The sequence below is a fragment of the Dryobates pubescens genome, chromosome 24, assembly GCF_014839835.1.
Source record: "Dryobates pubescens isolate bDryPub1 chromosome 24, bDryPub1.pri, whole genome shotgun sequence".
Taxonomy (NCBI): Eukaryota; Metazoa; Chordata; class Aves; order Piciformes; family Picidae; genus Dryobates; species Dryobates pubescens.
The window spans coordinates 3,103,405-3,170,830 of NC_071635.1; the positions used below are offsets into that span (position 1 = coordinate 3,103,405).

The 67,426-nt window shown below is 51.4% G+C and overlaps 2 protein-coding genes across 2 annotated transcripts; one reads left to right on the plus strand and one right to left on the minus strand.

Annotated features, from left to right (window-relative positions):
* Window positions 1-1,949: 1,949 nt before the first annotated feature.
* Window positions 1,950-28,869, minus strand: CCNI (cyclin I). The gene is made up of 7 exons (XM_054172563.1): window positions 28,588-28,869; window positions 14,338-14,494; window positions 7,147-7,281; window positions 4,608-4,682; window positions 4,294-4,434; window positions 3,316-3,546; window positions 1,950-2,433 (listed from the first exon to the last, which is right to left on the minus strand). The coding sequence occupies exons 2-7, from the start codon at window positions 14,449-14,451 to the stop codon at window positions 1,975-1,977; spliced, it is 1,155 nt and encodes a 384-aa protein (XP_054028538.1). The 5' UTR covers window positions 14,452-14,494; window positions 28,588-28,869; the 3' UTR covers window positions 1,950-1,974.
* An 18,008-nt stretch (window positions 28,870-46,877) lies between these two features.
* On the plus strand, window positions 46,878-54,253 carry CCNG2 (cyclin G2). The gene is made up of 8 exons (XM_054172700.1): window positions 46,878-47,151; window positions 47,359-47,496; window positions 48,403-48,540; window positions 49,960-50,210; window positions 50,343-50,421; window positions 50,960-51,058; window positions 51,977-52,182; window positions 53,149-54,253. The coding sequence occupies exons 2-8, from the start codon at window positions 47,386-47,388 to the stop codon at window positions 53,279-53,281; spliced, it is 1,017 nt and encodes a 338-aa protein (XP_054028675.1). The 5' UTR covers window positions 46,878-47,151; window positions 47,359-47,385; the 3' UTR covers window positions 53,282-54,253.
* Window positions 54,254-67,426: the final 13,173 nt, after the last annotated feature.

The following is a 67,426-nucleotide window of genomic DNA, read 5'->3' on the forward strand; positions in this document are numbered from 1 at the left end:
TTCCTACAGCCAGGCTGGCTGGTCCTCAGAACAGGAGGGTTGCACTGCTGTGCCAAGGCTGGTTGGGTTTGCCCCAGGGCTCCCAGCAGAGCTGAGCACCTGCACCTGGGATGTGGGTGTGTTTGAGGTCAGTCCTTCTGTACTCTGCTGTCTCCCTGCACCTCCATCTTCAAGTCCAGGCAGGGCACAGGCAGTTGCAGTCTGACCTTTGCCTTTTGTATCTGGAAGAGCAGAAGGCAGCAGGATGCTGCTGGGCAATGTAAGCCAGCGCTGGCTCACAGGTATCCTGGGGCCTTGGAGAGGACATCCTGGCAGCAGGACTCCACAGAGGTAGGTCTGCCAAACCAGGCCAGGTTTCCTCTGCCTGGCCCTTGCTTTGGGTGAAGCTGCTGTTACCCAGGCAGAAGAGGGTTGGTGTGGGGTTGTTCACAGTGACATGGAATAAAAAGGCTCCAGCTGGGGCTGGGCAGTGCCTGTGTGGCTGGCTCTCAGGAGCATGAAAACTCCTCTGCCAGCCAGTGAGGTTCTGAGCACCAGGGGCTAAAGCTGGCACTGCTGTAGAGATGAGCTGACAGCACTCCAACTGCCCAGCACCCCAACAGCAGCTTCCTCACAGCCCCCAGGTGTGACAAGCAGAGAGCAGGACCCAGGCTCCAGGACAACTTTCTTTATTGCTACCAGAAGGCTTTCAGCAGTACAATGGCTCCAAACACGATACCTTCCTCAGGGCTGTGGAGAGAGCTTACGCTTGGGACAGGTCATTCTGAGAAACAGGGGTGGGACACTGAAGAGACATTTGCCTTGGTTAGGGGTGACATGAACACAAAACTGGGGTGAGGGTCTTTCAGTTGGGCTTCGCAGCTGACCAGGACACCTTTCAAACCTCGGGCGGCCGCCCCAGCGCCTCGCCTGGCGGCGCTGCTCACGCGGAGCCTGTGAAGGTGGCGACCCCCCAGGACTGAAGGTTTACACTTGATGGGTGGGTGAAAAATCCAGGTTGGTGCAACATTTCTTGGTGCAAACAAGAGGGGAAAAAAAAGACCCTTTTTGTTCAAGTGATACCAAATCCCTTCCCTGCTTTCTGCGTGGGAAGGGGGAGGGCTTGGTGTGAGGCACAGAGCGCAGTGGGCACCCACCCTGGTGTCCTGCCCGAGAGCCTCGGGGCTGGTTTGGGTTTGGGTTTTTTCCCTGACTGACCTTTGGGTTTTATTTGGTTCAATCCAGTTTTTAAATATTCTCACACTGAAAAACACCAAAGTGCTAACAAAATGAAACAAACACCCCCCCCCCCCCCCCCCCCAAAAAAAAAAGGGTCTTTTTTGTCCTTGGGGGAGAGGGCAAAGAAAGCCGTGGTGAGGTCAGGTGGCACAGGACATCATGCACGAGACTCGGCCAGAATCAAAAGAGGAGCAAGCGGAGAGGGAGAGAGGAGCAGAGAACCAGAGAATGGTGTAGGGGTTGGAGGGGACCTCCAGAGGTCATCCAGTCCAACCCCCCAGCCACAGCAGGCTCGCCCAGGGCTGGCCGTGCCAGAACGCATCAGGCCTAGTCTTGAGAGGCTCCAGAGGAGGCTCCTTAAGCTCCCTGGCTCAGGGAGGCGGAGGCGGCCGGCGCCGCTGGGCAGGGCTGCTGGCAGCGCTTGGCGGCAGAGGGTGGGTTACAAGACACAGGAGCAGCAGGACAGTGGAACGGACGACACTAGAAGGAAACAATTTCTTGCTACTTTTTTTTTTGCTTGGTTTTTGGGTCTTTTTAAGGTTTTTTATACTTTTTTGTGGTTTTTTTTTTAAGTGCTTAAATATCGGAACTAGAATTAGCCGCACGAGGAGAAACTTCCAAAAGGGGTGGGGTGGGGTTTTTTGTACTTGTTTGTGTCTGGTTTTGGCTCCCTTCAGTTCAGCCTGACAAGGTACGGCCCCCTCCTGCCCCCACTGAGGACCCCGGGTCCCTGGAGCAGGCGCCGCTTGCCCGCAGCTACATGACAGACACAGGCTGGAGGGGTGGGCACGGGGACACGCTGCCCTCCTGCCTCGAGACGTCGGCGCCGCAGACAGAGGCCACGCTGTCGAGAGCCACTGCCTCTGGAGCCGCCTCCTCGTTGTACAGACGCTTGATGCCATCATAGAAGTCGTCCACTTCCATCTCCTCCACCTTCCGCTTGGCAGAGGCTTGCTTGCAGCCGCCGGGAGCCGGCAGACGCGGGTAGAGCGCGGCTGTACCTGCGCCTGGCGCTTCTGGCCTGCCGTTGTCCTGGGAGAAACCCGGCCCTGGGACAGAGGAGGGCTGGCGTTTGAACGCTCCTCTGTTACAGGTCACCAGGGTGTGCTGGAGGGGACTGTAGACATATACAGGATTGGGCAGCAGAGAAGAGTGCAGAGTGGAAAGGTGATGTGCCACCAGCTCCCGGCAGTGGATCAGCTGCGAGCTATCCATCTGGAGTGGGACAAGAGGCAGAGACAGGGGTGAGGGATGGCTGCCACAGAGGGGAGAGGCTGGCAGCCAGGGCAGGGCTGCAGCTCTGAGCACACCAACCACCTGGGCACCTCCCTTCTCCTCAATGGTAGGCTGGCTGCAGGAGAAAATGGTGAAGGAGCAAAACCACCCCCAGCACCATGACTCCAAGATACACAGTTAGAGATTGCATGGGGTTGAAGGGCTCCTCAAAGGTCATCTTGTCCAACCCCCTGCAGTTAGCAGAGACATATCCAAGTGGATCAGGTTGCTCAAGGCCACACTGAGTCTGATCCTAAGTGTCTCTAGGGACAGGGCCTCAACCGCCCTGGGCAGCCTGTTCCAGTATTTCACCATTCCTAGCACCAATCCTTCTCAATCCAACCTCAATCTACCCTGCTCCAGTTCCAAATCATCCAGACCCCTGCTCTGCTCCCACCTCATGACAATAGTGTGGGGCATGTTAAAAGGTTTTGCTGCCTGTCTTTAGCAGCTTGAGCATTCTTCTTTTCAGCCCCTGTCAGGCCACCCCTATGCTTAGGCCGAGGGGCTGACTAGGCTCCCCTCCCTGGTGCAGAGAGCCTGAATGCATCAGGACACAGGGCTCCCTTTGTCACCTACTGGATGTGGTCAAGGTTGAGACTTTGCAGAACCAAAGTGTCCCTTCAAGTACAACCACAGAACCAGCTGGCTGGAGAAGACCTTGAGATCATCAAGTCCCACTATAACCCAACATCTGCCATCCTCTCAGCAGCATGAGCGCAGGCAGGGCTCAGCAGGTAGGGATCCATCAGCCCAGCAAGACGCAGCCTCCTGCAGCCCCGCCCTGCCCCTCCCCGCTGCGCGGTGCCCCCCAGCCCTCACCTGTGCCTTCTGGAGCAGCTCGATGATGAGAGCCAGCCAGTCGGGCAGCAGCTTCTCCAGCTCCAGGCTGACGATGGCCAGCGCCAGCATGGAGCCCTTGAACTGCAGCAGCTGGTAACAGGCCATGCAGTGCAGCAGCTGCTTGGTGAGCGCCGCCACGTGCTGGGAGGGGCTCAGCTTGGGCAGGATGGTCAGCAGCTGAGGCCTGTTGGACACTGCGACCGCGTGGAACTGGGGGGAAACAAGCGAGGGGAGGCAGCTGGGGTTACTGGCAGGCAATCCCCGGGGCCAAGCCGGCTCAGACCTCCACAGCTGTATGCCACAGGGCTTGGACACACAAGGATCCTGCAGCTCCACCCTCAAGGCAATTTCCACACCACAGAAACAACCACCACTGGCTTGGTGCAGCCTTCCTGGTGGGACCTGCCATCATCCACATCCTGTGCCTGGGGACCAGGCTTCTCGGGGCGCTGCAAAAGGCTGCCCCCTTCCATCCTTCTCTCAGCAAGAGGTTTGGCAGGTCAGATGCCCTGGACAAAACCTCCTCCAGCAAGCAGAGAGGATGAAACTCAGCAGAGACCCTCAGGACTCTTCCCTTGGTCTTGCATCATCCATGGTCCTGGTTTTCTGGCCACACCTTTCTGTAGCAAGTGCTTTGGCCTTGGTTTGATGCTGCCTGGCACTTAGTCCTGAGCCAAGCCACCACAATTAAGGCTTTCAGGAGCTGTGTCTTAGCTTGTGGCTTCACATGCCTCAAACCAGGTGAGAAGGTCAGATGGCAAGGCCATGGGTTGGAAATTGTGCCCCCATGTCACAGGTCTCTGGAGCTCTCCAGCAAGGCTTTTCCCTTCAGAAACGACCTGCACAGAGGAGCTACAAACACAGCCTGAGGTCCTTGCTCCCCTCAGGCAGGCTTTTGTCTAGGTACCTTCTTTACCCCACCAGACACCAGAAGAATGTGAGCAGCCTCTTACTTACAATATGAAGGAAATCCAATGGCGTTGCCATGTGAAGATCCCAGTTCAGTTTATCCAGGATAATCTTCTCCATTCTGCGGATTTCAGCTGGAGAACAACCACAAAAGCTGTCCCGAGCCAACACCTTCAGTACTGGAATCCTCTACAAAAGCCAGGGCAAGGGAGAACCCAGAGGAGCAGTCAGTACAGAAACCACCCACAATGCCCCAGCCCTGTCCTGGCAGGCACCAGCCACCACAGGCAAGCAAGGGCAGGGCTGGCAGAGTCTGAAGGCGCCTTCAGACCACACGAGGCTGGCAAGAACGAGGAACCTACCTCATCTTCCTCGATGGTCTTTGCAGCGAGGAAGAAGCAGCTGATTGCAATACAGTTCAAGTACTTTGGACGAGCCTACGGCAGAGAAGAGCAGAGAAGCCTCTGTGAGTGTGACGCACAAATCATCCACGAGCCCTCCTGGTGTGCTGGACATGCTGAGCCCCAGGCTCTGGGCTGCCCATGTGCCATGTTCCGGATCAGCAGGCCGGCCTCCGGCGCTGGCAGGCGGTGCCAGGCAACCAGCCCTGCTCCATGACGTAGGGAAGGACGGCGAGCTGCCAGCCCTGGCATCCTAGCTGGCACCCACTGGTGTGGAAAGAGCTGGGTGTAGGCAGTGCAGGAGAAATGGGAAGGGGAAAACCACCTGGCTACGGACCTCTGCCACTGCACCTGCCTCAGCAGAGCTCCGGTGTTAGGGTCCAGACCCAGAGCAGGGAGGCAAAGATGAGGATTTAAATGCTGTCCTTGCCTAGGGAAGTGTAAAGCACCATAGAAACCACCCCTCCTGTACTCCTGCCCTGCACTGCTCAGGACTGTGGCCCAGGCACTGGTAAGGGAGAGCTGGTTTGGGAAAGGCAAGTGAAATTTGGCAGCTGGTCCTCTGCTACCCACCTCAGGAGCTGCTGCATGCAAAGGTCAGTGTAAGTCCTGTACCAAATGTGAAGCTCTGCTTACAGCCTGAACTGCTGCCAGAGCTGCTGCTTGTTAGGTGAGCTTCAGCAGCTGGAGTCAAGCTAGGGGTGGCTAAGGCTGAGCTGCTGGGAAATCCAGAAAGCAGCAAGAGGACAACAGAGGCTCAAGTCCACGGTGACGATCCCTACCTCCAGCCAGCCTCAGGTGCTCCAAGAGCACCATGCTGTGCCTACAGCTTTGGCTTCCTAGTGCCCTTTAAACTGCAGTCCCTGCAGAGAGCCCACAGGTGGGGGTGGCAGGGGAGCGCCTGCTGGAGCCTTCAGTTGTCACTGAAAGCAAAGAGAATCAATCCCCTCAGGGCAAGGCTGGAACCTGTTCTTGACAGCTAGGAAGGACACCTTCTGTGAAGTTTATCTGGGGGAAAGCAGGTGTCTGGGGCAGGCTCCTGCCATCAGGGAAGCTGCTTCTCCCCCTTATTTTTAGCAATCATTTTCTTTCCTCTTTTCCCGGGTGCAACCCCTCTAAGAGACTGCCCTGGAGACAGGCCAAAGCCTGGTCCCCTATGGGAGCCTCACCCTGCCACCCCACATCCATGGTGAAGGGAAGGGACTTGATAACAACACAGGGGGAAACAGGGAGGGAGCACCGAGGCCTGAGCTGTTTGAGCAGCGCTCATCCAGACAAAACATCTTTCCACAGGCTGCAGCACTCAGTGGGCTCCCCACTCGTGTTCTCATACCTTGCAGACTCCTTGGCTGCTGCAAATTGCTGACAGAAAAGCTGCACTCGAGGGCATTAGCTGCTGAGATATTGAGCTGTGTTTCCCAGCTCAGTCTTTCAGTGACTCAGCCACTTTATCTCTCTAAGAATAAAAACTTCCATGGCTTGTAATTAAACCACTGTCGATACTGAAAGGGTGGATTAATGGTGATGTCACTGCCAACCCACCCAGCGAAGTCCCAGTGAGAGGTAAGTGCTTGGCTCTCCTAGGCTGTCTCACCTGCACCTCTGCTGAGCCTGGAACGGACCAGAGCAAATGCAGCAGGAGATGGGGCTGCCCAAAGCCTCATTTCACAGCTCAAGGCCAGGGATTTGGGGCTGATCCACACTTCTAAATCAGTTGCACGGGTGCAAAGCATGACCCCAGCCCAGCACATCTGAGCTGCTCCTGTGGCAGACTCATGGGCACAGCTAAGCTGCAGATCCCAGCTGGGGTTTAGCTTCCTTTTTTCACACACATTTTATGTTTAATAGTCTTAAAACCCAGCAGGCATCTCTGCTCTCCAGTCTGCTCAGGGCAGCAGCAGGGGACAGCCTGTCACTCGGATGGGCTGCAGCCATGCTTGTCCTTCCTCCCTGTCCTTCCTATCTGTCACATCTGGCTGATGTGCCACCAGTGCTAAGCTCTGTCTGGCTGCAGGCTGCTCACCTAAAGCACAACCTCTGCAGCCCCTTTTTCTGATGGCTGGAAGGAAGAGGGACCCTGCTGAGGCAATCAACATCCCAACCACAGAGCTGAGGAGGGAAGGGGCTGCTTCTCTCTGGGGTGAGCACAGCTGCAGCTGCTGAGCTGCCTTATATGGAGGGAAAGGAAGGGGTAGAGCAGAGGGAAGAGAGAAACAGTCACTGGGCCAGGTCCCTGGGCATGGCAGGTTCTTATTACAGCAATGGCTGCTTTCACCAGGTAGGAAATGGCTACAGGGAGACTCTACCTCCACAAGCTGCTGACAGCAGCCTGTGGTACCCATCCCACAAGCTCCTGGAGCGGTGCAGGTGTGAGAAGGGCAGAGGGGGGGAGAGCAGAGGGAAGGGAGCGTTTCCGTCCCGCCGCAGCACCAGGGCTGCACACAGCCGGCTGGGTGGGTGGCACAGAGCCGCTGCAGCTTGTGGAGCTGCAAGTGTTTACCTTCACTGCTGCTAAAAACCTGTCCAAAAGGCTGATGGCCAGGGCCAGCGTTTCTGGATAAAGGTGGAACTGGTATTTGAGCTTGGCCAGCCACTGGATGACCTCATCCCTCTGCTTTGGAGAAATGGCTACATCCTGTTGGAGAGAAAAGCAAACTGTTGTCAGAGACAGGCTGAGAAAGAGAAGCCCAAAGGTTTTACCTGGCAGGAGTCACTCAGCATGGAGACAAAGCCTGCCCTGGGAGGAAGGGGCTCCGAGCCAGCCTCAGTCACCACTTAGTTCCTGCTGCTCCTTACCCCAGCCCAAGAACTCTGCCTGGAAAAGACAATGTTCCCTACAGCAACCTCAGACTGCACTGTGCTGAGGAGAGGGAGGCTGTGCTGCAGCTTCCCAGGTGCTGACAGCGTGTTCTCCAGCTCTGCTCTAAGCTCTGTGATGGTTTCAAGCCCCTCAGAACCATGCAGGTGCACAGCTCCTGCCACACAGGAGAGGAGCTGTGCTTTGAGAGGCAAGGTTTATTCTTCCTTCAAACTGCAGGGATGTCTGCAGCTCAGTCTGAAAAATCCAAGCAGCTTACAAAAGCTCTTTGGTAGTGCAGTGAACTGGGGCAAAGCAGCTCCAGTTTCACTTCAAAACACTTGGGTTTGGTGGTTTTTTTGGACTCTTTTTGCTGGCCAGGTCACCCCCATTGATCTGTTTGGCCAGTAGCTGAATTTCAACCACACAAACCCATCAGCCCCTGACGTCAATTCTTTCTCCCTGACTTCCTTCAGGAAATGTTTACAACTTTCTCCAGCCTTTGGATTCAACCAAGTCAATGTCTGGTCTGACTTCAACAGAGATTATTTGGGGTGATGAGCAAGGATGTGTCCAGAAGTGAAACCAGACACACTTCTTGTGCTGTGCTCAGGGTCCTTGTGCTCCTTTGGCTGCTGCTGAGAGGGTGTGAGAAAGGGAATGAAATGCTGGCTGGCAGGTTACTGTGGAGAGGAAAGCTCAGGGCTTGTCAAACAAAGGTCACTGCTGGGCTGGGCTGTAGCTGTCCTCCCAGCAACAACAAAGGGCAAGGGAAAAGGAGCAGTTAGAGAAAATAAAACCCCTTAGCACTGCTGCAAAATAAATACTCCAGGCTGCACCCATCACCAGAGTACCTACTGTGTGCCTTACACAGGTAACACTGCTTGGGGCAGAGCTGCTGCCTCCTGCCTGGGAGTCAAGAATGTGTGAGAGCAGAGCAGGCAGGCAGGGCTGCAGTGACAGCAGGGCCTCCACGGGGACACCAGCTTCACACCTTCTGTTGTTACTTGCAGTGTGACATCTTCATGCTGTGCCTAACTCCCTCCCTGGTGCTGAGCTCCACCTTCACCACCGAGCAGGACAGAAGGGATGGGGATGGAGGCAGGGCTGGAGCCCCAGGGCCAAGCTCTGGGCTCTGTGCCATTGGGGGCACAGCAGGTCGGTGCTGCTGGCCGGCACGGGTCCCACCAAAACGTGGCCACCCAGCTCCCTCCCAAAAAAGCACACCAGAAACTGGGCCCTGCAGACACAGGGCTGTGCCACCCAGAGCTGCTTCCTCCCTCCAGCTGTCCTAGCTGGGCTAATAAAGCACCACTACCTCTGCCTGCAAAACCTGCCTTCAGGTGCTGCCCCGAGGAGAATGAAGTCCTGCCTTGCCTTCTCTCCTGGAGCCCGACAGCATCAGCAGGACTGTGTCTGACCCAGCTGGGACCTCATGATGCCACCTGACTCTGGTGTGGCTTTTAAAAGCAACTACCATTTTCCATGAGGAAAGAGCTATGTGTTTTGGGTTTTTTCCCCCCAGTTCCAAGAAATAGATTCTTTCTAAAATGGTCACTGCAGTTTGGGGGTGAAAGGTGAGCCCCACCAGGGGCAGGACAGCTGCTGCCTGCACCACGCTGGGCTCAGCCCAGAAAGGCTGGTCTGGTGCACACTGGGGTGAGAACAAATGCACCACACAGAAAGGTTTAGTAAATGCTCTGCTAAAAACATCTGGACATCAGGACAGGGGCCCAGAGTGTGCCTGGGGAGAAAACTGGGCACCCCCATGGCAAACCCTGGCTGTCCTCACAGAGCCAAGCGAGGCCTGCACAGCTGAGCCTGGAACAGGCAGGAACGGGAGCAGATGAAATGGCTTTGTTCCTTCTGCCTGGTTTCAAATGTCAGGAGCCAAAGGCACACAAAGGGACTTCTACCCACAGCCAGGTTTGGACACCACTGTGGAGTTAAAAGGCTTCAAGCTGCTTAAAGGATTACCCTGGAAGTGCAGGACCTGGCTGAGTCCAGCAGGTAAGCTCTGCCCCCGGCTGCTGACAGCCAGCCTGCAACCACCCAGCCAACGAAATAAACCTGACTTAAAAACCTGCCTCTGCCTCTTCACTCACCGCTGCTCCTGCCCCGGCAGCCTTACTGCTGAGGCCAGGGGGCACAGGCCTGGGCGCTGGGGGAGCTGCACCAGCAGGGCAATTGCCTGTCTGCCCTCCTGTGAGACAGCAGCGGTGCAGGAGGAGGGGCAGAAAACAGCAGTAGGGCTATGCCTCAGCACCGCGGGGGGGGCACTTTTCCCATCCCCTTCCATTCCTAATAGATTCTGGCAGAAATGGGCATCAGCTTTCTAATGCAGCTCCTGGCAGGGCCTGTCCTGGCTCAGTGCTGTTTGCCCTGTGCTTGCCAAAGCACAAGTTAGGCTTTCTCCTAGAAAGAGCAGGGGTGGGAAGGGTCAGACCTGCCCCTGCTGCCCTGCGGTCTCCAGTCCTCCCTGCATCTTCTCACCCTTCACAGAGAGTGGGAGACCAAACCTTCCAACTCAGGAGAGCTTTAATTGGCCAGGCCTAACGTAAAAACCAGCAACTGCATGCCCAGAACCTGCCAGCAGCTGTCCCTTCCAGGTGAGGAAGAAGTGGTTATTTGATCTGAGCCCCTGAAAAACAAGCCTGGATCTCAGCAAGACAGCAATGAAAACAAAGAGCACAGCCCCCACACAGAGCACCCTGCTCCTGCAACATGAAGGAACCACTGCAAAGGGAAGCAGGAACCTGGCTGCTCTGGAGCTGTCTGGGGAAGCAAAGGACAGGAGGTGAATCTCCAGCTCTTTGCTGCACTAACAATCCACAAACCCTCTCTCTACCCCAGCCTTTTGCTGCAAACAGAGGGGCACAAGTGTGGGGAGAGAATCCCCTCAGCCAGCAAGAGCAGGTGCATTGAAACCTCATCCCATCAGGAAGAGGAAAATTGGTTATAGCCCAGTTTAAAGGCCAGGCAGAAACCCACAAACCTTGCTGCCACATCCCAGCAAGGAGTGTCCCCCTTCAGTCTGTGTGCCTCTCCCTCCAGGCTGTACCTGCACCATCCCAGTAACACCAGTAACAAATGCAGCTCCATGAAGGTAATTAAGCACTGAGGTCACCGTTCCTTATTAGCTAGGATTAAAAATGAAACTGAGACACTGCGGTGACTGAGAGCAAGGAAGTCCCTGGGGGCTGGAAAGCACAAGTTCCTCCTTGCTCTGCAGGTACTTTCCTGCAGATGCTGTGTGTGGCCAGCTCTTTGTGCTGCCCACAGAAGCTGCCCACCCCCACCCCGGGGTGGCAGAGCAAGCTAGCCCAGCATGAGGGCTCTAATTAGCAACAATTAAGCCAGGGCAGGCTCAGCAGTAGCTGGTTGCTCCCAGGCAGACCTAAGAACAGCCCTGGGGACTGAGGGCCCATGCATGTCCTCTGGCTGCAGGGCTCCAGAGTGTGAGCACAGCACAAAGCATCCCTGAGGCCAGCTCCAGACTCTGGGAAATGCAGTCTCAGACAAATGTTATCTGTGAACTCCAACCTGACTCCATTTGATTGCTGCCTCATCTAGCAGAAGCACCTTACCTGCTCAGGTGTCTTCTGTCTGCTGCCCCAGACAAGGATGTTCTGCCCTCTCCCCTATTTGTTTCTGCCTAGCTCTGCTTGGGGAGCAAGCAGGTGACCCTCATCAGGAATGAGGGGCTTCCAAACAGGGCAGCTGGAAATACAGCAACCAAATGGGTCCCTCCTTGGGTCTCAGGATTGCTGCTTTACACCAGAGTGACCCCAAACTCATGCCCACTGGGCTGCTGCTCTCTGGTACCAGTTGGAATTGGGAGGTGCCCTCCTGACAGAAGGACCATCTGGCAGAGTTGCCTGGGGAGCAGCACAGCCTCTGCTGTCAGCCCTGTGGGGTGCACTGAGGCTGGGGGGGGGAGCAGCCTCACCAGCCTGGGCAAAATCAGGAAGTCAAACACTGCCCACAGGTTACAACAGGCACCAGAAGGTGAAAAGACCAACCCGAGGTTGTGTGGGGAGGCAGTGGAAAAACTGGAAAGAAACTGAGAGTCTCCTCCTTCCTCCAGAGGTGCAGAGAACAAATGAGGAGAGAGAAAGAGGCAGAGCAGGCAAGAAAGGAGAAATGACAGAAGAGAGGCTCTGCTTCTATAAAAAAGAACCCCAAGCCCCTAGGCTTACACCCCTCTGCTGCAGTTACTTGGTAACAGGCAAGCAGCAACCCCTGACCAGCCTTTACTGCTTGGTTTCTCAAGCCTTAACCACATGAAACCCCACAAATGTCATCTGCATACTCTATAACCCGAGAGGAGGGGGGGAAACGAAGGGGGAGAAAAAAGAAATCACCAAATGCATTGAGAAGCAGCAGGAGGGTTCCAGACTCAGCCCTCCTGTTTTGGGTTTGTCAGGCTGGAAAGCCCCTCTGAGATCTGGCTTGGATATACTGCAAACACCCAGAGCCAGTGGCCTACACTGAAAGGAGGGAAGCTAAAAGCAGTAGGAAATGGGAGCTCTCAACAGAAAAATCACAGAGAGTTAAAGTACCAGGCCCAAAGTCCCCAGCACACTCTGCAGCATGTGCTAAAAATGTAAACTCTTCCTGTTCCTGTGAGCTTCCTCTTTTCAAAGACCTCAACTCAAGACACATCCTGAGAAGCTGACTTTGTTCTGGTTTTAAACATGAGAATGGCTCACACTGAGGGGTGGTGACTGAAGGCTGCAGAAGTGGAGGGACAGGTGGAAGCAGGGTGCCACAAGTGGTAGGAGCAGAGACACACTGAGTACAGACCCAGGGGTTTCAGCTGCACCCTGGCAGCAGTCAGGACTTCCCCAGAGCAGAGAGCTGTGCTGCTGTCCCCTTCTCCATCTGCCCTTGGTAGGTTTGACACAAACACAGCCAGAGGCCAATCCCATTTAACGACTCTGGGCTGCCAGAGCACGCTTAGCAGCATGGATTCCAGCTGAACAAGGCAGCGTCTTGACTGACATGGAGGAGAAGAGAAAGAAGAAGGTTGCAAAGACAACAGAGGTTTGGGGTGCAAATTCCATGAGCAGAAACTCCAGGGGACAAGTGCAGAGGGCCAGGAACTGCTCCCAAGCACAGACTCAAGTGACATGGGAGGGGAGGGAAGGGACCCTTCAGGATCATGATGTCATTCCACACTGCAAGGACACACTTGGTGTTGGTCCAGGCCAGTCCTGAGACTTGACACTGCCTTCAGCCAGCAGGTTGCTCTGTACCAGATCCTACTCTGACTTCCCACAGCTGGCAGCTGAGTCCCACAAACCTCCCCAAGTATTTTAACACCTTGGAGGTGCTGCAAACCTCAGCCACAGTGACACTGAGCACCCTCGAGGTCAGCTGCTCTTCACTCCCAGACAGGGCTTGAGGTCAGTCCTCCTGCTGCAGTCACAACTCGAAGGTGGCACAGGCAAGGAATGTCATCTTCAGAGGGCAACCAGGCACTCCTGCTAGGGAGGGGCTGCCTGGAAAACTAACACAGGTGGTGGCTCCTGAGCTGCCACAATCAACTGCATCAAAGCAAAAAAGAGTTCCTTGTGCCTGTGAAATCTTCCCAGAGGAATCTGTTTTGGTTACACTCTCCAGGTCCCCAGCTTGTCTCACTATGCTGCAATCTTATCTCCCTGCACTGTAAGCACTAAGCCCAGGCACACTGCCAGCACGAACAGGCAGCTCTCCCACAAGCCAGGGTCTTCAATGGTACGTGCCCCAAGTCAGCCACACCTCCAACCACCTCTGCCAACCAGGGGAACTCATTTGGAAAGCCAAACCTGGACTAATACTGAACCTTAGCTGCTCCTACACAACCAGAGCACTTCCTGCTCCCCAGAGACAAACCAAACACCACACTGATCAGCCTTGACAGGTGGAAGATTCAGGTGAACCCTGCAGACAGCCCTTCAGTGCAGTTATCTGTGACAGCCACCCTCGTGTTTCACTTTGGTTTGGAACACAACTCTGTGGAGCCCACAGGCATCTCTGAGAGCACACAGCAGACAGAGAACTCCTTGGCAACACACCTCAGGGTGGGTAAGGTCCTGAGCCCCATCTTCTCTCTGGCTCTGCTGCAGAACTTGAGCAGGAGGCTGGGCTATGGACCCCATGCTGCAGCCCCTTCCACCCTGCATTCTCCTCCAGTCCTATGAAAACATTCCTCCCTGGAACAGGCCCGTGCCTGGCTCTGCTTCCCATGACACCAGCTTGCACCCTGCTCCATAAATAGTCCTCTTCCAGGCCGTGGGGCTCTTCCTGAAGCAGACAGGGCCTCAGCAAGTCACATCCTGGCCTGTTCTCAGCTGTCACAGCTGCAGCCTGTCTGGCAGCACTGGGCTGATCCAAGGCTGATTTGGAGCAGGGGTAAGTCTGGCCCAGGATGGGAGAAGGGCAAAGCCAAGCTTTAGCTGTGGCCATGCTGTGTCAGGGGCAGGCCTGAGCTGAGCTGGCAGTAACTTCATGTGAGAAGGTGTTTCCTGTGAAAAGCCATCAGCACTTCCAAGGTGTTATTAGGAAAGCTAGCCCAAGGAAATGAAGCTGCTTTTAAAAGCTGTTGCAGAGCTGCTGCCCACTAGAAATGTGTTAATTATCATTTGTACAATTGATTTAATGAGGACATCCCACGAATGTGCTCTCAGGAGCTACAGCAGAGGTCTAACACGGTGTGCTGCAGTGGGTCCTGCCTCCCCAGCTGCAGGGATGTCCCTCAAATAAAGAAGTCGTCACTTTCTCCAGAGGTTAATTTCCCAGCCTCCAGCAGCAGGTAACTCCTCCTGCCACAGCGTCAGCTGCTGCCATGAAACCACAGCAGAGGCTGCTCTGCAGCCTTTGTGAAGAGGAAGGATGAGAAAGAGACATTACCTGATTGGGCTGAATTTTCGGCACATGTGCTTTCCACATCTGAGCTTCCCTAGAGATTGCCGTCTCCAGAAGGAGAGACAACCTCTGGCTCTCCAGGGGTCCTGCAAACTTCATGGTGACCCTTGGATCCACCTGCCACCCAGCTGGATACAGCTACCTGCAAAACCAAACACAGCCTGGTGAAGTGTTGAGCTGCCCCTGCCCAGCAACTTGCTCCAAGGAAAGCACAAATCACAGAATGGCAGGAGAGGGAAGGGGCCTCTGGAGATCACAGAGGCCAACCCCCTTGCCAAGGCAGGGTCACCTACAGAAGCTCACACAGAACATACCCAGGTGGGTTTGGAATGTCTCCAGAGAAAGAGACTCCACCACCTCTCTGGGCAGCCTGCTCCAGGGCTCCTGCACCCTTTAAAAAGCTCCTCCTCATGTTTAGGTGGAACTTCTGATGGCCTGTTACCCCTTGTCCTGTCACTGGGCACCACTGAACACAGCCTGGTGCCATCCTCCCTCCAACCCACCCATGAAGTACTGATCAGCACTGATGAGCTCTCCCTCAGGCTGATCTTCTCCGGACTAAAAAGCCCCAGTTCTCTGTCTTTCCCCATCAGAGATGTTCCAGTCCCTCCAGTATCTTTGCTGCCCTTTGCTGTCCCCTCTCCTCAGAGGAGAGGAGAGGCCTCAGAGCCTGGCTGGTGCCAGCCTTAGCCCAGTACTCCCAGCAGCAAGGGGCAGCTCTGTGCAGAACAGAGGAACACTTGTCTGAGAAGGGAACTGATTTACAAGCTGGAGCCTGACAAATGCATCAGTGTCTTCCTTGTATGGTTTGGAGCTCCTCACAGCACAACCTGTTTGACGTGCAACGCAGGGGGCCAGGAAGGTTCCTCTCGGGCCTGGAAATACATTAGACCCACAGACCATCAGTGCACAGCTCTCATGTCAGACAGGGACTGTGGACTGAAGGAGGAAAAAGTGGCAAACAAGTCAAAGTGATGGAGAAAATGTCTGCAAGACCTACAGCAGTGAGAAGCAGGTGATGGTAACAAGCAAAAGTTAAAGCCAAACACAAAAGGCAAAAAGGAAGTTTCCCTGGGCTGAGTGCAGCCTCACTCAGCAGCAGGACACGTCAAGAAACTTGTGCACTTGCAATGAGGCAAGGTTCTGTTTGGTTGGGGTTTTACAAGACAGGATTCCACCACCTGCTTATCAAATGGAGAAGATGATCTGATGGAAAAGGTTATTCAAATCCTTCTGAGCCTGCCTACCAACTCCTCTAGCTGCATAGCTCTTGCAAGTATGAAATCATTAAAGCAAAACAATTCAGCCCTGAAGGGTAAAGCCATGGGAAAGTTATTTAAACTCTTAAATCCTTCTCTTGTGAAATCCACCTAACAGGTGGATATTGGCCAAAACTGCTCACCAGGCGGTGTGACAAAGACTGGTTTGTTAACACAACAGGTTGTGCTGTGTTTATAGGCAAGAAGGCAGAAGCAGACAAAACAAATGCAAACCAGAGTGAAAAACAAGCAGCTTATGATAAATAGTAACAGCAGCAGCTCTGGAGAGACGCAAACCCTACAACAAATATTTTCTCTGTCAGTTTACAGGAGGGCATAATTCACACAGAAGCTGCAAGCTCCTCAAGCCCCACTTTAGAGCCAAGCAGGTTTTAAGTGGCAAATGAATGTCAAGACTCTTGGTCCTGAACAGAAACACACACTCACACCCCCTTTTTACAGTCCACTTTTGTAAAACAAAAGCTTCTCCACGGTCCCTGGAACAGGTTGCCCAGAGAGGTTGTGGATGCCCCCCCCAGAGGTGACCAAGGCCAGGTTGGATGAGGCCTTGAGCAACCTGTGCTGGTGGGAGGTGTCCCTGCTCATGGCAGGGGGTTGGAACTGGCTGATCTTGAAGGTCCCCTCCAACCCAACCCATTCTGTGAATCTATGCATAAGAAAGGAGAGGCTGTGCTGGCTTGGCACACCCCTGCACAGGTCACTGGAATGACCTGAGGTGCTATGGGCCATATAGTGATTCTTCTGGCTGCAGAGAACAGTTTGGATCCATGATTCCTGAAGGGTTCAAAATGCTCTGCAGTGTGTCTCAAAACCACTGCTCATCAGCTCCTGAGTGGCTCATGGAGCATCCCTGTGGGTTCAAAAGTCCCTGTGGAAATTCCTCACTTGACAAGAGGGAGGCTGTGCCTGGGAAGAGGTGAAATTAGATTCTGTGGCTTGACCCACAGCTTATTTAGGTGCATTTACTCATTTCTGCATTTATTTCTTAACCCTCAGGTGATTCTAATGACACTGGGGCAACTGAGATGCACATTCACAGCCTCAGCCCCAGCTGATTCCCTCAAGGGCTTTATTAGCATCTCATTAGGCTCTCAGACAGGTTTCCCTGTGGGACGAACTGGTTCTCAAAGGCTGGATCAACATCAGCTCTTCCAAAGGAGGTGGGAAGTGAGGAGAGCAGTGAGGAGAGCTGCACCCTCACAACAACAGGAAGAAAACAGCTCAAATTGGGCAGGTGAAGTATTTTATCACCTCTGGCATTTGTGGAGGGGGGGCCCTTGGTGTAGCCTTCTCACTTTGCAATGCAAGAGCCCAGAGAAGGGGATCCTCCAGGCTTGTGCAGAGCAACTTTTCCCAGAGGACTTTTTCCAAGAGCTGGGAGACAGTGAGTTGCTCACTGTGTACAGAAAGAAAGCAGTAGCTTTATTTAGCCCAAACATGTTTCCTAACATCAAATATTGATGGTCTGTTCTTTGTTTTGCAGGAGACAGAAGGTAATTAGCCACCCCCCTCAATTCACTGGAGAAAACACAGGAGGAGAAAGAGAAGGGTGGGGACTTCTTACAAGGGCTTGTAGTGATAGGATGAGAGGGAATGGATTGAAGCTTGAGGAAGGGAGAATTAGGCTGGAGATTAGGAAAAAATTCTTGACAGTGAGGGTGGGAGAATGCTGGAACAGGTTGCCCAGGGAAGTTGTGGATGCCCCCTCCCTGGAGGTGTTCAAGGTCCAGATGGATAAAGCCCTGAGCAACCTGGGCTGGTGGGAGGTGTCCAAGCTCACAGCAGGGGGGTTTGGATGATCTTTAAGGTCTCTTCCAACCCAAACCATTCTGTGATTCTATGAAAACTTCAGGCCAAAGGGAACATCCTCAGGCACCTTGGTTTCTTCTCTTGTGACTGATACAACATGCACCCTGCATTTACAACACAAATGGGTTGCACAGGCCTCTGGGCCCAGAGAAGACTTTTTAGTTTCCCTGGTCCCTTTTTAGGCAGTGTGAGCAGGTCAGTGACCCCAAACAGAGAGTTCAGAGGTGTCCCTAGCACCCTAAAATACCAACGGCCCTGCAAGGGACGTTTCTAGTGAGCGGCGATGGCAACTCTTCTTGAGTTGCTGAAGGGGAAGGAGAGTGGAAAATAACCTCTCCTGTCTGGACTTGGGAGGTGGTTCAGTGAGTGCTGGGGCATAAAAACCTTTATTAGGAGGGGGGAAAAAAAAAGGCAAGCAGGGGAATGACGTGCTTGAAAGTTTCCCTTGGAGCAAGAGCGGTGCCCAGGCTTCTCCAGCAGCGAGAGCGCGCCAGGCAGCGCGCCAGGCACCCTGCGGCTGAACCCAGTTTGCATCTAAATTTACACAGCCCTTCAGCAGATAAATGCACACCATTTAAACCCCAGAAAAGCCAGCATGCCCTGCATCCACACAGCCCTGCACAGAGCCCCTGCAGCCACTGCAGGGAAACAGGATGGCCAGCACAGCTCCCCACAAACCAGCCTGCAGAAAGGGGGTGAAGGCCGCGCAGGGTCTGGACTTCGACTCTTCGAGCTCAAGATGGTAAAACCTGAGCGTCACAGAAAAGCAACATCCAGGCTCCCACCAGCAGGGAAGGTGGCTGCTGGGGCAGCAGGTTCCCTGCAGAGAACAGCAGTACCCAAGGAGGGCTGAGCCCAAACATCTGCTCCAGCCCAAACTTCACATTTTCTGTGACTAAGCCCCGATATCAGAAGTACATGGAGCTGCTGGACGTGGGTCCAGAGGAGGCCATGAAGATGATCAGGGGGCTGGAGCACCTCTGCTGCAAGGACACGCTGAGAGAGTTGGGGATGTTCAGCCTGGAGAAGAGAAGGCTCCAGGGAGACCTCAGAGCAGCCTTGCAGTACCTGAAGGGGACTACAAGAAAGCTGGGGAAGAGACTATTTACAAGGGCTTGGAGTGACAGGATGAGAGGGAATGGATTGAAGCTGTAAGAGATTTAGACTGGAGATGAGGAAGAAATTCTTTACAGTAAAGGTGGTGAGACACTGGAACAGGCTGCCCAGGGAGGCTGTGGATGTCCCCTCCCTGGAGGTGTTGAAGGCCAGGTTGGATAAGGTCTTGAGCAACCTGGGCTAGTGGGAGGTGTCCCTGCCCATGGGCAAGGGGGTTGGAACTGGATGATCTTGAAGTTCCCTTCCAACCCAAACCATTCTATGACTCTATGAGGACTGGGACCCATGCCTGGTGCCACTGTCAAGGTGGTCAACCAGCTTTCTGTGTCCCGGACTTAGAACTGAACTCCAGCTCCAGGGTGGAGGTTTGTTAAGTTGTTTTTTTTTTCCCAGAGATCACTTTGGAAATTTTAAAATCCCTGTTCAAAGAGTTTCCTAATCTTCACCAGAAGGTCAGCTGGCTACACTGAAACTTCACAAAGAACCCCTGGGACGTTGGGAAAGGAGAAGTGAGCCAAGACAACACATCGGCTTTGACGTCTGCTGGGAGCAGAATCCCAAGCTGCAGGTTGGATCTTGCTCTTAAATTAGAGTCAAAACCTTGGTGTGAGGTTTTTGCTGCCAAGGGAGCTTTAGGCTGGAGATCAGGAAAATTTTTATTCCTGCAAGAGGGGCCAGGGATTGGAAGGGGCTGCCCAGGGAGGTGGTGGAGACACCATCCCTGGAGGTGTTCAAGAAATGCGTGGCCATGGCACTGGGGGTGTGGGTTAATGGCCATAGTGGTGGTGGGTTGCTGGTTGGACTTGATGATCCCAAGATACCAGCCAAAACAGTTTTATGATTCTACTTGTAAAAAGCATGAAAAATCCCCTGCTTATCCTTTAAAAATCCCCTGACTTAGTCCATCAACTGTCACCCATCTGATAAAGACCTCTTTTTGACCCCTGTTGCTAGCTAACTTGACTTGGAAGAGTCAAGAGGCTTTGGCTCCCCAAGAGAAGCTGGAGGCGAAGTGCTGCAGGCTATGGTTTTCAAAGGCACTTCTGTTTGCAGCAACTGGGGCAGCACCTCCCTAGCCAGGAACATTTTTGAGTTGAGGGGGTGTGCATTTGTCTAGCATGCAAAATAATTGATGTTATTGATGTTTCCAGGGTTTGTTAATACTCACACTGACAACAAAAACTGCCTCCTGCAGACAAAAGGTGCAGCTACAAGAAATGCCTTACCCACTGGCAGCACAGGCTCCTAACACAGCTCCTCGTTTCCCCCTGCCTCCCGTCGCAGTTCAGCTGCTCCAATACAGATGCACTGTAAACAGGCTCACTGGAATCATTCAGGGCAGCAAGAGAAACCTCTTTTGTTTTGGTTGTGGGTTGGTCTTGGGTGGGTTTTTGGGGGTTGGTTTTTTTTACACCTAGATCATTTAGTAAAAAACTAACAAGCTCTTCAGGGCTAGAGACAGCCTAAAGCCTGCTATTTTTATTTGGAGACTAAATCCAGGTGGCTATTCCAGACAAGAGGGGCAATTCCAACAGAGCTACACCACCACAGGCATTTCTGCAGAACTTGTAAGCACTTCAGGGCCCAGCAGCCAAATCTGCTTCAGCTTTCAGATCTTCCAGATGACCTGCAAACAGACTGCTCTGGGTGGGGGAGGAAGGCAAAGCAGAAGAGAGGAAGGGGACTGAATTCCTGGGAGCTGCAGGCAGCCATCTGTGATTTCCAGGATCAAAACGCAGCTTGCACTGCTAGAAGAAATCGTCTGACTGCAAGTTGTGCTGAGAAATTTCAAAGGGGTGGGCGGGGGGAGGGTGGGTGGGATGGATGGATGTTAATTTTAGTATCTGGGGCTTTCTCTCAGCTTAACTCTTTCCTCACTCCAAATCAGCAAGGCAGGGTGGAAATTTCTGCCCCACAGGGGTAAATGCCTACTGTGCTGCTTCCACCTGAGAAGAAAAAAGCAGCAGGCATAGACTCCTTTGACAGCTGCACATTATTTGGTGACAGGTAACAGTTCTGAGAGGACAGTGCTTTTGTGTTTTAAGAGTAAACTTTTGCTATGAGCAATCAGTGCCAAGCTCTCTGTCCTTTCAACCTGCTAAAGCACGGCCTGAGGTGATAGTGATAGGTAGAGGGCTGGCACCAAGTTAAAACCAACTGGTTTGAGCTGAAGAAGGTAACTCACGTTTGCAGCCTGGTTAGTGGAAACAGCTTGACAGAGCTGTAAGACAATAGATTTTTGAGTTCAGGGACTGGGAAAAAGATGTTTGGGAACATAGTTTCAAATTTCAGCATCTAATTAAGTATGAGAAGCAAGGAACTGGCTTTTATGGAATGAATGCTAACAGACATTAGATGAGAAATGCCTTGGTATCCAACATAGATACACCCCAGGTACGCAGCTGGTATTGCACCTTGAACCAGCAGCACATCTGAGCAGGGCAGGAGGCAGCCACGGGCCTGAATGCAGGAAGAGGTGATTTGATTTGGGCTGGGAAGAGCAGAGGGCTGATGCCATTTGGCTGTGTGACTCAGGCAGAGCTAACTCCCACAACCTGCTACAAAGGCAAGCCTGTCGGGTGTTTTGGCAGGCTCATGTACATCACACGCTCGCCACTTCTTTTCCTCCAACCAGCTTTTTCCTGGGAGTGCACAGCAAGTTGACCTCATTTTAGTGCTGGTTTTCCAAATGGAAGATTTTTTTTTCCCCCAACATTTTAAAGAAATCTGCCAGTTAAAAACAAAAACAAAAAAACAAGCACACAAGGAGAAGGCAAGAGCAATGTTTTGATGGGTGGGAAGGGAGGTGTTTGAAGTCTGTTTTGAAACAGAAATCCCACCGCCTGTTTAGCAAACCAGAGAGGAGGAGGAGGAGCAGGAGCCTCTGGAGAGGGCTGCATCATGACCAGCAGCAGTGCATTCTTCTCACCACCATTTTCTGTGTCTCTGCTGTGCAGAAAAAAACAGAAAGCCCAGATGGAATTTGAGAGGTGTAGAGCACTGGGGTAGAAAACATCAACGTTTTCAGTTCCCACACACAATCACAGGATGGTAGGGGTTGGAAGGGACCCCTGGAGATCATCAAGTCCAACCATCCTGCCAAGGCAGATTCCCCTGGAAAAGGAGGAACACATCCAGGTGGGTTTTGATTTTCTCCAGAGATGGAGACACTCTTGGCAGCCTGCTCCAGTACTCCATCACCCTTAAATTAAAGAAGTTCCTCCTAAAGGTAGCAAGAAAACAGGAGGAATAATTCATGGCCAAAAAAGGCACTGGTGAGGACGTTTCTAAATAGGAGGGAGGGTGCCACAGAGCCAGTGGTGGCATAAAGCTGCTGTCTGCTGGCTGGCACTCGGGGGGGTCCTGCAGGTACAAGCCTGAGTTGTTCTTCTTTTCCAACAGCCACCCTTTTATAAAATCTGTGCCTGCTGCAAAGCCTTCCCCCCCCTACAGATAGAGACCACAAAGCAGACCAGCTCTAAGACACCATCTCTGCCGTGCTGCACTCCCCAAGCCCCACAGCTGTCACCAGGGTTTTGCTATTTGAGTGGAGCTTCCATTCTGCTTTCCAAAGTCGGAACTTTAAAAAAAGCCAAGGTAGAAGATGAACTCCTGCCTGAACTTCAGACAAAGTTCCCATTCTTCCCTCCCGGCTAGACGGGCGTGCTTCCAGACGTGTACCAGCCCTACCCCCTTCTCTAATGGCTCTGGGTGAGGTTTGCATTTCCTTCTCTCAGCAACTGCCCAGAGGAGTCTGCCCGAGCTTCATGTGCCTCTGGTCAGCCACAGCTGAGAACTCTTTGTGCCGCAGCTCGGGAGCGATGCAAAGAAACTGTTTCAACCCCAGCCCTTGAGGCAGCGTGTGGCAACACAGCAAGGGAAGCCAGGATCCAAGGTAAGCTCAGAACCCAGCCTGAGGAGACCAGCTGCAGAACGTATGTGTGTTGGATGCAAAGAGGAGGTGAAACTCAATACCCTTTAATGAGGTTCTGCTTCCAGATTTTGGCTTATTTGAACCTAAAAATCAAAGGAAAGGATATTAACTGATGGAGGGTGTTTGCTTGTATGGATTAAATTAAGCAAAGCCAAAACCCTTGCAAAGCAAACCCCCTCTAAGCCACTTCACGAGCACTTGCAAAAGAAATGCTAACATCGGAAACCAGTCTCTGGGTTCTGCTCTGGAACCTTCTGGATCTTTCTGGGACAAGGTCCAGGATTGCTGGGGAACACCTGGGAACCCTCTGAGAAACTTGAAGGTGCAGCTGTTGCTAAGGGCAATAATTGGGAAGACAAAAGGGTGTGGGCCTGAGGAAGCTCTAATGAACATGATTAGGGAGGGTCAAGCAACCTGTTAGCCACTAATTGGAAGAGGCCTATATAAGAGCCAGGCCCAAAGCCCCACTCCCAAATATAAGAAGTTGCCATGAAGGAGGCAGTTTCAGTAAAGTCTCAGACATGCTGGTGGCACACCATGGGCTGGTTCTTCCAGCAGGTGTTGTATCAGTTGTCACTGATAGGGCAGAGGGTTTTGATACAGGGAGCTTTACAGGCTGCAGGAATAAACTGCAAAGATGGAGCCAAGCTCTCAGTGATGCCCAGTGCCAGGAATAAAGGCAGGGGGCACAAAATGGGCTGCAGGAGAGGTTCCTTCTAATCATCTGGAACACTTCTTTACTGTGAGGGTGATAGAACATCAGTAGAGCTTGCCTGAAGAGGTTGTGGAATCTCTGTCCTTGGGAATCTTGAAAAGGCATCTGGACAGTGCATCTGGACTTTACAGTGAGGTAGGTGAGACACTGGAAATGGTTGCCCAGGGAGGCTGTGGCTGCCCCCTGCCTGGGGGTGTTCACAGCCAGGCTGGATGAGGCCTTGAGTAACCTGGGCTAGTGGGAGGTGTCCCTGCCCATGGGCAAGGGGGTTGGGACTGGATAATCTTGAAGGTCCTTTCCAACCCAAACCATTCTATAATGATTCTATGACACGGGCCAGGATGCAGCTGGTTTTACATGGCTCTGCTTGAGGGGAGGGGGAAGCTGTACAGAATGACCTTCAGAGGTCACCTCCACTCTCAACCACTCTATGATCTTAAGGGCTTTAGGCTTAAACCAGCACCGTTCTGAGGGCTCAGCTGTATACCCAGAGCAGCTCATAGGTTTTTCAGGCATCAAATGCTGAAAGCTGGGCAGAAAGGCAGGAAAGCAGGCATTATGTAATCTCTCACTGCTGGTCTCCTAAAAGCAACACATGCAGAGTGTGATTCACTTCTCCCATCACCAATATAACTTGGTGTAAAACAACAGTAACTTGAAGGAAGCTACTCTGAGGAAAAATCAAGCTCATAAACCTATGAGAGTGAGCAGTAATTTCATAAAATAGGGCCAGAGGCTTTCAAGCTCATAAAAGCTAACTCTCCACAGGCAAGGGCCAACAGGCATGCAGCATCTGAAGCACCAGGCACCACCTCTTGAGTAATGTAATCCCCTGAAACCAAATAAATGCAGAGCCTCTCCGGGCAGCAACAGAGGGACAGGATTCAGCAGTAGCTCTTTTTGTCTTTCAGCAGCAGTCATTAACAGAAATGAGCAGTAACAAACCCAAACAAGTTTATACCCAGTTCAGCACTTGCAGCCAAAAAAATGCTTAACTACAATGCCTTGGTTCCTCTTAACAACAAAAGGGAATTTTATCTGAAAACATAAATGTTTACCAAGGCCAATATGTTGCTCTGCAAATTCTGATTGACTTCAGAGTAAATTATCAGTGATTACAGCTAATACTGGGATCCAGTGTGAGGCACTAAAATGATAATTATGAGGAAATGAGGAATTATCTGCTGTTGAAACAATAGATCAATTATGAGGTACAGCACAGTAGCTGCAGAGCAGCATTCTTAGGCTCTGAGGGTACCATCTCCTCTTTCTCATCAACCAAAAGAGAACCCACAGTTATAAAGCTTAATTATCCTCCAGGAGCTCCAGTTTGCTGACTAATTAGCCTCTTGTTGAGACAATACAGCAAAGGATGTCATTCCAATTGTCCACAAAAATAGGATGGCACAGGCACAGTCCTGGCTCTTCCCTGCACACTCCTCTCTCCTGCCCAACCAGTATGAATGTAACAGCCCCGATATCCCCAGCTCTGGACAACCTAAACCAGACAGTCCTCAGCATAAAACATACCCCAGGAAGGGAAATTTGGGAGGAGGAGGTAGAATAAAGAGAAAACAGTGTGTCTGAGGCAGCATGTAATGGCTGGCAGAGGGCTGTTGCTTCCCCAAAGCATGCTGTGCAGAATCTACCCTTGCTCTTGGACTCATTTGCAGTGCTTTCAGAAATGGATACCAAGCTGCACTTGATGGTCACGTTCCTACAGCAGCTGCACCCTTTCCAGCTGCATGGCAGCTGGTACACCCCAAAATTTAGTCAGAATTGTAAGGCAGGTAAAGGTTGAAGTCCCTCTTTGCTCCTATCAGCACAAGCACAGACTCATTTGCAGTGCTTTCATAAATGGAGACCAAGATGCATTTGATGGTCACGTTCCTACAGCAGCTGCAGCCTTTCCAGTTAGGAGCAGTTCAGCCCCAAGAATTGCAGTCAAAATTGCAAGGAGGGTAAAGGCTGAAGCTTCAGGGAGCCTACCCCAGCCAAGGAAGGGGATCTTGCTGTATGCAGCAAAATACCACAAAAAAAAGGGCACAAAAGCCTCTGGCAAATGGGTTCATCCAGCACCTCCCATCATCCCAGCAAAGAAAATGTTTGATGTCTGGGCTGATGAGCAAAATGGAGTATCTGCACTAACATGTTATGTGTGAGTGTGCTTTCAGCTGAGTTTATTGCAAGTGCAAATAGCCATTATGGTTAATAAAGCAGTGTTGATATTTGCAGTTAGCAAACACACAGGAAGGGAACATTTCAGACCACATCTGCTTCATCCTGGGATGGGAGACACCTGAGATTTTTTCCTTCCATCTGAGTGACTTCACCTTGCCTTTTCTGGCATTTGAAAATAGCTGTTATTGTGCTCAGTCCTCACAGAAACCACTCTCTCTTCTCAATGAACCAGAATCCACATCCTTGATGCCCAGATTGGATTTCCTGCCGCTTCATCAGAGTGTCCTGGTGACAAGGACCTTGGTTTGCATCTTCTCCAACCCACGGTCATGGGAGTAAAGGAAAACAGCCACAATTTGTTCTTGGGCAGGCTGGTTCTTGGCACCCATTTTGCATCTCAAAGGGGAGGATCTCCAGTTCCTACAACTCCATCTGGAGACACCAGTCTTCTGCTTTCCTCATATTCTGCTCTCTGCTCGGGCAACAGAGTCCTAAGGACCATGCTTTGGAGGTCAGTATATAATGTGTAGCTTTCCTGAAGCCACTGGTGCTGCCTAGTCCTTTTAAAATCTCTCCCTGGCAGTGTGTAACTGACCCTGTATCTGTTCCATCACCCAGCTTAGATGGATAATTTACATCAGCGTGACAGCTGTGCTGAATGTTACTGCCTAAAAAGTGACACCTGCAAAGCCCCAGATGAAATCCATGAATGCATGTGCTCCCCAAGGGCCAGTTCAGCGTGAGGTCAAGATTAATTACTGTTCTAAGCAGGGCATTGCTGCAGGTATGCAAAGGAAAGCATCTCACGCAGGGGCCCCAGGGGAGGGCATGTTCCACCACACCAACACTGCTCATCTTCTCCTTTCTGTTGCCTTCTAAGAAGGGAGTGAGCAAAGAGAAGGTGAGAAGGGGACATGTAAGAGACTAATTACAAGGAAAGTGCTCAAAGCTGTGAAAAGCTACACACCTGGGTCCACCTACTGACTTAAAAGTTTATCCCAGGGCAATCACATGAGCAAAGGTAGTGGCACTGAACAGCTCACACTTGGACTGAAGTCTATTAGGCTGATAAATGTCTGTAAATGTTACTGTAACAATCTGAAAACAAGAAAATAACACATTTTAGAAAGTAAATGTTGATTGCATCCAAGTGTTATTAGAAGATGGCAGGCATACCTCTGGATACTGCACTGCCTTGGAAAACAAAGGTCTAACACTTGACTTGTCTGTTCCTTAAGTCAACCCAAGACCTCCAGGATGTAGGGATATGAAGCACTGGGCTATGACCGTTCCTAAACCTACACCTGAGCCAGCCCAACCTCCCCTGTACCACCTGGAAGAGTCCAGAAAGGCTGCAGAGCCAGTCTCCGTGAGCCCCACTGCTGGCCCCAGACTCCGCTCCTGTAATAGCCCCAGGAGGGGACGACTGGCACAAGCCCGGGCATGTGACAGGGCTGACAATGGGGACACTTTGCCCTGTAGGGCTGAAGCTGCTCAGCACAGCTCAGGCTGCTCAGTGCCCTAAGCTGCATCTAGGAAGGGTTGCTGATGGTAAGACTGGAGCAGAAAACACTCCATGGGAGGGCTGCTCTGCTCACCACCACCTCTCATCAACACCCAGCTGCGGTCCTGGGACACTCCAGACCTGAAACAGAGCATCCATCAAGCAAGACCTTTTGTGAGGAAGGTCCTGATAGAGCAAGGCTCTTATCATGCAGTGATATAGGCAGGCTATTTTTAAATAAGAACCCAGAGCAAACAAAGCACAGAAGTCAGTAAGAATACAGAATGGATACAGTTAACAGCAAGCCTAAGATCAGTTCTGTTGTATCTAAGTAGACACAAGTTCTGAAGAGGGGTGAAGGATAATTAGATGTGTGTGTATATATGTGCATATATATATATATATATATATACATACACCATGTGAAAGCTCAGCTCCTGCTGGGGAGAAGCCAAAAGATCAGCTTCCCACATCTCACGCCAAGGTCTGTGCGGACACAGATCAGAGCTCATGTCCCCCAGCCAAGCTACTTTAAAAACAAACCTGACCCGTCTGCAGAGATCCAAAATCAGACCCTCAAGACAAGGGAAAAAATGCTGTGATTTGCTTTTTTGAGTAGCAAACTCCTCCCCTGCCTCACCTTGCAAAACTTGGGCTCCACAGGTCTAGATCAGGGCAGGGGCAGCAGTCAGCCCCAGCCAGGGGGGTAGCCCCAAGGGTGGGGGACAAAGCCCCATCTGCCATCCCTGCAGGGCACAGGTGGGAGAGGCTGCAGAGAGGGCAGCTTTGGCACCACACCATGCATTCTGCTCAGCTTATTTAGTTATCAGTTAAAAAAACAAATCTCACCCTTCTGTCTTTAAAGGGGGCTGTGCCATCGACAGGCTGCTGCAGCACACCACGGAAGGAACAGTTTGGACGCACACAAAGGCTGCTGCTGGAAAGCGCTTTCAAATTCAAGCTTGAAACGCTCTGGTTTCTAACACCCTTATTTTTAAGAGCAGGAGACGGCGGGATGGCTCTTTTACTCCTTCACAGGGTCAAAAGGGGAGGGTAAGGGAACAGGTTTTGCTGAGTTCCATGCTTTCAAGAGGATTTTTTGGAAGTCTGCTTCTTAGCACCACCGTGAAATAAGTGCTGGTAACCTCATTCCTTTAAGTTCAACCCTTTGGAGATAGATTTAGACAACACAACGCCACTCTTCTTTGAAGGAAACTTCTTCCGATCGCGGAGGGGAGGGCAAAGAGGGCCGGGAGGAGAGCGCAGCCCATCTCTGCAAGTGAAGTGCACCAAGACAACAGAACAAAAACCCCGAATTACGTGCGCCGCAAAGAGCCCCTTGGCCCAGCGCTGTGACAACAAGTCACATCTGGGGCTCAGATGCTCTGCTTGGCCCCCAAGCACGGAGGGAGGCACAAAGGACAGGGTCCAGCCCCAGGCACCAGCACCGACTAGACAGGGACCAGCCAGGCACCAGCACCGACGGGACGGGGGGGAGGGAGGAGGGCGCGGCGCGCACCGCACACCTTCAACATAAACAGAGAAGCGATGCGGAGCTCCCGGGCGCACGCACAGAGTGCACTGTCCGCAGGAGGCAGCCCCGCACCCGCACACTCCCCCGGTGCCTCGCACCCCCTTCCCCAGCTGGGACCCCCGCCCTCATCCCCTCTCGCCCCGTTCCCGCCTCACTGCTCACCTCCCCTGCGCGGCGGCGGGGTGCCCGGCGGGGCCCGGCCATCAGCACCCCATGACGGGGCGACGGCGGCGGGGCTCCTCCGCGGCGCTTCAGCACCCTGCGGGCCCCATCGCCGGGGCGGCTGCGGCGGCGGCGGCGGCGGCGGCCGGCGGGTTCATGTCGCCATGGCGGGGCAGCGGCGACAGGGGAAGGGAGGGAAGGGATCGGGGAGGGGAAGGCGGGCCGCCGCCGCCGCCGCGATGGGGGGGAGGGGGGGGAATTAAAAATAAAAACAAAATAAAAATTAAAAGGGAAGGGGAGGGGGAGCGAGAGGCAGCCCGCAGCCAGCCGCTTCCCGGGGGGGAGCAGGGGAGGGAAAGAAGGGCCGGCCGCGCCGCCTCCCCTCAGCCCGTTCCCGCCTCCCGCGCGGGCGGGGCGGCCGCTGCCCTCAGCACCGCCGGGGCGGGACGATGCATCGCGGGGGCTCGCCTCCGCCTCCCTGTTCGCTCCCCCTGCCCGCCTCCCCGCCACCAGCGGGCACACGGTTCGCTGCTCCCGTGAGGGGGGCGTCGCGGCGAGCGGCTATGGAGGAAAAGGGGAAGAGGACTCTTTTTCGTCGGGCCGTCCGGCGGAATGATCGCGCGGAGGTAGCATAGCCGAACTGCCTCGCGCCGCGCGGCCGTCCCCGCGCGGCGCATGCGCGGCTGTAAATACAGGCGGGCGGGATGCGGCCGCGGCTGCCTCCCTGCCGGCGCTGGGGGCGTTCGGGTGAACGGGGTCCTGTGCCACTGCCCGGCATTCCATTGCAGTTTTGCTTGTAAATACAGCTTTCATTTGCTTCCAACTGAGCTCGTCTGGCAAATTTAATGTTGGGGGTGGGGGGGTGGGGTGTAAATTTCAACCCGCCGCACCGCTCACCGCTGCCCTCCGCACGCCTCTCCCCGGCAAGCGGAGGTGTGAGCGGCGGCGGCGTCTATCTATGCCTTCCCTCAGCCCCAGCACCGGTTTAAGCTGCACCCCCCGCGGTGACTGTGGCTGCAGGCAGGTTGTGGCTTTAAAGTTTCATTTAAAACACGCAACAACAAGCTAAGGTGTTTATTTACAGACACCTCCTTGTTCAGCAAAGGCGTCAGGCTCTGCCTGCTTTGATCTCCATACCGCGTCTCCCGGGCTGTTTGCTGGGACAGGGTTCCCCGTTCCCCCTGGATTTGTCCTATTTACTCTTTATTTACCTATGAAAACAGGGAATTAGCCTTTGTTTACTTCCTTAGGCCCTTCTCCCCTGCAGGAGGGCTTCACTGTCCTTGCTTCCAGATGGCAGGCTCTGTCTGAGTCCCACTGACAGCAGAGGATGCCTGAAGTGCCAGAGAAGCCAAGATGTGCTCCCAGCTCCATTTACTCCTTTTGTCTGCTTGACTTAAGACCCGGACAACGAAACTTGTGAGTGTTCCAATATTTTTGCAGCAGAAATATTTCTCTTCTCTTTGTTTTTAAAGGTAGCATGGGGGGGTGTGTCATAGTATTGTAAAGCCCAGGACCAGGATGAACACTTGGTATGGAGAGCCTGGCACTGAAGATGAGTGACAGGACCTTGCTATGCCACTAGAGGTTGAAATTAACAGATAAAAGCCAGAAGTTCAGAGCAAAGGCAACGCATTTTCTTTAGACTCCTTCCAGTATCTCTCATTATTAGCTGTTCAGATAGTGCACAAAGGAGGATTCCCTCTAGAGATAATAAGCGCAGTGACATAAATCATGTGCAGGGACAGCACAGATCCTTTTTTCCCCCCTCCATATTTATTTCCTCACAAATTAACTCTGACTCAGTTTGATAAAAAAAATCATCTGTCATGAGCTTTTTTTTTAACCCTTTCTTTAGTAATTTCTGAGACTAAAATGCTATTTTTGCTGCAGCAGCCTCTAGGCATAGGGTGATTGGCTTCTCACAGCCGAGCTGCCTGGGTGCTGCTCCTTTCCATTCTTTTTGACTTTTGTCTTGAAATAGAATATGCCTTTCAGAAATAAGAAGGTGCAGAGAAGGGCAAGGCCTCCTGGAATTTTATCTGTGTTTTCCCAATTTCATTCTAATGCTTCTGGATCTCACTGTTTGAGGCTCAGTTGTTTAGGAAGTCTGTCAAGTTGTAGGGGCTCACAGACTCACTGAATGGGTTGTGTTGGAAGGGACCTTAAAGATCATCCAGTACCAACCCTCCTGCCATAGACAAAGACACCTTCCACTAGACCAGGTTGCTCAAGGCCTCATCCATCCTGGAGGGGCTTCCATCAGTTGGTCTACTTGTCACAGTTTGTGGCGGTGACCAAGTGAAAATAATTGAGGTGATGCTCCTGGCTGGAAAGTTCTTGCTGGAGGTCTGACCAACATTGTCCCAAGATGGTTCCACTCCCACAGTTACAGCAGCTCCTGCACATCCCAACTGCTTGCCCAAGGGATTTGCATCAGGGCCCTTCCCAGAACATGTCTCATGTCGGTGCTGGGAGGCCAAGGCAGTGCAGCACATCCTCACTGCAGCAGACTGTGGAAATGATGGTTTGGCAGGAGGCTCTAGTGCTAACATCCCCCAACAGAGCGCCCTTTATTCGTCTGATGCTGAATGTGCCCTCAGCTGGACATGTCTGATTACAGTCCTTTGTCCTCAGCAACAGTAGGGAGGGACAGTTGAGGGGGCACCCAGCTGAGTAGAAAGTAGGACGATAAACTAAACAGCTCCTGGATCATAGAATCATAGAATTGTTTTGGTTGGAAGAGACTTCTCAGATCATCAAGGCCAATCATTAACCAGCACTTTCAGGTCACCACTAAACTATGTCCCTCAGTACCACATCTACATAGATTTTAAATCCCTCCAGGAATGGGGACTCTACTACTGCCCTGGGCAGCCTAGGCCAGGGCAGTAGTGGACATGTTCCTCATGTCCAACCTAAACCTCTGGTGCAATTTGAGGCTGTTTCCTCCTGTCCTATCATTTGTTCCTTGGGAGAAGAGAGTTGACTGCCACCTGGCTCTAACCTTTCAGGGAGCTGTAGAGAGCAATGAGGTCTCCCTTCAGCCTTCATTTCTCCAGGCTGAACAACCCCAGTTCCCTCAGCTGCTCCTCACCAGATCTTTTCTCCAGCCCCATCACCAGGATCTTGTCTTTCTCTGGACTTGGTCAGCACCTCAGTGTCCTTTTTATAGTGAGTGGTCTAAAACTGAACCCAAGGTGTGGCCTCACTAGTGCTGAGTACAGAGGTGCAATCTATCCTCCCTCTGAAAGAAATCCTGGAGACTGAGAAGTGAGTCACTTGGAGCAGGAGGGACCTCAGAGCAGACTGGCTTAGCAGGGTGGTCAGATGAAGGTGAGGTCTCCCAGGACCATTTCAAACCTCTGCAGGAGGTGGTCTAGGTCTGGGCACAACCACCCAGTGGTCAGAATAGCAGGAGAGTTGTACACGCTGAGAAGAAAGACACAGCATGTGTCCAGAGCAGCTGAGGGCTAGGGCAGGCTGCCATGAGTGAGTGACTGCCAAGCCAAGGGATTTGGAAAGACTGCTGAGAAGGAGATGGAGGCAACCAGCAAGAGCTTTGGGCCTATGGCCAAAAAACAAAAGCAAAAGATGCAATATTAAACCTAGAAAAACATAAAGCTGCTCAATGCAATGAGGCACACCTGGAGCCACTGCAACCAGCACAGGCAGGTGTTCTGCATGCAGGGACCCAGGCTGGGCTCTAGGGAGGTGGCAAACCAGTAAATATTAGATCAAAGAGAGAGAGAGAGATGTTAGTGGGAACAAGAAAATCCCCCCCAGAAGGCATTTGTGGTACCTGCCTCTTGGCTTATGCAATGCCTCATGTTTCTAGCACTGAGTGGAGGGAGAGAAGGGGCACCAGAGGATTCACAGCCAAACCCCAGCATGTGGAAAAGGGAAGGTCGTGTATCCTTGCAGCAGGCATGTTTATCTGTGCTGTTTAAACACCCTGCAGAGGAAGAACCAGATGGTGGTGTGGTTTGGCTCTGGGTTCTGCTGTGGAGAGACCCAGGTGCTGTTTGCTGCTTGACTTTTGACCAGTTAGACCCACAGATGCAAAGGTTCATTCTCCTTTTCATGTCCATCCCACTTGGGTGCACACCAAGTCCAGCATGAGCAGGCACTTGCTGAGTTCAGATCTGTCTGCAGCCAGCCACTTCAGAATGAGGATAAACTGACCCTCTTGGCAGGTTGGTTGTGAGGCTAAATCAAAATATTTTGTAATGCATTTGACTGTCCCAGGGGGCTAGAGACATGCACACTTCTCATGAGAACTGCTGTTTGCACTTAGCTGGTCAAGAGGAGTGTGGCAGAGTAAGTCTGGTTATTCTTCTGGTTGTGCTTTGACTCCAAGCATTGTATCACTTATCTCCATTTACTGCATAGAGCCAGTGAGTTTTTATCACCCCAGAGAAGGCAATATTGATCATCCAGTCCAACCATCAACCCAACACCACCATGGCCATTGAACCTTGTCCCCAGGTGCCATGGCCACGCATTTTTGAACCACTCTAGGGATGGGGACTCCAGCACCACCCTGGGCAGCCTCTTCCAATCCCTGACCACTCGTGCAGGAAAACAAAAAAATTCCTGATCTCCAACCTAAGCCTCCCCAGGCCCAGTTTCAGGCCATTGCCTCTCCTTCTGTCACCTGAGACTAGGGAGGAGACCAACCCCTATCTCAGTGCAACCTCCTTTCAGGGAGTTGTAGAGAGATCTCCCCTCAGCCTCCTCTCCAGACTAAGCAACCCCCGTTCCTTCAGCACTCCTCACCAGACCTGTTCTCCAGACCCTTCACCAGCTTCAGTGCCCTTTGCTGGACATGCTCCAGCAACTCAATGTCTTTCCTGTAGTGAGGGACCCCAATGATCTTGGTTTTGTGAACAGAACACACAAAACCTTTAAAAAACAATGACAATTTCTTACTGTTCTTTTCCAAACCAATCTGAGTCATCAGATGTGGTGAACAGGCAGGCTCAGCTTGGGCCACTGGTGGAGGAAACCCTCACAGAAGCATCTGAGTGCTCCTGGAGCAATCAGGAGAGATGTGTATGCTGATAGAACTGAAAAAAACATCCCACTGAGGCTTGCTCAGGGCTCAGACAGGCTCCTTTTCCTGGAGCCTACTCCTTTTCCTCAGAGCCTGGAATTAAAACAGACTCTGAGGAAGTGCTTTTTGAGAAGCTGCAAAGACATTTACACTCCATTTTCTTTGTCTAGAGGCAACATTGCAAAACAGTATTGTGGGATGTTGGGAGAAGCAACAGAAGGAAATGAGGAGAATCCTAAACAATAAAGAAATAACTAACTAAGTGCTGGTGAAAGTACCTGAGAAGGCTTGGCCCAGCTTTCTGGGAATGAAGTGCTCAACAAATGAAAATCAGCAGTAGGCAGGAACTCTCAGAGAGGAATGAAAAGGGTTTGAGCACTGAGCTTTGACTGCTGTGAGAAGTGAACTTTCCAAAATCACTCCTTATTTTGGCAAATCTTTGCCTTTCTGTGCAAGGAATCACTCAATGGGAAGCTGATTGTCCAAGTAAGCAGCATGGAAGTCAGTCCATACAAATGACATGGGTGTTGTAGCTGCTAAGTACATTAGCTATGCTTGTTCTTACAGGCAGTAATAAATTACCCTTTGAAAAACATAATCCACTCTCTCTGAAGTATGTGGCAAAGGAAAAGAAGAAACTAGATGCAGGTTCCTTCATTTCTTCCAGCTTAAAAGCATAGATTTCCACTTCAGCTGGACAGATGAACCCTGGCTTCAGTTTCACCAGCAGAATTCAGCTGTTCCATGCATGCAACTGAAGCTAAGTTGTTGTCCTGGCAAAGAAAAGGAAGAAGCATCTGGCTAGTGAGAGAGACTAGCAGCAAGGAAGATCCCTTTCCAAAGTACTCTCTGTTGGCTTAACTTTTTCCAAAACAGATGAGAAATAAAAAGCCAGCAGCAACATGAATTCCTTGCCCAAATACTCATCAGCCCTAGGGGGAAGAAAAAGGCCTAACAGACAAATAAAATAGCCTAGACACCAAGTGTCCCAGACACTTGAATCTGTAGTTGATAGAGATAACAGAAAGGGTGCAGCAAGCACAGTCACCAACTTGTGCATTGTGCAAGCTGCTCTCTTTTAAGTCACTTGTCAGGTTCAGTGCTCTCCTTTATCAGAAGCTATCAGCTGTCATGCAGGGAGAGGCAGTCTCAGGTAGATTGTAGCTCTGCAGAATCATGGCAGTTGACATCAGAAAACCCCACAAGCTGAATCCCAGGAGTGCCAGATCAAGTGGAACATCTCCACAGCCTCTTAGGCCACCATAGCTGTTAGCACACTGCTTTCCAGCAGCCCCTCACAACTCTTCCTAGCAGCAGGAATATCAATTATTTACCAGGGAAACAAACTCTGCTATGTGAGCTGAGGAAGATTCCCTCACGAGCTGCTCCCAGCACAGAGACACGCTTCTGCTTTCATCAGAAGATTGACCTACATGCTTCAGTTTAGTAAATAAAGTGCCTCAGTGATTAACTTGGAGAGAACTTGCAGGCAGGAAATTCACTTGTCTACCTGATTTATTTTGACTAACTCATGTGCTCTTCTCCACCAGACCAGGTGTTCCCTGCACTTTGCTTTGCTGGTTGCAAAAGCTTCTCATCGATTCCAAGTCTATGCTGTTTAACTTGGTGACAGGCAAACCTTCAGACTGTGTCCCTCCCCTGGAAATCAATCAATTCTTCTGCAAAACCCCAAGCACCAGTCAGAAACTCACGTTGCAACAGGCCAGAGCACCACCAGCAGAGCAGGAATGTGCCTTCTCCTCCACAGCATTCCCAGATTCCCCCTTTTAGCATGGCAGTGTGGATGATGCAGTGGAACAGCTAGCTGATTGTACTGTTTCATGCATGTTTCTCCTGAATTTTGCTCTCCTCTGCCTGAATCCAAATTGCTACAGGGGTAAAAAATACAAAGTCTTTCTTCCTTTAGCTGTAGCCAAATCCTTTTGGCATAGACTTCAGCAAGGCCTCTGCCACACTCCCCCATACCATCCTGCTTGCAAGCTGCAATGGGTGGACAGTTCAGTGGAGAAGGAATTGGTTGGATGGTTGCATCTAGAGGTTGTTTTATGGCTCAAAGTCCAAATGGAGATTGGTGACAAGTGGTGTCCCTCAGGGGTCCATACTGGGACCAGTACTGTTTAATACCTTTATCAATGCTATGAACAGTGGGAACAATCCATCAAGTTTGCAGATGACACCAGGCTCTAGAGGGACAGGAGGTCATCCAGAAGGCCCTGGACAAGCTGGAGAGGTGGGACCAGGTGAACCTCATGAGGTTCAACAAGACCAAAGGCAAGGCCCTGCACCTGGGTTGGAACAATCCTCATGATCAGTATCAGCTGGGGGATGAGGTGATAGAAAGTAGCCTATAGATAAGGACTTGGGAGTTCTGCTGGGTAAGAAGTTGGTGACTTGCAGCCTGGGACTGTTCAGCCTGGAGAGGAGAAGGCTCCAAGCAGACCTTAGAGCAGCATTCCAGTACCTGAAGGGGGCTCTAAGTAGGCTGCAGAGGGCCTGCAGTGACAGGGCAGGGGGCAATGGTTTGAAATGAGGGAAGAGCAGATTTAGATTGGATGTGAGGAACAAGTTCTGCACCATGAGGCTGCTGGAACACTGCAACAGGTTGCCCAGGGAGGCAGTTGAGGCTCCATCCCTGGAGATATTGATGGTCAGGCTCAACAGGGCTCTGAGCAATCTGACCTAATGGAGGATGTCCCTGCAGGGGGTTTGGACTGGGTGACCTTTGAAGGTCCCTCCCCACCCAAACTTTTCTAGTATTCTATGATTCTAAAGGATGAAAGTGTGACAAATTTTCATGAAGCTCCTTTCAAGCAGTCCTCATCTGCCATGAAGTTTAATTCTTGTCTGATTTGATTTGATGTGTTTTCTTGAATCACTTTCTAAACTGCAATAGAATTTCTCATGGCCTTTCTTAACAGTGCTTGAAGCAAAGCAGAGGAGTGATACAGCAGCACAGGAGAGGCAGAAAATTGCCTCCTTTAAGCATCCAAGATCGATAAGTAAATGGGCAGTGTAAACACAAAGGTGTTCACTGCAATAAATAGTCATAAAATCAAAGAATAACTGAGGCTGGAAGGGGCCTCTGGAGGTTTTCCAGGCCAAACTCCTGCTCAGAGCAGGGCTAATTTCAAAGTTAAATGAGCTTTGAATAGTTTTCCACACTGCATTGGAACAAAGACAATGGGTGAGGGAATGGGGAGAGAAATCAAGGTAAAGCAAAGCAACGAGACCTGTGTGCCCTTCAGCACACCTACTCCAGCAAGACTGCAGCTAAAGCAAGCGTGGCCTTCAGGAAGGGAAAAGAGAGGTGAGTAACAGCATCTTACAAATTCCCTCTCTCTGGCTCATTTCATACAGGTTTTGCTTACTTTTTTTTTCCTTCCAGAGCTTAACAGTTCCTTACTTTTCTCTGTCTGACTGCTCAAAGATAGTTCACATTGATTACCTGTCTGTGGTTATATTTGACCCTAGACATCATCATCTGTAATCTGTTATTTCATGTCCTGGAGAGTTCATATCAGCATTGCAGGAATGGATCATCTTGCCTAGTGTGTAGTATTTCTGTGCCACCTGTATACATAGCTTTTGAAATGGATGGGGCAGCAAAAGTGCTGCCCACTAACCAGAGTGACTTGCACTTCATGGTCACCTGTGTTGATGCTCTTTTGGGTAGAAGCAAGGCTGCAGGTTTCACAAGTGAGACACACTCTGGTTTGCTACACAGCACCTGGAGCTCAGCTGGATACCACAGCCTTGGTGTCCTGTCCTCAGTCTGGAATCCCTGCTGCTGAGGCTTGGCTTTTCTTCCTCTGAAGGCAGCAAGAGCTTGGCCACAGGCTGCAGTGACAGCAGGAGGAGAGCAGGCACAGATCAGGCAAGGTGTTGGAGGACTTTCTGCACACTCTCTGAGTATTTAGGGAACTGTGTGATATGTGATCCTAAAAAAGAGGTTAGGCAGCATGAACCCTAGAGTCAGACCCAGGTGTTTCCAGACAGGCAGAGTTACCTACTGACTGTCCATCTGAGAAAGAACATCTGAGTTATTTCTTCTGGCAAGTACCAAGAGTGCTTGGACATGGTGGCTTCAGATAGAGCTATTCTGGATATGTGCCTGCAGCTGTTACTTGGAAAACATCTGTGGTGCTGCTCATTGAAACTTGTACATCTCTCTTCACACTAGCACAGAGCAATTAATCTTGTGAAACAAAGTACAAATGATGATTGGGAACTCTGAGAAGGACATTATGCACCAGTGGACATGGGAATGACTAAAGGTAGTTATTGGGGGAGGGGAGGGGGAAACAAGAAAACAAACAAAAGGAATATTCCATTTGTGGCACAGGGAAACAGAGTAAGCCTGGCAAACTCTGTGAGACTTCCAGAACTCCAGCTGCTGGTTATTTGGGGAAGAAGCAGCCATCCACTAGAGTTGAGGGGTGGATTTTTTACACTTGGAGTTGGGAAAACAAAAAAACCCTTCTCTCTGTGGTAATTTCTGCCAGTCATGCTGCTACAGGTTGACATAGTTTGCAGTTAATGGTTATCCCTATGCAAATATAAAAGACACTGCCCTGAAGAAATCAGTCTGAGCAAAAGGCCTGCAAGAAGGTAGGTTTAAGACACCCTGGGATAGGACAGAGAGATGTATTTTGTTCACAGCATGTTAGACAATTAAGGGATTTTTCATCTCTTGAGGCTTTCAGATTAAAGCCTGGGTGATTAGAAGGTGTGCTTGCTGAAATGTAGCAGCCTGTGTTTCACTCTGTGTTTCAGTAACACTCTCTATTTCAGAGAGGATAATCTGGGAGAAGCCAGAGTGTGAGGAGTTGGGAATGTTTGGTAAGGTGGCTAAGAGCAGCAGGATAAGTGAGGGAGGATTTTCGACTGGTGGCCAGAAATTTGTCACTGGCTGCTACTGAGGGAGGGATTCTGCTCCCAGCTGATGATGCAATGTGTGACTTGTTGTGCCATATCCTAGTAGCCAGGTATCAATTTCCCTCTACAGTATCAGTTCTTTCTACAACTCCCTGAAAGGAGGCTGCAGTGAGGTGGGAGTTGGTCTCTCTTCTCCTTAGTCTCAGGTGATAGAAGGAGAGGCAATGGCCTGAAATTGTGCCAGGGGAGGCTTAGGTTGGAGAGGAGGAAATATTTCTTTGCTGCAAGAGTGGTCAGGAACTGGAACAGGCTGCCCAGGGAGGTGGTGGAGCCCCCATCCCTGGAGGTGTTCAGGAAACATGTGGACATGCACTTGGGGCATGGTTTAATGGCCCTGGTGGTGTTGGCTTGATGGTTGGACTCAATGATGGTTGGACTCAATGATCCTGGAGGTCTTTTCCAACCAAAGTGATTTTGAGGTTTTCAGAGCCTATGGAGACCTCTTGCATGGCCTGATTTAAAGCTGGAACTCGAGATGGAAGTGTCTCCCTTTTGTTTCATGGAGGCTTTGTGCAGTGTCTGTTGGGCTGTTAGTGTTTAATCCAAATCCTCCACAATGGATCTGCACCACATTAGATCTGAGAATCAACATTAAATATCCATTCCCAGCCCCCCCCCCCCAACTGAATGCCTCCCAGTAAATCATTTTACTCAACAGCTGCCTGGTTCTGCAGTCAGAAAGGTGACTGCTCTTTTATTCTTGGTTTAACTTTTAATGACTAATTTAAATTCCATTTATGCAGAATCCCTCTGATTCTGAAAATGCCTTCTGAAATTATGCACAGCTAGCTTCCTAAAAGAATCCTTTAAAGAGCCTTAAGTACAACATTGCCTGGAATTATCTTGTCAATTAAATAAAAGAACCCACTTGAAGCAAGTGACAAAAACACACAGTGAATGAAACTCACCTTCCAGAGTAACAAATGGTTATTGAAAGAGACCTTTCAGCAAAGTGCTAGGTGCATGGTCACGCTTAGACAAGCACAAGGTTATTGAAACAGAGGGCTTCCTTTCAGGCAATTTAACATGCAGCAAAGGCAAATTATTGCCATAAAAGCACCCAAGCACGTCACTCATCCTCTTGGCTTCTAAAAGATTGCCCTGGCTGCACAATGACATCAGTTGGCTCAAAACGGGGCCTGCCTCGTTGCAAATACTGCCTGCAGCATCTGCCTGCAGAAAATCCATACAGGCATCCCATAGTGTTAACTAAAGAAGACAGGGAAGGATGTTTGAGTAGACTTGAAGATGCAATAGGGGTTTCTGCCAACAGCTGCGATGGAAATCGGCGACACTGAGCTGGCTCATAAAGGATCTGCAAGAGGACCAATACAAAGGACACCTAAACCCACCCAGTGCAGAAATAATGAATTCACAAGGTCACAGATTGCACTGGGTTGGAAGGCACCCCCAAAGGTCATCTCATCCAACCCCCCCTGCACTCAGCAGGGACACTTCCAACAGCATCAGATTGCCCAGGGTCACACTGAGTCTGATCTCGAACGTCTCCAGGGACGGGGCCTCAACCACATCCCTGGGCAAGCTGTTCCAGTATTCCCCCACACCTCTTGTAAAGAACTTTTTCCTTATGGCCAACCTAAACCTCTCCTGCTCCAATTTTAAGACTAATTGTAATCACTGCAGAAGTTAGGAAATGTGTCACAGATTTGGAATCTTTCCTAGTTCCTTCCTTTTTCTCAGAGCAGAGTCAGTGGAATTTGAACAAGGTGGGGCAGCGACGATGTGTAAGCATCAAAAGTGCAAATACTCTTGACGTGGCACTGGTGAAGTCATCCATGGCTGCTGTCCCCTCCTCACCCTCTTCATGTGAGGGTTTGCATGAGCTTGGGGGAGGTGTAGTGCCCCCTTCCTCTCCTCATGCCAGAGCCATTTTCCAGGCCTCCAAAACAAGATCTGATGATGTTATGGAAGTAGGTTGTGTTGGGCACTGTTTGCAAGCTTGGCAGTTAGCTCCTTAACAGCTCTCTGGATCTTCTCAGCTCTGTGTGGAGAAAGGTCTTCATGACAACACAGGCAGAGAACCAGGCTTGCTGGAGGACACTGTTCAGTCTCCAGCCAGTTCCTCACACGCTGTTGGCACTGGGGATCTCTGTGGTTACCAGCATGCTGTACATGGGCTTGCCCAGAGCCATGTAGTAATAGATAGGGGCCTAGCCACAATGTGATTTCTTGAACAAAATCCTTTTGTGTCTGTGAAAGGCCTCAGTGAAGACTTGGAATTTCCTTCCGGATTTTATCTCTGCAAGCAAGTCAATTCTTAGTTCTGTTTCATGCCAGCTATTGTAGGAGGAATGAGAACATCTAGAAAAGATTTGTTTTCCAAAAGACTTTTTGACCTTTTCTAGTATCCTCATCTGCGAGTCAGAAGTTAGGCTCCTCTGTTGTCAGAGAGGATTCAGAAATGCCTTCAGAGCCAATTTGATGTCAAAAGTATCTCTGATGAGACAAAACTAAATAGGTGAGGAGGAGAACAGTGCATTAACACGGCATAAAGGGGGTGAAAACAGACCAAATGTGACGAAAATAGAGGTCTGAAGTTGCCCTTTCCAGCACTTCACATCAATATTTCATCTCCTCTGGGAATCTGAAGCTGCTCCCATGGTGGTTAGCTGCAGGTTTGCCCTCTTTATGCTAGGAAATCCTGTGACTGAAGTTGTAGACACAATTCCTTTTCTCCCAGGATTTTGATGTGCTGGTATAGGGGTACTTACACCAATATAAGGGTATAAAGACAGTAGCTTTGTGTCAGTACATGGCAGCTTTATAGCAGCTTCAATGAATACCTCATTTTACATCTTTAAATATCTCTAATGTGTACAGAAATGACAGATGCCTCCTCTAAATGCACACTAGGGTCTGTATAACCAGCTCTGTGAACAACCAGGGCACTCTGCATCTGGCCTGTCCCAAAAACACTTGGCTGAAGATGCCCTGCAGTCAGCCGTGCGTGGCAGCTTCATGAAGAGCCCAGCGACCCGGCGGCGCTTCCAGGCTCCCTCTTTGAATGCCTCTGAAAAGCTTTTCTGGGTGCCCATCAAACAACCATGTGAACTTTGCTTGGGCAAAGCAAACCCATGCACAGCAGCCTGATAGAAATTGTCTTCCTGAAGGTGTTTAGGAAGAGACTGGCTGGGGCACTCGGTGCCGTGGTTTAGTTGATGTGAAAGGTTGGACTTGATGATCTTGAAGGCCTTTTCCAACCTGGTTAATTCCATTCCATTCCATTCCATTCTAACTTGCAATTTCCTTTGTGGTGAGCTTCCTCTTGTCATGGAAGTTCCTCTCACCTAGCCATTAGTGCTGGATGCTGCTGCTTCTGAGCTGGTTTGCCAGGGTTTGCAGCAGCAAGACAGAGAAAAGCACAATCTCTAACAGCTTATGGGCTGTCCTAAACTTCCTAAGTTTCCATTGATTTGTGTTTGGGTCTTGTCAGCTCAAAATACTTCCTGCTAAGTATAGCTCCCTTCTCCTGAGCAAACAAGCTGGGTTTCTTTTTTCTGCAGCCTCCCTTCCCCATTTCAACAGCTATTTTGAACTCGGGGTGTGGTCACCACAATGACAGTGTCTACAGGCTGTCATTGCTCCTCTTGGGGCTGTGTTCCTGTTGCCAGTGAACCTCTCCCCCAGGACCAACCTCCTATTTACTTGAATCCTGGATCAGCAAGCCCCTCTCTCCATCCCTCTTTTAGGAAGCAGGTAATAAATCTGAATGAATTCATTTATTTATGAGTTCTGAACTTGACCGAGGTCCCCAAGGTGAAAAGCATGGAATTACACTCCTCTGCACTGAAAACAGGAGCTGTGCCAGTGGGGACAGTTAGGAGGGGATCAAATGCCCCTCGCCTTTGGGGCCTGCTGGCAGGGGAACGAGCTTTACATTCCAGCAGATTTATGAATCATTTCATCTCCTGGCCTTGCTCCCGCTCGAAGGGCCTGGTGAGGAGAAGCCTGTGTTCCCTCCACTCCCCTCAGTGAAATGGAAACACCCAGCTTGTCAACTCATCCTTCTGAATTATCATGGAGATTATTGTTTATTTTTTTTCATATGATGCCTCTTAAGGAGTTAGGAAAGAATAAGCAGCTCTCGAGGCAGGAGAGGATTCCAAGGCTAGGGGGAGAGGATTCTAGGGCTAATCTCATTTGATGCAGGCTCTCTTGATGTTTGCTGCTTCACCCATCTCCTCACATGAGCTTGAATTATGTGTGAAGCAAATGCTAATTCACACATCAGCTGCTGTTTCTTCCATCCTGGCAGAAAACTAAGGATGTTGGCCAAACTTGACACTCCCCCCCCCCTCAGATTAGCTGCTGAGTCCCTAACCATTGTACAGCAGCAGTGTGGTCTTATGGGAAGAGAAAGAGTCACAGCTCTGTGACTTCTGCCTTGCCATTTTCAGCGCTGCTGCTTCTCCTAGTGCTGCTGTCCTCTTCTTCACTACTATAATGGGATAGCAGTGGGGCACTTGGATTAATTAGTGGCTGTAAGGCGCGTGGAGCTCTTTGGTTAAGTGGTTCAAAGGAAACTATTGTTCTGAGTGACCCTGATTGTTCTTACCTGGGTGTCCAGTTGCCGAGTGGGCAGACCGCTTGTGTGGAGAGTGTTAATTACCGCCTGTCCCTTCAGCAGGAGGGTTGGTAATCCCGTTTCAGTTTGGAAATCCACATGTCACCAGGCCCAATTAACACCTCTGATATCATCACCTGCTAGTCAATACACAGCTACTACCCATCCATAACTATTGCTGATGAATCGCGGTGCGGACGTGCCAGACGAGTTCTCCCGAGCCGCGCTGGAAGGCTGCTGAAAACGACACCCATTTCATTTGGTGGCACTGAAAAGTCTCAGGTGACAACAAATACTGGTGTATTTAGCTTAAAATGTCTCTGTCAGAGGTTGAGGCTTCAGGACAAACTTTTGCTTGCATTAGGATCCAAAAAGATTTCAGCTGGAGTTTCCTCCAGTTTTCACTCCGTTTTGTTGTCGGTTTCACAGCAGCCTTCCGGGTCAGCGTAACTCAAAGAATTCCTCTCTCACAGGCTCTCCTCACTGCTTCTAAATGATGAGTGCTACAGCACCTGCAGCTAAGGAATAGCTCTATCTCTTTAGAGTCCCAAAGAATGGCAGGAAGGAATTGCTATTCCATGCTATAGCAGAGATAAATCATGCTTTCTCACAATACTGGCAACACTTCTCATTCCTTCTCATACACACTTCCCCTCACCGTAAATGAATGCCTTAGTGAAACAAAATTATTCCTTGCATAACTGGGAAAAAAAAAAAACAACCACCACCAAACCCAGATGTTCTTTCTAGACCTTACCATGACTCCTCCTTTGCTCACAACTCCTGATTGTTCTGCCAAGTCCAGACAGCAAATCCCCAAGCTGATGAGATCATCGCTTACAGCAGGGATCCTTGGGGTTTTTTCTTTTGCTTTTTGCAACAGATCAGTTAATTACAGCTGGACAAAGATGGGGCAGGCATGATTCTCTCCTAATGCAGAAAATGAGCCCTTCTGCTCACAGAATCCTAGAATGGCTCAGGTTGGAAGGGATCTCAGAGGTCATCTGCTCCAACCTCCTCACCGAGGGCAGGGACGCCTCTCAGATTTGGCTGCTCAAGGCCTCATCCCACCTGGCCTTGAACACCTCCAGAGAGGAGCACCCATATCCTTCCTGGGCAGCCTATTCCAGAGTCTCACCCTTGTACTGAAGATCTGCTTCCTAAGATCCAGTCTAACCCTGCTCTCCCTCAGCTTCAAACCATTCCCTTTTATCCTATTGTTAGACATCCTCATGAAAAGTCTCTCTCCAGCCTTCCTTCAGGTATTGGAAGGCAGCTCTGAAGTCCCCCCAGAGTCTTCTGCATGTTGCACAACCCCAGCTCCCTCAGCCTGTCCTCATAGCAGAGGTCCTCCAGTGCTTGGATCATCATTGTGTCCTTCCTCTGGACTCACCCCAACAATTCTGTGTCACTAGTGAGGCATGCTGGTTGGACTTGATGATCTTTGAGGTCTTTTCCAACCTTATTGATTCTATCACAGATTTTGCCCCTCAAATGACATCATCTATGAAAAACAATTGTGCAGATTGTTCTATTAGATTTAAATTAGTAAAGAGAAAGCCAGGTAAGTGTTCAAGGAGATGTCAGAATTAGCACTTTCAGAACTGTCATGCTAAGTGTTCACAAAATGAACTTTTTTGGCTGTTTAGGTAAACTGAAATGTATGTGCCATGATGTGGCTTAGCAGAGCAGTGGGAGGAGGATCATCCACACTGTGATGGCAAGATACATTTCAGGGTGTGATGGGGGGGAAAAAAGAGTGGGGATTGCCAAGGGCATTTGGATAACAGAGCCTCATCCTGTCAACATCTCACCTAGATGATGTCACTCCAAGGAGTCAGTCTCAGCTCAGCTCCATTAACAGTAATTGTTGTTGTTCATAGAATCATTAAGGTTGGAAAAGACCTTGGAGATCAATTAGTCCAACCATAACCTAAGTACCATGACCACTAAACTATATCCTGAAGCACAACATCTACACCCTTCTTAAACACCTCCAGGGATGGTGACTCCACCACCTCCCTGGGCAGCCTAACCACTCTTGCAGGAAAGGAATTTTTCCTGATCCTCAAACAGAGCAGGTCCAAAAATTCTTTCTTCAGAGCCTAAAACTGCTTTTATCCCACAAAACAAAGGAAAACCCCAAACCCAAGCATTATGTCAGCTCATCCTTGGAGGGATGCTCAGATGTATCTGATGGTACCTACAAGAGCGCTGGCTTGTCTCGAGGAGAAGTTGTGTGTGTTTATGGGAATCTGAGAGCTCCTGTCATCAAAATGAACTTGAAGAAATCGCTGGCTGACATCACTGGCATAGCAGACAGGAACTGTGCCTAGAAATAGAGATTGGCATAGCAACGTTGCTGACTGTTTGGTAGAGGAGGCGGCTTGTTTTTCCAGGCTGCGACATTTAATAAACATTTTCAGTTTGCTGAAAGTGTGGAACCTCGCTAGATCAAACCGAATGCTAATCTCTTGGAGTCGCCACCGCAGACTCCTGTCTCCAGCGTGCGCACGTCCCGAGCCGCGGTGGTTTCGCCGGGGTTTGCCCGACGACCTTTGTTCCTTTTGTCTTTGCCCACGCGAGAAACAGAACGTGGAACGCGTTGAAACAGCCCCACGAATCCTCCAGACGAGGGTTTGCCTTGTGAGATCCTGTTTTATCTTGTCGTTAGGGCTGCAGGCTGGAAAGCTCTCCGCGGCAGCCTCTGGCAGCGGCTGTTGGCGTCTGAGGTAGCTTCTACCTGAAGCAGCAAGCCTTGGGTCCACGCTCCGCGCGGTGATCATACACGGGAATGCCAAATACTTTGTTACACCAGGCTGCAAATAAACCTCACTACTGGTTTGCAACTTTTAAGCGTTGTGCTTTTCTTTTTTTAAACCCAGGCGGGCGCTTTGAACCCTCAGACAGCCTGAGGGGAAGGGTCCCACACAGGCACTGGGGAGGGCCGCGCTGCCTCAGGCCAGTCCCCTCGGGGCAGCAGGTCAGGATTTGTCGTTATCTATTACAGCGCTTTATGATGGCGGTGGGGAGCGGAGGAGGTGGGGGGGAGGGGGTTCTCCCGAGCCCCGCGGGCTCCAGCAGCCATTGCTGCGGGACCGAGGGCCGGTTGGGCTCGGCCGTTGGCAGCTCGCTAGCCTCCCGCTCAGCCGGTTGCTAAGGCCCGCAGCCGGAGGCGGGGCAGAGGTAGAACAGGCCCGGCCAATCCGGACAGAGCCACCCTGGGTCGGCGGCCAATGGCTGCCTGTAAACAACACACCCACCGCGGGGCAGGCGAAAGGGGCGGGGGCAAACAGAGCTGCTGGCCAATAATCAGCGGCGGAACGAGGGCCAATCAGAGACGGGGAAGGTTTGGGCGGACGTTTTGAAACGAGTTGGCGGCCACGGAAGCGCCGCGCTCGGGTCCCTTTAAAGGAGTGATGCGTCATAGCGCTGTCTCCTTCCGCCAAGGCGTTGAACGCTCTCCAGAGAAGCGCGGTTTTGCCCAACTTCCTTTATAGCAGGGGCACTGCTGGGTGCTTGCGTCACGTTCTGACCTCCGGTTCTTGTCGGGGAGCCCCTGAGGGTGGGCGGCTGGCACCGGACTATTTTACCTCTCCGCGGCTCGTCACCGGCCGGGCCTAGCGGGGAGCGCTCCGCGCGGGGCCATCTGCGGGCCGCCCGAACAAAAACAAGGGGGAGGAGCTGCGCCGCCTCCATTTTGATGCGGGGCTGGGGCGGAGGCGGCTGGTGGGGGCCGGGGATGGTGCCGCTGCCTCGGGCATCGCCGTGACTCCCTGGGGGAGGCGAGCGGAGCCGGCCGTGGGCGGGGGCGCAGGCAGCCCTGCCTGGATGCGGGGCCAGCGGCAGAGCCCACCCGCGTCCCTGCGGTGACGGGAGCCGGGCTCGCCTCCCCCCTCCCCGCCGCGGAGGAGCCGAGCGGTGAGGGCCGCGGGGGGCGCCCGGTGCTCCCTCTCTACTGCCCCAGGTGAGTGTGTTGGCAGGGCCTGGCTGTCCCCTCCTTGAGGCGTCTTGCCAGACCCCTTTGTTCGCCTCTCCGGTGCTGCGGGGGGTTTCCTCCCCGGGGGACAAGCGGCTGAGCGGGGGGGGGGTGGGGGGCGCCCGGCTCCCTTTGTCCCCGGTGGGGAGGGGGAGGCGAGCTGCCAGCTGTTGACGACCTGCGTCTGCCGTGCAGGTGAAAGATCCGGAGGCAGGGGAGAAGATGAGCAGCGAGGCGCTGTGGCTTTTCAAGCAGCTGAACCTCCACCTGGAGCAGGAGGGGCGCTTCCAGCCCCGAGAGAAGGGGCTCAGCCTCATCGAGTGCGCCGCCGAGGTGAGCGGGGAGCCGGCAGCCGTGCCGGGGGGAGGCAGCCTCCTCAGGGCAGGAAATAGCTGCTTCAAAAAAGTCTGAGCTGGAAGGAGGATGTGCTGTAGCTCCGAAAAACAATTCTGTGCTCTGTAAACGCCGCTTGCCCTTTGTTCTAACTCAATCTGTGGTTACGTACAGTTCATCGTGGAAGAACTGTGACCTGCAGGACAAGTCAGACGTTTTGGCGTTTAATAGCTTAACCTTCGAGTGAACACAGAACCGAGAGATGTGTATTCTTTTTGCCTTGGTGCCGCAAGAAAGCTGGGATGTCGAGTTAGGCAGTTAACAAAACGCTTTTAATTACCAGCGTGTAGGGAAATTAACCTAAAACTCTTAAGTGTTTGACAGTAAAAGAAGCAGCTAAGCGTAAACATTGCCGTGTTAACGGCCAGAATTCCTTTCTGAGTTTAGGGCGGGCTTGCATTCCTTCTGATGCTTGTGAGGAGTTCTGGAGGGAACCTTAGCGTTTAACAGAAACACGTCTCTGAAATCGGTCTGCTTGTTTGTTTTGAAAGCAGAGCTTTGGCTGCTTAATTATTGACACGGAGGCAGCGAGGAGAGTAAGATGAGTTTGGTCGTCTCTGTTTCCCTAAGGTCGGGAGTCACTGGATATGCAAGCACTCTGTAACCGTTGCCTTAAAAATAACGAATGTGTAGTTGGCAATGTGGTTGTGCTGGGTATTGCACCCCTGAGACGCTAATCCCTGTACCTGGGGTGTGCTTTGAGTCTCAAATGCCGAAACTGATTGATTTAAGGTAAGAGAAACAGAGGAGAAAAAGAATTGCTCACCTTTGATCTCGGACCGAAGGAGCGAGCAGGCGCAGCCACCACTGCTGCCACTGATTCTGACTTTGCTTCCCTCACCACAGAATGAAAACACTCTGTGCCCCAGACAAAGGAATGCCAAGGTGGAAGATCTTTGGAGCCTCACCAACTTCTTCGGGTTTGCAACTGAAACGTTTGTTTTGGCTGTTAACATTCTGGACAGATTCCTGGCTCTCATGAAGGTATTGCTGGGGGCAGAGGACCCGTTGTGGTGTCAGCTCAGCTTGGCTGTGAACTTTCTTGCCTGACAAAAGGGGGAGGGTCATGATCCAGGTTGGAACTCTGGCTGTTGGCTCATTCTGTGCAGGCAGCACTTCTTGAAGTCCTGGAGGTTCTTTTTACCTCTAAAAGGTGAAAAAAAGAGCAGGTGAATAGCTCTGTAGCCTGATGTAAATGACTTAGCAAAGAGGAACTGAGAAGGAGCAAACCCAATTCGTGTTACAGACTATGGCTAGTTAAAGCTGAGCTTAGCACTGGAGCTAATGCCAAGTGATCGTTTCTAGATGCTTTTCTTTCCAAGTTTGTGTGGCTTCATAGCAGACAGTTTGAACCAGTTTGCCATTATTAAACTGGGGGGGGGGGGGAAAGCCCATAAACCCCTCTTGCAACCTCGACCGTTCCGTGCTAAAGTTGCGTCACTTCTGTGGCCTGATTGCCCTTGAGGTTGCCCCGAACGATTTGCTGGTAGATAAGAGAGAATAGCAGAGGTAGAGAGGAGTAGGGGAGGGGTGGGACTGCCTCGCACAGGCTCAGGCTGGCTTTGTGTAGGCTTTCACCGAGGGGTGGTGAGCGCCGCTGCTTGGCGAAGCAGGGTATTGCAGTCCTCTCTGCGCTGGATTTGCTTGGTGATGTGGAGCTAGCTCAGTAGAGGGTGCTCAGCTGTCGAGCTTCACCTCCTCTGCCTTAGCTGTGGCAGATTGGTACTACAGAGACGGTGGGGTTGGAAGGGACCTTTAGAGATAGAATCCAAACCCCTCCCGCCAAGGCAGGGGCAGCTAGAGAAGGTCACACAAGGTGGATTTGGAGTGTCTCCAACACCTCTCTGGGCAGCCTGGTCCAGTGCTCTGCCACCCTTAAAGAAGATCCTCCTCCTTCAAGTTTGTGCCTGTTACCTCTTGTCCTGTCACTGGGCACCACTGAAAAAAGCCTGGTCCCATCCTGTCACCCACCCTTGAGGTGTTGATCAGTATTGATGAGATTCCCTCTCAGTCTGCTCATCTCCAGACTAAAAAGTCTCAATTCTCTTAGTCTGTCCTCATGAGAGAGCTCACAGAAGCCTAGGATGGTTTGGGTTGGAAGGGACTTCCAAAGCTCATCCAGTCCAATCCCCCCTACAGTCAGCAGGGACATCCTCCACTAGATCAGGTTGCTCAGAGCCTTGTCCCAGACCTCTCATCACCTTTGTTTGTTGACTGCTGGAACCAAAGTGGTGTGACTGTGACTGGGTGAGGTGTATGAGTCGACTCACATCACTTCTGGTTGAGATAAGTAAAGCTTCCTGCTGAACTGAATACATGAATCAGCTCCCCTGGGCTGAAGGAGCTGGTGATGTTGCTGTTGGAGAGCAGGAGGGCACTCAGAGCGCTTCCTCTTCCTTGCAGGTGAAACCAAAGCATTTATCTTGCATTGGAGTGTGCTGTTTCCAGCTGGCTGCCCGAGTGGTGGAGGAGGAATGCAATATTCCCTCTGCTCACGAGCTGATCCGGATCAGCCAGTGTAAATGCACCGTGTCCGACCTGAAGCGGATGGAAAAGATCATTTCAGAGAAGTTGCACTTTGAATTTAAAGCTACTACTGCCTTAACCTTCTTGCACTTGTACCATACTATTGTACTCTGTCATACCTCAGAAAGGTGAGTGGTGGTCTGAGCCCCTTGCCTCTTACGTGCTGAAGGAGGCAGCTCCTTCCGTCGTGTCTTGCTGAGAAGTGGCTCCTTGCTGACCTCCTTGCTGACCTCCCTGCTGCTCTCTGGGGTGTCTTCCAGGAAAGAAATCCTGAATCTTGACAAGCTGGAAGCACAGCTGAAGGCTTGCAATTGTCGCCTGGTCTTCTCGAAAGCAAAAGTAAGCAAGCAGAGGGTCGTTGAGGTTGGGAAAGCCTGAGTCCAGCTGCCAACCTGACACTGCCACGGCCATCAAATCATGTCCCCAAGTGCCATGGCCACAGGTTTCTTGAACCACCCCCCCCCCACCTCCCTGGGCAGCCTGTTCCAATCCCTGGCTGCTCTTGCAGGAAGGGAACTTCTCCTGATGTTCAACCTAAGCCCCCCTGGCACAATTTCAGGCCATTTCCTCTTGTCCTGTTGTTAGTTGCTTAGGAGAAGATGCCAACACCACCCTCAGTGCAACCTTTCAGGCTCCTCTTCTCCAGACTAAGTAATCCTAGCTCCTTCAGTCTGTCCTCACCAGACCTGCTCTCCAAACTCCTCACCAGCTTTGCTGCCCTTCTCTGTACCCACTCCAATACTTCAGTGTCCTTCTTACATTGCCATGCCCCAAACTGGACACAGTGCTTGAGGTGCAAGCAGCTTTCACTGACTTCTTGAGGAGGTTTTATTTCATGAGCAGTGATTTCATTACTAGTTTTTCTTTCCCTTTCTAGCCATCTGTCTTGGCCTTGTGCCTTCTCACTCTGGAAGTTCAGACTTTGAAATCTGTTGAGCTGTTTGAGATCCTTCTGCGTGTTCAAAAGCATTCAAAGGTAAATGTTTCCTGTGGGCTGTTTTTGCAGTGGTTGGGGCTGGTGCACTTAATGAAGTCCAGGGTTATATTTAAGGGACCCTTGCTGTCAGGGGACAGTCTTTACAGGTGCTGTTGGGCACCAGCTGAAGGAAGCAGTGAAATGAGTCTTGAGCATCTGTTGGCAGCTCTGGTAACAGGGTTTTGTTGGTGGAATGCCAAGTGCCAAGAAACCTGCTGCTTGGAGAGCAAGAGCAGGCTTCTGCTACTGGTACATAGAATGCTAGAATGGTTTGGGTTGGAAGGGACCTTGAAGATCATCCACTTCCAATCCTTTGCCATGGGCAGGGACACCTCCCACCAGCCCAGCTTGCTCAAGGCCTCACCCAGCCTGGCCTTGAGCACCTCCAGGGAGGGGACATCCACAACCTCCCTGGGCAACCTGTGCCAGTGCCTCCCCACCCTCACTGTCAAGAATGCCTTCCTAATCTCCAGTCTAAATCTGCCCTTGATGGTCTAGAGCAAGCTTTTCACTTTCCTAGTCAAGCTGAACTAACCCATTTTCTGGAGGGGTGCAAGCAGTTGCTTCCAGTATGAGCTGATTGTATTTCTGAAAAGCAATTGCCTTTATGAATGGAATCAGCTGGGCTTCATTTTTTTTCCCCTTTTGGGAGTGATGATGAAGGTGTTAACAGCAGCTGCCAGGCAAAGTGGAAGCTCAGACTTGAATGTAGACATTTCAGGGAGGGGTAGAGGAGCTCGCCTTCAAAAGCAGCCCAACTTTGATACAAGTATCAGTTCTGACTCACTTTTATCTTGACTCATTTGTTGGTTTTTTTCCCCCAAGCCTTTTCTGAGAAGGTTAAAAAAAAAAGGGGGAGGAGTTACCTCTGGAGCCTGTGTGTAACAGACTCACCAGATTCTTTTCTTCTCTTGTCAGATCAGTGATAGTGACCTACTTTACTGGAGGGAGCTGGTCTCAAAATGCCTGGCAGATTATTCTTCTCCTGAGTGTTGCAAACCTGATCATAAGAAGCTGGTTTGGATTGTGTCGAGGCGCACGGCCCAGAACCTACAGAACAGTTACTACAGTGTTCCTGAGCTGCCAACCATCCCAGAGGGTGGATGCTTCAATGAGAGTGAGAGGTTGGTACAGCTTCTGTCAGGGGCTAAACTTCTTGGGAATTCTCAAATCTGAGGGGGGGGGGGCAAATGTTGATGGGCAACTCTGTCACCAGGCCTCTTGACTGCTGCCTGGGGGGGAAAGTGCTGGCATGGGAAATGCTGGTGGACTAAAAATACATCACAAGGAGAGCTAAAGAATGGGGAAAAGGCAGTGTGGTTTTGAAGTACAAGTGCTTTACAAGAGGGGAGACAACTCAAGGAGCTGATGGAGTGGCTCCAGAGGAGGGCCATGAAAATGACAGAGGGGTGGAGCACCTCTGCTACAAGGACGGGCTGAGGGAGCTGGGGTTATTCAGCCTGGAGAAGAGAAGGCTCCAAAGAGACCTAATAGCAGCTTTCCAGTACCTGAAGGGGGCTACAAGAAGGCTGCAGAGAGACTGATCCCAAAGGCTTGCAGTGACAGGATGAGGGACAATGGTTTGAAACAAGAGGAGATTTAGATTGGATGTGAGGAACAAGTTCTGCACCATGGAAGTGCTGGAACACTGCAACAGGCTGCTCAGGGAGGTGGTTGAGGCCCCATCCCTGGAGATATTCAAGGTCAGGCTAGAGAAGGCTCTGAGCAACCTGCTCTAGTGGAGAATGTCCCTGCTGACTGCAGGGGGGTTGGACTGGATGAGCCTGGGAGGTCCTTTCCAAGCCAAACCATTCTATTGTATGATTCTGGGTTTTGAGACATGCAAAGCATTTCAGCCTTCTGAAGCAGTCTCTATTTGGGAGCTTGAATCCTGGCTCCTTGATGAAGATCTCTTTTTGGCTTTAGAGGAAAGGAGATGGTAACTTAACTCTTAGTGCTGAGAAGCATTTTGATCCTGGGTAGGAACACAAAAGCAGGCAAGAAAACACAGGTTTGAGGAACATTTGCCAGGTGTGAGGTGGTGTGCTCTGTTTTTAATCACCTCTCCTGCTGTTTCCTTTTTTTCCCAGTGAAGACTCCTGTGAAGATATGAGCAGTGGGGAAGAAAGCCTCAGCAGTTCTCCTCCAAGTGACCTGGAAGGCAGCTTCTTCTTTGATCTCAAACCTAAAGCAAAGTGGCAACCTCTTAGCTGCCGATCTTGATTGTGTTGGGTTGAGATTTTGAATGCACCACAGAGGCTTTTGGCAATAATAAATGAGGTGGTAAACTGTATTAAGGCAAGAATTGCTGTGGTATATCAGTGCTTTGAATGCCTGCCTTGTTTGTTGGGGGTTTTTTTGTTGTTGTTGTAGTTGTAAGGAAGAAAAAATATCCTATTCAGGTCCTCAGCAGAACAAAACCCTAGTGGGGTAGTTCTGTTGTCAAGAGGCATAACTGCTCTTGTAGCTGGTGGGCCAAAATGCTCAGCATCTAATCATGGGCTGTGTTAACAGCTGCATAACCAGCAGACTGAGGGGAGTAAGGCTTTGTCCTCCCTTTGCTTGGCTTCATTCCCATTTGGGCTCAAGATGTTGAACAAGTTGTGCAAGTCCAGCAGGAAGCTGCCAAGATGGTTCAGCAATTTTGGGCACAGGACCTGTGGGGAGAGGCTAAGCGAAAGGAGCTTGTGCAGCCTTTGGGGGACTGGACAGCAGAGGAGATCGCTGAGGAGGAGATGACTTGAGGGTCTTGACTGAGAAGCACAGAGTGAGGATGAGAGGCTTTGAATGGAAGTTCTCAGTTCGTGGAGGTTTGCTCCCTGGGGGGATAGTCAAGCACTGGAATGGACCAGAAGAGGCTGTGCAGGCTTTTTCCTGGGGGGTTCTTGAGTTTCAACATGGTGAAGCCCAGAGCCTGATCTGAGTTCAGCTTTGAGCAGCAAGATTGAACTCGAGTCCTCTTGAGGGCACCTCTGCTCCTTAGTGTTTTGGGCTTTGAGCCAGCTGTCCAGAGAGGTGATATGGACTGAGACATCAACACAGTACCAGGCTGAAGCATTTAATGTCAGATGGGCCAGATGCTGGCACTGCTTTATAGCTTTGTGCTCTGCTCCTTTGCAAGCTGGGTCTGAGTTGTGTACCCCAAGCAGATTTTCATTTGAAAAAGCTTGGCTTTCACCAGCTGGAGGAATCCCTGTTTCCCAACAGGATTGTGTGTGTGGCAAGGAGGAACTTTCTGGTCAGCAGGAAGTTTTCCCTCTGAAGGATAGGATGAAGTGAGCAATTCCCTATTTTTCTTTCACACAGCTCTTTTCACCCTGAAATCCATGTTGTGTATTCCCTCAGCGTGTTTCAGCCCTTTAACAGGCCAACTCCGTCCTGTTAGGCCTGGGAACATGCTAAAGCTTGATAAGTCTGCATTCCTTTTCCTGCTTAACCCTTGTAGTTGCTTTTCAGTATATTCATATTATTATTGAGTCATTAATCAGACTTGTTTGCATGCTTCTGTAAAAAGCAATTAGTGCAGGAGAAGTTGCTCTTTTGCAGTCAAATCAGGTAAATGTGATGATGTTGATGAAGTAGTTGATGTAATAATGGCTTCTTTTCCCCCTTCCTTCCCCCTTTTCTTGTTTTCTTTCCTTGAAGCACAAATTAAAAGTATGGTTGTGTTTCTCTCTTGCTGAAGGAGGTAGGAAACTAAAGAAGGTAGGAGACTAAATTAGCTGAGAGTAATGATGTGAAGTGTGGTGGTGGTGGTGCCAAAGTAGACCTGAAAGAAGCAAAAGAAGCTCAAGGCTGTTTTGTAGGGGGAAGGGGAGGGGGGGGGGAGGGGAGGAATGTTGGTTTTTAGGAGGGGAAGAGCAGTGCTGTAAGCTGATAACTGTTCTGTGATGTCTCAAAACCACAAGTTTACAAAGCTGTATATAAAAATGTAAATGAACAAACAAATAATGTACAGGGAAAAAAAAAAAAGAGGGAAAAACAGAAGCCCCACTTTAACCCAAGCCCCTGGGTGGCAAATACTGTATTTTTTTACACTGTATGTAACTTTTTTTTGTAGGTATGTTGCATGTAGATAGTAATTTATTGTGCTCCTCTGTACCATATAAATACTGTACATCTGAAAAGGTTTCTCCCTTCCTGCCAGGAGAGCTCCCTTCTGAAATGGGGTACTTGGGGTGCAGGCAATGGACCTGCTGTTTGAGAACAAAAATAAACCAAGTGCTGGTATTTGTTAACTTGCTCTGACTCCTGGGGTGTTCCTTGCTGCTGCTTTGTTGTTGTGGGGCTTGGTGTGTTCCAGGTTCTTCAGGAGTTCTGGTTGAGCTGCTTGCAAAGAAAAATCACAGACTGGCTCAGGTTGGAAGGGACCTCAGAGATCATCTACTCCAACCTCCCTGCAAGCACACCTCTCAATGAGACTCAGCCAACCTGGCCTTGAAACCTCCAGGGAGGAGGCAGCCACAACCCCCCTGGGCAGCCTATTCCAGAGTCTCACCACCCTCATACTGAAGAACTTCTTCCTCAGCTCCAGTCTAACCCTGCTCTCCCTCAGCTTCAAACCATTCTCCCTTGTCCTATTGCTGGAGACCCTTAAGAGTCCCTCTGCAGCCTTCCAGCTGAGCTGGACTCTTCTGCTGTGGTGTGAGACTTGTTCCTGGACATCTGGCAAATGGGAGCACCCAGGTGTGATGAAGTGAGAGCTCCCAAGTATGCTGGGCTGCAGTGGGTGTGTGGTTGCTTGCTGCTCAGTCTTCTGAGTGAAACCTGGTCTCAGGATGAGTCTGCATCTTGGCAATCCCTGTCTCATCAAAGGCAAACTTGAGCTTGGTTCCTTTTCAGCTCCTCCTGCCCTTCTTGCCCACGTCTCTAAATGGTGCCTATGTGGCAAAAACGAAGGAGTGGGGGTTTGTAAATGGTTTTTGCTGGAAAGATGTTCCCAGCCCTAGGAAAAGGACCTGCTGAGATGGTGTAAGCTTCATGGTAGACCTTGTAGGTTTATGGAAACCTTCCCTCTTTTTATCCTTGTGCTAGGGATGGGGTGAGGGAAAGCCCAAGGTGCTCCAGCTCAGCCTGTTCCTGTGAAGGGAAGTCCTGTCCTGGGTGTTCCAGCACTGGGGCTGGGAATGGAGAGGGTGCTGAGGTTGAGAGTGCTGTCACTTGTCAGCAGGGACCACATGTGGGAGGAACAGGGCCACTGCTCCTGAAACAACCTCCTTGTTAATTTATTTCTGCTTCAGGAGCACACTACAAAGCTCCACACTTCTCACATGCCAACAGTTGAGGGATGGACACTTGATAGTACCGAGTTCTGCATGAAATTCCCTTCTACTAACTCCCATGTACCCCTGAAAGTCAATTATAGAGCCACAGAAGAGTTTGGCTTGGAAGGGGCCTTAAAAACCATCCCGTTCCAACCCCTCTGCCATGGGCATGGACACCTTCTGCTGGAGGTGAGCATTACTTGAGCAGCCAGGTTGCTGGAGGCCCTGCAACTGCTCCTCTCTGAAGCATGCACACTGTACTGCTTGAAGAGCAGTGGCTTCTTTGCTGTCTCTTGTGACCACTTTGAACATGAAAGCTGCTCCAGCAAAGGAGTAGCAACATCAAAGGTGCCTGCTGAGGTTGCTCCAGCACCGCAGCCGCGGCGTGTGCTGCGTAGGTGAGCTGCTGGGAAGGCAGGAAGCCATGGGCAATCTCCTTAGGTTTGCCAACAGCTTGTAAGCACTACTTTGTTTAGTAAAGCTTGAGTCTGGACCATTCAGCCCCTTTCAAGTTTGTCCCAGCATGAAAAAGAACTTGGCTTGCAAGCCTGTCGTGGGCTTGACTGCTGTGGTTTGATAATTGAGGCTCAGCTTTGATTTTTGCCAGGTCAGATAAAGCTCTGCAGCCCTCCAAGGAGGTTTTTCCTGCCTTTGTTCAAAGAAAGGGGCTTTGGGGGTTGGCTTGTTTGTAGTAGCAGAGGGGGGTGTGTGTGTGGCTTGTAACTGCTGGGTTTGGGCTTTCTTCTACCACGAGGTGAAACTTGGAACGCTTGCAGTCTCCAGGGTTTGGATACCTGCTCCTGTGCATAACTGCCTTGGCAGTAGGACTGGTTTGGGTGGGGGCTGAAAGGGAATGTGTGTGGAGAAGGCATCCTCTGGGGCAGCTCCTGGCTGCACAGTTGGTTTGAGCTCCCTGTGCCTTGCAGATAATCTGTTGCTGAGGCTGTTTCATTCCTGCAAGAGTGGTCAGGGGTTGGAACAGGCTGACCAGGGAGGTGGTGGAGTCCCCAGCCCTGGAGGGGTTCAAGAAACCTGGCACTTGGGGCCATGGTTTGGTGGCCATGGTGGTATTTGGTTGATGGTGGGACTTGATGATCTTAGAGGGTTTTTCCAACTCAAACAACATTATGATTCAAAGTGTAGAGCTGAAGGCTCTCTTCAGTGCAGACAGGTCCTGCTTTCTGAGAGCATCTCAAGACATTACTGTGCTGCTCACCAGCTCTCCTGGGTCTCTTCTCACATGCAGCAAGTGACAGGACAAGGGGAAATGGCCTCAAGTTGTGCCAGGGAAGGTTCAAGTTGAACATTAGGAACAATTTCTTCCCAGCAAGTGTTGTCAGGCACTGGAAGAGGCTGCCCAGGGAAGTGGTGGAGCCCCCATCCCTGGAGGGGTTTAAAAGAGATGTGGATGTGGTGCCTGAGGGATGTGGTTTAGTGGCAGTGGCTCAGCAGCAGTGCTGGATGTGTGAGCTCTAGGTGAGAGATTGAACTTGATGGTCTCAAAGGTCTCTTCCAACCTCAACAGCTGAATATCTCCAGAGATAAGCATGGAAGAAATCGGCTGGGACAGCAGAGACAGACTGCAGGTAAAAAGGTGTTAAGCCCCAGCCATGGTCTCCATCTCCCATGGATCCTGTGAGCAGAGCAGCTCCAGGGGATCCTCACAAGGGTTTTACCTCCAAGCACAGGGTGGTGTGTCACACAGCCCTGCTCCACGGCCTGGCAGCCTCTGGTGCAGCACGGCTCTGAAGAGAGAAAGTTGCCATAACGACTGAATGAAATCAATTAGGCTAATAAGCAATTAAAATCTCATCCTTAGTGTTGCATAAACACAGTGTTTGGCTCATGAATCCTTAGCAGCTTTGCCTCCAGAGCTGGAGGTTCTGTTCCTCGTTTGCAAGCTCGACGATTTTTGAATTAATGAAGCGTTTCGCTTCTCCTTCAGAGAGTGCTGGGGGCAGGGCTTGGGCTGCAGCCTTCCTCAGAGAGCTGTGAACACCACTCAAACACCTCAGAGAAGGAAGCACTCCTGATGGGATTTCCAGAGTGCTCCGTGCTGGCTTTGAGCCCATCTGTGGAGTCAGTGGGAGCCTGGGGTGGGAAATGTGGTCCTGGACCTCGAGAGGCAAAGGCAACCCTTTCTTCTGTCACATGCTCTCTCCTTGACCTTCTGGGTCTCTCTGAATCTCTTGCTTCCTTTGCTGCCCCTCAAAGAACAAAGGCAGGAACAGCTCCTTGCTGTGGCTCTCGCTTGTCAAGGATGGGGGAGCTGGGCTTGGTTAGGCTGGGGAAGAGGAGGCTGAGGGGAGAGCTCATTGCTCTCTACAGCTCCCTGAAAGGAGGTTGCAGTGAGCTGGGGGTGGCCTCTTCTCCCTAGTCTCGGGTGATGGATGGAGAAGCAAGGGCCTGAAATTGAGCCAGGAGAGAGGCTGGAAAGGAGGAACAATTTCTTTGCTGCAAGAGTGGTCAGGGCCTTTCCTAGTATGGCAGGGCTGCTGCTAGGACCTGTTGATACCATCCTCATCCCCCCCAGGCCGTTTCAGCACGTTCCCCTGCTTGCTGGGCAGGTACCATGCTGTGCCTCGAAGGGCACAAGGTCTTTGGCAGCCTCCTGTGTGCACCTAGAGCTGTGCCTGCTGTGTGTAACACCTGAGTATGGGACTCAAGCTGCAGAGCTGTGGGTCTGAGTTACCCAGCAGTGGAAATGCAGCATCTCTGTTGACTTTGGGAGGACCTGCATGCTTGTTCTCTGAGGAGTCTCTGTAGCTGTGGGGGAAATAGTTCCAAGATTAGAGCTGAGTTTATAATCCCAAGTCTCCCAGGATGTTTGGAAACCATTTCTGTGGTGGAAGTAAGCAGAGTTCTAATAAAGAGCAGCTGAGCCAGGGGTCTAGGGGAGGCTTTTCCATCCAGAGCTCAATTATTAACTCTGTTGGGGAGCAGAAGGACTTTGAGGTGATGCTGGATTTGGCTTGCTGTCCTGCCAGGATTGCAAAAGCAGAGGCTGGGATTCTGATGGGCTGTGGTGCTGATGATCAGAAACAAAGTGCTGTTGCAGTGCCAGCTCCTTGCCCAAGACATTGGCACAGTGTCAGGCAAACAAGAGGGGAAAGCTGCTCTGTGCCAAAGAGCAAAGTCATGTGGTGAGACTCTGGAATAGGCTGCCCAGGGAGGCTGTGGATGCCCTGGTTCAAGGCCAGGTTGGGGGAGGCCTTGAGCAACCTGGGCTGGTGGGAGGTGTCTCTGCCCATGGGGGGAGTGGGTTGGAGTGGATGGTCTCTGAGGTCCCTTCCAGCCTAAGCCACTCTGATGATGTGGTCTTCCCTCACTGTATTGGGAGAGCAAAGGGATGCTGCAGGTGCCAGCTGAGGCTGTGGGCTCCTGCAGCAGCCACCTGCTGCCCCTCACTCCAACCATGCTGTAGGAAGCACTGTTGGTGCTTTGCTCATGAGGCTCTAGAGCTTCTCTTCTTGGAATGCCACTTAGCAAATGCAGCAGTGCTGGCTTATCAGAGGCCCTGTCCAGTGCATCCAGAGGTCACCAGTCTGATGGCTTTCACTTCTCTAAACTTTTATGGTGGCATTAAATGTAACCCTGCCACTGTTATCATCTCTGGGCTGTTGGGCAAAGCCACTCAGTGCTGGGAAAGCCATGTGAGCAGCTTCTATCAGTTAGGACATCAAATGTGGCTCCCTTGAAGGCTTTGTTCTGTTCTCAGGAAGTGTACTTTGATCACTCACCTCCACAGCCTGCTGTTTCCACTGGAACAGTTCCACATCTTGAATGCTAGGTTGGTTCAGTCTGGAGCCCTTCACTTCAAGGACATTGAGAGGCTGGGGAAGGGTCTGGAGAACAGGGCTGGGAAAGAGCAGCCCTGGAGTTGTGTAGTCAGGAGAAGAGGAGGCTGAAGGGAGACCTCATAGCTCTCTACAACTCCCTGAAAGGAGGTTGGAGTGATGTGGGGGTTGGTCTATTCTTCCCCAGGGACTGTTTCAGCACTTGTAGAGCATGAGGACCTGAAAGAGAGCAAATCAAACCAGCTGGCTGTGGGTTTACCAGGGCCAAGCCTGCTGCCCAGCTCAGCTTGGGGGTTTGGTAACGTGGGTGCAGCTCTCACTCAGCAGCAGACTTGGCACAGACTGTTTGCTGAGAAGCTTTGATCTCACCAGGCCATAGCTGCAAAGCAGAAAAGCCTTTGGGTCTCAGCTGTAGGGTTGAAGAACAACCAGGCAATTAACCTGTCAGCTGATCAGAGAATGGCACTGTGGAAAGAGGGACTCTTTTTGTTCCCACTTCACTGATCAGATAGATAGGCTGCTGCAGCTGCACATCCAGCCAGTGTGTGTTCACAAACACCACTCTGGGCAATTAGATGCAATTAAGCAGGATGTGATAGCAGCCAGCCCTGTGCAGGATGGCTTTAGAAAGCATTTCTGCAGGGTAAGAGAAGCCATAGATCCTGGGCTGCATCCCCAGCAACATGCAGAGCAGTCAAAGAAGGGGATTCTGCCTCTCTGCTCTGCTGAGACCCCACCTGCACTGCTGTGTCCAGCTCTGGAGCCCCCAACACAAGAAGGAGCTGTTAGAGCAGGTCCAGAGGAGGCCACCAAGATGATCAGCAGGCTGGAGAACCTCCCCTGTGGGGACAGGCTGAGAGAGCTGGGGCTATTCAGCCTGGGGAAGAATCCAAGGAGACCTTAGAGAAGCCTTCCAGGATTTGAAGGCCCTGGAACCCCAGGGCTGAACTCTTCCTCTATGGCTTTCCACCCCCAGAGGGTTAAAGCCATGCTAGCTCTGCTCATCAATCCTTTCCTGCTTCCCTGGGGTTTAAGCTTTTACCTTATCTCTCTCTTTAGATCTTTCCAGGCCAACCTTACAGGCTCTGTGGCATGTGGAGCATGTGGTCCATGCTGGCCATCCCTTGATGCTGTTGCTCTGTGATGAGTTTGCATCTCTTGGCATTATTTTTTGAGCTGTGAGTGGGGAATCATTCCTTTTGTAACAAGCAGTAGTCGAGGGCAGCGCTTTCTACCTGCTGCTCAGCCCTCAGCTGATGTCCTGCCTGCTGCACACCGCAGAAAAGAGCAAACAAAAGGCTTTGTGCAATGCATTCCTTCTTGGAGGTGTCAGGCTGTCAGCTCTGGAGATCAAAGTCCTTTCTCAAGTGGCTCACACACTTCCCTGCACTTCCTCTTGTCCCTGCTTCAGACCCAGGTGCGAGAGGCTGGGTTCGGGGCAGCGCAGCTCTGCTATGGAGCTGCAGCCAGCGGAGCAAAGCCACCTCCCTCCCTGCCTGCTTGGAAAGCCTCACACAGCTGCGTGCAAAACCTGGCCTGGTCCTCTGCAAGGCATCTTAGTTCTGTGTGAAGGAAGCTGCCACATCCCCAGGCTGCTGCTTTTTGGTGGTGGGTTGTGGGTCAGGGTCAGCTTCAGGGCTACAAAGGTGCTGAGGGGACTGCAGCAGCTCTGTGGGGAGAGAGCTGGGGCAGGAATGGCAGAGTCTGGACATGAGACTCTCATGGATGGATAGAGGGAGGGAGGGATGTGAGGATAGATAGGTAGGTAGATACTTCTGCAAGCAAAGAGCTGGCCAAAGGATACCCACAACGTCCTCCTGGTGAAGTAGAACGTGTTCAACCCAAGACACAGATGTTCTCTGTTTGCTTCTGCTTCATGCTAGACTGATAAGAGCAACAGAGATAAGGAAGCAAACCCCCAGGGCCAGTGGTGCTCCAGGGACAGAGTGTTGTGTGACAGCCTGTTTGGAGAGGAAGAGGCCAAGAGAAGTGGCCATGGCTTGTGTTTAACTTCAGAAGGAGGAGGTGTAGCTGGCTCCATGGAAAAGGTGCAGTGGCTGCCTGGTGGTGGCTAATGTGAGGGGAGGGTGGGTGGGAATGCAGAGAGGCAAGACAAGGAGGAGGGAAATGGTGGCAGCCTCTCCTCCTGTGTAGTGCAGCTGATGGGAAAGGGCAGGGAAGTGCTTTGCTGTACTGAAGCCTGTGAAGAAATGGGAGGGAGACAATGGATGCTGAGGAAAATGATTTTCTGAGCTGACCTCACAGTGGCTCTCTGGGGGCTTGGAGGGCTTGATAGAAATCAGGTTCTTCTCCTAGGGTTCAGCTTCATTAGCATCAGAGAAATGAAACTTCCACAGATGAAAACACCTGCAAATAAGGAGAGCCAGGGGCAGAAGGAACAGACCTGACAGATAAATCATCTGGGACACAGGCTTTTAAAGTGCAGCCTGCAGGGCACACGAGGCTTGACAAGCCTCAGCATGCAGCCTGGAAGGGGAGTTTGCAAACCAAGGCACTGCACAGAATCACACATTTGTTTCAGTTGGAGGAGAGCTTTGAGCTCATTGAGTCCAGCATTCTACCCAACACCACCATGGCCATCAAACCATGCCCCCATGGCCACACATCTCTTGAACACCTCCGGGGATGAGGACTCCACCACCTCCCTGGGCAGCCTGTTCCAAAAACCTCTGTGTAATTACACCCTGAAGTCCAACCGGTGCAAGGAGAGCAATGGAGCAGGGCTGCTGTCATCTCTGCAACCAGAACTGTGTTCCCAGAGGCCTCTCTGCTAAGAAACATGGCCCCAGGTTTCCTGAAGCTCAGTGTGAGGCTAAGCTCTCCAGCTGGGCTCAGCCACAGGCTGGTATGCTGCCCAAATCCTTCTGAAGCACTCCCACCTGGGAGCCAGGAAGGTGAGGGATGCTTGGTTCAGTGCATTCCTCAGCTCTCTGGTGATTGGCAGCAAGAGGAGATGAATTGAGCTAATTAGAGGAAGTTAATGGCATATTACCCCCTGACTACTTCCCTCCAGGTGTCTGTTATCCCCTCTCTGTAGCAAGGGCCAGGCTTGGCTTTCAGAAGCTCTGAGCAGTGCTTTAGTTTGCAGCAGTGCAGGATGTGAGGGCACCAAGTGAGTTTTCTCCAGCAGAGAATGCTCCATGGGCCAGGGGAGTTGATGCTGCACCCTCCCTGCCAGGGGAGGTAGCTTGGAAGCACAAGGAGAGGATGCTACAAAGTGCAAGCAAGGTGAGTTTTCATCATCAGGTAGGAAGTTTACTGTGAGGGTGGTGGCAATGGTTTGAAAGGAGAGAAGAGGCTTAGACTGGATGTTTGAAATGAGAGAAGAGGTTTACATTGGAGCTTAGGAATAAGTTCTGCACCATGAAGGTGCTGGAACACTGTGACAGGTTGCCCAGGGGGGCAGCCAGGAAGGAGTTCAGCAGTAAATTTGTGCTCAAGGAACCAAAGAGGGGGAAAAAAGGTCCATGATGAACAGGTTCCCTTCTCTCCTTCCATTCTGCTGCCATCTTTGCAGTGACCTATTTTCCACAGCCTCCAGGGCTGAAGGGACTCTGCAGCCAACCTTCCCCTACTTGTCAGCATTTCATCACAGACAGAGTCCTCAGCTTGTTTTGTCCTGGCTGTGATAAAGAGGATTCAGATTGCAAAAGAGGCAGATTCTGCCTGCTCCAGCCAGCCAGAACAGTACTGCAGTGAGAAACAGAGAGGGCAGATAGATGATTAAGGCTGACATTAAGGAGTAGGGAAGGAAAAATCAAACTGCCCTTATTATTTCCTTTGATTTTGTTTAATTCCCTGAGAAAGCCAAAGAAACCACAGGCTAAAACACAGCACATTCAGGAGATTATTCCTCCCTGCTCTCAGGTGATAGAAGGAGAGGCAATGGCCTGAAATTGTGCCAGGGAGATAAGGAGAAAATTCTTTGCTGCAAGTGGTCAGGGATTGGAAGAGGCTGCCCAGGGAGGTGGTGGAGTCCCCACCCATGAGGGGCTCAAGAAATGTGTGGCCATGGCACCTGGGGCCATGGTTTAGTAGCCATGGTGGTGTTGGGTTGCTGGTTGGACTGGATGATCTCAGAGGGCTTTTCCAACTGAAACCCATCTGTGCTGCTCTGATTCTCTGTACCCTGTTTTGGAGGTGTGGGACACTCACTGTGGCTGACTGCCTCTGCTTGGACACATTGCACAGGGGAAGAATCATTGAATCAGAATGGGTTGGGTTGGAAGGGACTTTCAAGATCAGCCAGTTCCAACCCCCTGCCATGGGCAGGGACACCTCCCACCAGCCCAGGTTGCTCAAGGCCTCATCCAGCCTGGCCTTGAACACCTCCAGGGAGGGGACATCCACAGCCTCCCTGGACAACCTACCCCAGTGTGTCCCCACCCTCACTATCAACAGTTTCTTCCTCCTCTGCAGTCACAATCTGCCCTCCTCAAGCTTCACTCCATTCCCCCTCATCCCTTCACAACATGTTTTATGATGTGCACAGTCCCAAGGAGAGTCTGCCCTGGTTTGTTCCCATCACTGTCTCTGCCTTGCTCTCTTGTCAACCTCTCCAAGAGGCAGCTACAAAGCCCAGGCAGAGAGCCCTACCTGGCTCCTTTCCTTCTTCCCCTCCTTTAGACCAGAGTGACTCGAGGTGAAGGTGCAAGTCTGGTTACACATCTGTGTCATGCTCCCAAGTCATCCCTGGTTCCACCTCCTCACAGGTAACACCACAGCTATTTGCCCTACCCTACTGAGAGGGGGTTCTGAATTGCTTCAGCTGCCAGGGTGTTTGCACAAACAGCAGCACACTCACACCTTCCTCCCCCAGCCTCTCCTAAGCTTAGTCACCTTCTGCCTAACCTCAGACCAACCTGCAAGCAGGGAGCCCACATCTCTGCCACACCTGTGGAAGAAAAAATCCTGCTTTTGAGGAGCAGAGAGAGGATGGATTGAAGCTTGAGGAGGGCAGATTGAGACTAGAGATCAGAAAGAAATTCTTGCCAGTGATGCTGGAAGAGGTTGCCCAGGGAGGCTGTGGATGCCTCCTCCCTGGATGTGTTCAAGGCCAGGTTGGATGAAGCCTTGAACAACCTGGGCTAGTTGGAGATGTCCCTGTCCACAGCTGGGGCTTGGAACTGGATGAGCTTTAAGGTCCCTTCCATCCCAAACCACTCTGTGATACTTTGCCTACAGAGCAACATGTGTCTTGAGGTTTGCTCATCCAGGCTTGCTTCCCTTCCCCACAACCTCTGCATGCATTGGTGGTGGTGGAGCTGTGTAGGAGTGTCCCTTTCCTCCTGGCCTCCCCAGGGCAGTGCAAGCTCTCCCTGTCCCTGACAGGGCATGAGAAGCATTTTCTGCCTGCTGCTGGTGGCTCTGCAGCAGGCACAGTGCTGTGTGATTGCTCCACTCCTGGTGGTTTGCTCTCCAGCCTCCTCCTTCCACCCACAGGTGGTCCTGTGCCCTTTGTCCTGTTGGGACTGCTCTATCTCTCCAGGGCAGGATGTGGACTTCAGGCTGTTTTGCTGCCCCACACTGCAGGCTTCAGCCAGTCCCCAACAGTGCAGGAGAAAGAAAGCTTTCTGCCTGCATCTCCTTCTGCTCCTCATCTTTCAGAGAGATCCCTGCTCTGTGCAGCAGCCTGCCTCAAAGGAAGGTCCCTTCACATTGCTGCAGGGTCTGTAGGGTCCAACCTGCCTTTCTAGATTGCCAGGATGCCTCTGTGCCTCTCCCCACCCAAAAACCTACCCTAAACTCTGCTTTGCTGCAGAACATCAAGACAAGCCAGTTCCACAGGTTGCTCCCACTCTTGCCTGGCAACTGAGCAAAAGAGCCCTAACCTCCTTCTTTGGGGGAGGAAGATGCTTCCCCTTCATGTTCCAGTCCCTCCAGCATCTTCCTAGCTCTTTTCTGCACCCTCTCCAGCAGGTCCCTCTTGACCTGGGGAGCCCACAACTGGAGACAACACTCCAGATGTGGCCTCACCAGGGCAGAGTAGAGGCGGGGGAGAACCTTTCCTTCTTATTTTCCATCCCCAGCCTCGAGTTTCCTCTGTTTATTGCCACCCCAGCACTCAGTCACTTGGTCCTTCTCAGCTGTAGCTCATTGCACACCCCCTCCCTTGGGACCCCCATTCTGTACCCAGCTGTGCTGAGGTCTGATGGCACTGGGCAGTTCCATGGCACCAGGCAGCTCCAGTTTTGTGGCACTGCAGTCCCCAACAGAAAGGACAAACTGGGGAAGCAATGGAAAGCTGCTGGGTCAGAAAGACCTCTGCAAATTGCTGGGGGGTTTAAGAGGGGAGTGGAAGAAACCTCTCTCTGTCACACCTACAGAGGTGGTCAAATTCTGCCTGTACCAGGCTGATTCCTCCTGTGCAGCTGCCTGGTCCCAGGCAGCTTTGCCTGAGATCCTCTGCCTGTGACCTAGGGGTGGGTGTCAGGCAGGTGGGGCCAGACTCTGCTCAGTGGTCCTCGGTGACAGGACACAAAGCTGAGCACAGGAAGCTCCATCTAAACACGAGGAGGAATTTCTTACAGGGTAGCAGATCCCTGGAGCAGGCTGCCCAGAGAGATGGTGGAGTCTCCATCTCTGGAGACTTTCAAGGCCCACCTGGACGTGTTTCTGTGTGACCTGCCCTAGGTGGTCCTGCTCTGGTAGGGGGATTGGATTCGATGCTTTCCAGAGGTCCCTCCCAGCCTCCACGGTTCTGTGACCTGGACACTTGGGCTGTGTGAAATTCTCCCTAGCTCAGCTGCCCACAGCACTGGTCTCTGCTGCTCTCTGGTGGTGCTGAGCTTCCCTTCCTGGCAGCTCCTCGTAGAACTGGTGAGTGTCAGCCATCTGCAGCTGCTGCGAAGGGCTTGGGGGAAGCTCTGGTGCGTGTTTTGTGCCTGGGTATCTGCAGCTGTGCTTGAGCTGCTACAGCTGTGCCTTAAGAGCAGTGCACTGGAATAAACCAGCAAATGGGGCTCTGGCCACCAGGTGATGTCAGCCTCCATCACAGCATGGCAGGGGTTGGAAGGGGCCTCTGGAGATCATCCTGTCCAACCCTCTGCCAAGGCAGAGTCACCCAGAGAAGGTCACACAGGAACACAGCCAGGGGGGTTTGGAATCTCTCCAGAGATGGAGACTCCACCACCCCTCTGGGCAACCTGCCCCAGGACTCCAGCACCCTTAGGTTAAAGAAGCTCCTCCTTGTGTTTAGACGGAACTCCTGATGGTCAGGATTTTGCCTGTCACCCCTTGTCCTGTCCCTGGGCACCACTGAACAAAGCCTGGTGCCATCCTCCTGC

What these genes read in the sequence shown, in the direction of transcription:
- CCNI (XM_054172563.1), bottom strand. Translation starts at nt 14,451, where the DNA reads ATGAAGTTTGCAGGACCCCTGGAGAGCCAGAGGTTGTCTCTCCTTCTG. An exon ending in GGTTTTTAGCAGCAGTGAAG is followed by an intron (nt 4,683 to 7,146) that starts GTAAACACTTGC and finishes TCTCTGCCGTAG; the next exon opens with GCTCGTCCAAAGTACTTGAA. An exon ending in AGACCATCGAGGAAGATGAG is followed by an intron (nt 4,435 to 4,607) that starts GTAGGTTCCTCG and finishes TGGCTTTTGTAG; the next exon opens with AGGATTCCAGTACTGAAGGT.
- CCNG2 (XM_054172700.1), top strand. Translation starts at nt 47,386, where the DNA reads ATGAGCAGCGAGGCGCTGTGGCTTTTCAAGCAGCTGAACCTCCACCTG. An exon ending in CTCTGTCATACCTCAGAAAG is followed by an intron (nt 50,211 to 50,342) that starts GTGAGTGGTGGT and finishes GGTGTCTTCCAG; the next exon opens with GAAAGAAATCCTGAATCTTG. An exon ending in GTGTTCAAAAGCATTCAAAG is followed by an intron (nt 51,059 to 51,976) that starts GTAAATGTTTCC and finishes TTCTCTTGTCAG; the next exon opens with ATCAGTGATAGTGACCTACT.